This window comes from Micropterus dolomieu, unplaced genomic scaffold (assembly GCF_021292245.1).
Source record: "Micropterus dolomieu isolate WLL.071019.BEF.003 ecotype Adirondacks unplaced genomic scaffold, ASM2129224v1 scaffold_152, whole genome shotgun sequence".
Taxonomy (NCBI): domain Eukaryota; kingdom Metazoa; phylum Chordata; class Actinopteri; order Centrarchiformes; family Centrarchidae; genus Micropterus; species Micropterus dolomieu.
In genome coordinates, this window is record NW_025744145.1 from 1 (window position 1) to 70660 (window position 70660).

Consider the following 70660-nt stretch of genomic DNA (forward strand, 5'->3'; position numbering starts at 1 on the left):
ATGGTGATGGGTCAACAAGGGACACCAATAATGGGCCAGCACCCTGGCATGATGCCCCAAGGTGGAATGCCTGTCAGGATGCCTCAAGGGCAGCCCTTTATTGGTGGAGCTCAACCCCAGCTTCCTGGCGCTCTCGGAGCCAGTGGCGCCAGGGCCCCAGGTCCTCCTGTGGCTCCAACAGGATTCTTCCCACAAGGGCCTGGAATGCAAGGTGCAGACCCCAGGGTTCTACAAGAAAGACAGCTTCAACATAGGATGCAGATGGCAAAGCTCCAACAGCAACAGGTGATGATGGGCCAGCAACCTATACCACACCCAAATCAACAGTCTGGCTTAATTGCTCAGCCGCAGCCGGGTATGATGGGGAACCCACTTATGGCCCAACAAGCAAACACTCAACAGGGAATGCTAGCCAACCAGGCCAATCAGCAAAGCATGGTACAAGCTCCGCAAGGAATGGTTGGAGGCCAGACTCTGGTGCCACAGAACCTCGCAGGAGGCCAGCCTATTAACCATGCTCAAGCCATGATGGCAGCACAACCAGGCATTATGAGGAACCAGCCAGTTGCACCATGTCAGCAACAGCGGCCCCAGCTGGTGATGGGTCAGCAAGGCATGGTTGGATCTCCAGGTCATCCTGGCCTCAGGGGTACTCAGGCCCAATTGACTCCGCAACAACAGAACATTCTGGCCCAACGCATGCTTGCATCTCAGCAACAGCAGCAGAATGTTGCAAAGAATTTGGCCCACCTGCAGCAGCAGCAGATAGCACAGCAAAGACAACAAAACCAGTTGATCAGTCATTCGAGCCAAGAGCAAGGAGGGCTCTCCCAACCCTCTACCCCACAGATGGGCTCCTCGCCTTCAGCAGGAAGTATCACGCCCCAGCCACAGGGAGCTACAGACTCTGGTCCCAAAGAGGGTGGGATACTGAGCCCTGATTCAAGAACACCACCACAGCAGAGTGGGCCCTCCACTCCCAATCAGATGTCCCAACTAGGCTCTGCAAATGATCATCAACCTGACTTGGTAAGACAGCAATTACAACAGCAGCAGCAGCAGCAGCATCAAAACCAGGTTTATATGGCCCACCAGCAAAAATCAAATCCTCAGTCTGGACCTGAGCATCAAACGGTTTTGGTTGGAAACCAACAAACTGGTGTGCTTCAACAACAGCAGCGACAACTTCCCCTCACTCTCCAGAGGCAAGGTTCCCACAGTATTGACAATCCCAGTTTGATAACTGTTAAAGAGGAAGGGAAACAAAGTGATTTCTTAGCTCAGCATCAACAACAGCAGCAAATGGTTCAAAATGCCATGCAGCAGTCACAAGATCCTAGTATCCAGCAGCAGATCATTGGCCAGAACCATCCTGGCCAGCCGCAGCCTGTTGTGACAGGCCATAGTCAGCAACAGCAAGCTCTGATGGCCCAGCAGCAAAAACAACAGGCAATGATGGGCATGTTGAGAGCCCAGCAGCAAGGGATGATGGCACAGAGGCCTGTGCTTCCACCAGGACAGATCCGCACCCCTATCAACATCCAGGCTATTATTGCTCAGAATCCTCATCTCCGCAATCTTCCCCCAAACCAGCAGATACAGCAGATCCAGGCCATGATTGCCCAAAGGCAGCTCCAACATGGACCAATGCTGCGGATGTCAATGGGTCAAGGCCAGCAAAATCCATTAAGGTCTCACATGCCACCAGGGCAGGTGCCACAGGTTGGGCAGATGCCAGGGATGGAAGGCCAACAGATGCCATATGGAGCCATGGGGAAGCCAGGAACAGTGGGTGCTCAGCAGCAGCCAGGTATGTTGGGCCAACAACCTGGTGTTGCTCCTCAGATGCAGCAGGGGATGATGGTCCCTGGGCAACAACAGCCACAAGCTGGGGATATGATCCAACATATGATTAGAGGTCAGGTACCGGTGCCACCTTCCCCCATGGACCAGGGCCGTATGGTAAGGCCAACATCTCCACGTCAGCCGTTGGCCAACTCTCCGGGGGATCCACAACGGCACACATTTAATCAGGCAATGGGGATGCGTCCTCCCACTCCCAACCAGAACCAACAAGCACTAATGGCAGCTGCAGCAGGCCGGATGCAGGGCTCTCCATCCCATGCATATTCTCCAAGAGGTCCCTTTGGCATGAGCCCAGCCCACTCGGCATCACCCCATTCATCCCATGTCTCCTCACCTTCTATGGTTGACAGTAGGGCTGGAAGGGGAAGTCCATACAGCCAAGTCAAGGCATCTCCACTCAGGTCACCTGGAGCCAAGAGTCCACTTGATTGTCCAGGAATGAAAGTAGAAACTCAGACAGCAGGCAATGAAACATCTCAGACAGCATCATATATCCCTAATGGTCCACAGAAAGGCATGAATGTTCAGCAACAGGTCACAGAGAGCCATGTTCCTCACACACACCATGGCTCTAGAGTTGGGGAGCTATGCAAAATGACCCTACAGAACATTAAACAGGAACCGGGAGAGGTTCAGTGTGATGGCGCGGCAGAGCCTCATAATGGGGCTATAAAGCGAGAAGCGACGGGTGAGGCCATTACGTCCGGGAACAACACTTGCTTTATTAATGCTGGAAACATGGCTGGAGATCCTGGGTCTCAAGGCCCAAGATCTGAGACTGGACAGCAACTATTACAGAAACTCTTGAGAACCAAGAATCTTCAGCTTGGTGCTCAGAGGCCTTCTGACGGCATCCACAATGAGATCAATGGCCACATCAACAGCAAACTAGCGATGCTTGAGCAAAAACTTCAAGGGACTCCACGAAATATGGAGGTATGTGTTTTGTTTTTTTTTCTTTCCTCATTGCATCCATTATTTTTGCCCTCATCATGCTGTTGTTTGTGGGAAAAGCACCTCTTATTCATTTTCTCGACCCCTACAGGATTTACAGTCTATAACAAAAAGGGCTCCAGTACAAAAGCCAAAGCGCACTAATAAGGCAGCTGGAGACCGAGGGCCTAACGCACGGAAGAAGAATAAGAAGGAAGAAGTTGGAAAAAGTGCAGAAGCCCTGATAAAGCAACTCAAGCAGGTAAAAGGACAGCAGAAATTAATTTCCTAAATGATTTTTCCCATTGATGTTTTGAAGAATGGGTTTTTATATGTACATTAATGGACATTTTCCTCCCAGGGTCTCTCTCTGTTACCCCTGATGGAGCCTTCAATCACTGCCAGCCTGGATCTGTTTGCCCCTTTTGGAAGCAGCCCAGCCAATGGCAAAGCCCAGCTAAAAGGGTCCTTTGGAAATGCAGTACTGGACAATATCCCAGACTACTATTCTCAATTACTCACTAAGGTATAACTAAGCTGTAATGTGTATCAATTGTTAGCTGTTGGAGGCTTTGACAACATTTGGTTGTTGATTAATATTACTTAAAGAACAAAGTCTTCAAAAAAACCCAAGTTGTTTTATGAGGATATTGTTTTGTGCCTTTTACAGAGTAACCTCAGCAACCCACCAACACCCCCATCCTCCCTGCCACCTACTCCTCCACCTTCAGTACAGCACAAGCTGCTGAATGGAGTGACTCCTGGGGGGGTGCTGTCTGAGGGTCAGAAAGACACCGAGCCCCCAGAAGAACCAATGGGTAAACAAGGAATTTTTGCATGAAATTAATATTTTTCATTAATATTTATTTATCTGCGGTTGTACAGTAGTTCTAAATACTCTTGTCTTTCCCTGCAGATTCTGTAAGAGAGGAGGTGAAGAGTGTAGATATTCTAGCAGCTCTCCCCACCCCACCACATAACCAGAATGAGGACATCAGGTACAATAGGATGATTCTGTTTAGTTCCCTTGTCAACCAGAATACATGGGTTTCTTGTTGCTGAGTGGCTATAAATGAGGGAAATGTATTGTAACAGGATGGAGAGTGATGACGAGGATGCCCCAGAAAGCATCATCCCGGCTTCATCCCCTGAGAGTAACGTAGGAGATGAAACCCCACGTTTCCCTCACCTACGGGAGCCTAAAGAGGAAGAGACGGAGAGAGCAATATCCCCCATCATCCCCCTGATACCTCGCACTGCCATCCCAGGTATTCTGCAAAATTCTAAATGTAATCTCTGTGTGTGTATGCAAATATTTTAAACAAAATGTGTGTTGCGTTATGTTTTATTGTTCAAGTCTCATTTAATTTTACCATAAAATCAATTTATATTGTTATATATTAATTTACACAATTTCTTTTGTAGCATTCCCCGAAAACAAACCATTTGAAGCAGCCAATAGTAAGGCAGTTTCCACATCCAACCATTGGGACAAGGCCAAAAGCAATGAAGTGTCTGTTACCTTCACATTGTCCTCTGCTGCAGCCAAGGTACTAAGCCATGGTATCATTGCACCCCGTTTAAGCCTTTCTGTATCTTCATGCATAGTTAACAAAAACTTGATCTGACTCTTTTTTCCAGAAACTGAACCATGTGATGATGGCCATGGCCCAGCTGCTTAACATTAGGATGCCAGGTTCTTATGAGGTGACTTTCCCTCCCCAAAACCCTGACATGCCTGGAGTGGATGGGCCAGGGAAAGCACCCAACCAGTCAGGTATGCATTTAGAGACTTTTCTTTTGGACTAACCTGTAGTCTCATTGGGTTAGGATGAACAAGATAATAGGGTGTGAATCTGTCTCAAGACATTTTTCATGTCACACTGCCACACATCCATGAAAAGGAACCAAATGTTGTAGTTTTGGCCTTTTTGAGCCTCCTGTGATGTCAATGGTTTGTGTGTAGCTCGAGCTTGCCAGCTATTTGTTTTGTCACTGCAGTAGAGTGATTACACTGCTAGGGACACAATCATATATTTACATTGCTCAAACATGAATGCAAGACTTTTAGGTCCATTAAGACTAATGTTAAGTTGATCCTGTTTTCCAGGTGATCTGAGTACAAAAGACAGTGCTTCACCCAGTCAGGATGAGTGGCTAAGGCAATTTGATGTGTCTCTACCAGGCTGTACATTGAAGAAACAAGTGGACATTCTGGCACTTATTAAACAGGTCAGTCATTACAGGTCTCTTGAGAACTGTGTGAATTATTGGATTTTTCTTATCTCATGCCATGTTTTTATAGATTTCTTGAAAGCTGTAGATCTCATATGTGCATTTTTCTTTCAGGAATTCCCAGAAAAAGAAGACAACCCAGTCCAACACTGTTACACAACCAATGTAAGTGACTTGGACGTGCGCCACCTTCCTACTATACCAGTGGAGGAATCTCCACCCCCATCACCGTCCCCTCCGCTTCCTCCCCCATCTGTCGTAGTACCAACAACAGAAGCTGAACTTTCGAAAAAAAAATTAGCTTCTCCATCCCGGTCTCCCTCCAGTCCCACCATTGCCCAGATAAAGACTGAGCCTGAACAGGATGTTGTTCCTCTTATTGAAGCTGCTCAACCAACTGATGTCACAGAGTCTGAAGTTGCTGCTCCAGAGACCGTAACGGATTCAGTGAATGCCTCCGCTGTTCCAGATCCTACTGCTCCTACTGAAGATAATCTGAGACCTGCTGTAAAGGAGGAGGACTTGGCCACTGAACCAGCTCCACCTCCTGAAGGTTCTCCCAGCAACATGGAGTCTTCCCCTAAAGCTGTTAAGCAGCGCAGGCCTCTCTCTCCTGATGAGGAGGTAGTACATCCTAAAGTGAAAAAATGGAAGGGGATTCGCTGGAAGCGTCTTCAGATTGTCATCTCAATACGTAAGGGTGGCTCAAAGAAAGAGAGTAGCCGTGAGGTGTCTGAGCTAATGGAACGCCTGCGTATTACTCTTCGACCAGACAAGCTGCCTCGGGATAAACGTAAATGCTGCTTCTGCCATGAGGAAGGTGATGGCGCCACAGATGGGCCTGCCCGGTTGCTTAACATTGATGTGGACCTGTGGGTGCACCTCAACTGTGCCCTGTGGTCCACAGAGGTGTATGAGACACAGGGGGGTGCCCTTATTAATGTGGAGGTAGCCCTGCGTCGCGGATTGCGGACTCTTTGCGCATACTGCCAGAAAACAGGTGCCACCAACAGCTGCAACAGAATGCGCTGCCCGAATGTCTACCACTTTGCCTGTGCCATCCGGGCACGCTGCATGTTCTTCAAGGACAAAACCATGTTGTGCACCCAGCATAAGCTGAAGGGCCCCAGTGAAGATGAACTCAGTGCGTTTGCCGTTTTACGGCGCGTCTACATTGAGCGTGATGAGGTGAAACAGATTGCCAGCATCTTACAGCGAGGCGACCGTATTCACCTGTTCCGTGTTGGTGGTCTCATCTTTCATGCTGTTGGCCAGTTGCTACCCTCTCAGATGGCCAACTTCCACTCGCCCACTGCGATCTTCCCTGTTGGCTATGAGGCTACACGCATCTACTGGAGCACGCGTCTGCCCAACAAACGCTGTCGCTATCGCTGCCGCATCAGTGAGGATGACGGTCGCCCGTTGTTTGAGGTGCGTGTTCTGGAGCATGGCATGGAGGATTTGCAGTACCGTGACACTACTCCAGAGGGTAAGAACTTGTACACTGCTCCCACTTTACGTTATCTCTCAGTGTTCCCTCTTGAAATATTTCTTTTGACCAGTGACTGTATTTAATTCACCATCTTTGTCTTTAGGGATCTGGGAGCGCGTGGTTCAGCAGGTGGCTAAACTGCGAGATGAATCATCCATGTTGAAGCTGTTCACGGAACATGTCAAGGGAGAGGAGATGTATGGCCTCACGGTTCATGCTGTCATGCGTATCACTGAGTCGGTAAGAACATGCAGCTGGAAAAAATGTCACTTTGTCTTTCTTTTCCAGTTATAATTGAAGCGCTTAACAAGACAATATTCACAAATACCTGGGGTTTACATCTCCTTCTTAATGGAAACCAGGGCTAAATGTTAAACTTTTTTGCAACTGGCCCCACCGGGCCATTCGGTTTGAAACTTAACGGGCTGAAGACAGTTTTTACTGGCCCTCCTTCCAAAAGTGATTTATCAGTGTTACAACAAAACCAAAGACTTATAAGTTATGTTATGCTGTTAACATGTTTAATCGGTTATTAAATACACCCTGGATATAAAAAAACTAAACTAAAATGTAATCAAAGTTAAAATTAGGTTAAGGTTAACAAAACAATTGACTTTTAAAACAAAACATACTAACAGACTGTAACATGACTTGCTCTCTCTCCTGCTGACAGCCAGTTAATAAAAAACTTTACACAGAGCAGCGAATTTAAGTGGCCTCTTTCGTGATTCACAGGTTGCCATGGTAGCAACCTGTCAATCACAAGGTAGTCCCGCCTAAAAGCATATGCTGCATTATCATCTATGCGGACTCCCCCCTTGCTGGCCGTTAGAGAGTATGAAACCTATGAATAAGTGAACAGATAGTTCCATTAATGACAAAAAAAGGTTTCAATTTATTTGTTATATTGAAGTAGATCTGGTACATTTTTGGAAACCAACAAAAGAGCCACACAAGCCTGCTGTGATATAATGGTTATACTGTAGATCAGTGTGCATGATTAACGCGGTTTGTGTTTATTCGTTGCGTTTTAGTTGCCTGGAGTGGAGAATTGCCAGAACTACCAGTTCCGATATGGCCGGCACCCTCTGATGGAGCTCCCGCTTATGATCAATCCCACTGGCTGTGCTCGCTCTGAGCCCAAGGTCCCCACACAATGCAAGAGGTAAAGCAGCATTATTTTAGAAACAAAGCACCAAGGGGCTATACTTTACAGTAACACCACATATGTTCTGGTGGGCACATTATCAAGCGGAGTTAAACCTACATGATGATGATCTAAAATCATTTGACGAAAGGCGTCTTGTTGAAGAGACTTGATTTTAATTTTAAAGTTTTTGAACAATAACTCAGCATAATTATCAGCCAAGTATTATAATAATACAGTTTTTATTCTTATCTTATTGTGTCAGTAATTAAAAGTTGTCCTCTCCCAGGCAACATATTGCTTTGCTCTAATTTTCAGTTAGTTTCTTGATATGAAACTAAAAATTAACAATGCAGTCCAATGTTAAGGACCATGTATAGTTTACCAAACAGCCTTGCATTATTCTAAAATGGATCTTACAAATTGACTGAATGCCCACTCAAATTTTCTTTTCTGTTTTGTCTCAAGGCCTCACACTCTAAATAGTACCAGCGTCTCAAAGGCCTACCAGAGCACCTTCACTGGAGAGCTCAACACACCATACAGCAAGCAGTTTGTCCACTCAAAGTCGTCCCAGTATCGGCGCCTGAAGACTGAGTGGAAGAATAACGTGTATCTGGCACGGTCCCGCATTCAGGGTCTGGGTCTGTACGCTGCAAAGGATCTGGAGAAGCACACCATGGTTATTGAGTACATTGGTACCGTCATACGCAACGAGGTGGCCAATCGCCGTGAGAAGATCTATGAGTTGCAGGTACGCCAATTAAACAATGACACTTGAAAATGCCTTTGGGTTAAAGTCTAAGGAATGCACAAAAGAGTGGGGGAATATTTATTCTGCTGTGCCACACAGTTATTCTACCACTGGACCACATTTCAGGACCAACAAGAAATATAGATCTGCAAAATAATTTTTATTTTGAATTTAAAGATTTGGATCAACTTTTTTCTGTGTTCTTCTTCTGACTTAGAATCGCGGGATCTACATGTTCCGCATCAACAATGAGCAGGTGATTGATGCCACTCTAACAGGTGGCCCAGCTCGGTAAGTGTTGATTTGTTATTGGTTGCCTCATTGTATGCTCTTGAGTCTAGTACCTGTTGTTGTTTTTTTTTAAACTGACTTTTTTTCTCCTTCCCAGCTACGTCAACCATTCCTGTGCCCCGAACTGTGTTGCAGAGGTTGTAACGTTTGACAAAGAAGACAAGATTATCATCATTTCCAGCCGCAGGATCCCCAAGGGAGAAGAGGTGCAGTACATTAGAAAACCGACTCACTAACTTTTTTTTTTTCTTTTTTCTTTTTTTTTTTTAAAGTTCATTTTGAGTAACTGTCTTAACGTGTTCTTAATTCCAGCTGACCTACGATTACCAGTTCGATTTCGAGGACGATCAGCACAAGATCCCTTGCCATTGTGGAGCCTGGAATTGCAGAAAGTGGATGAACTAACGAGAAGGAGGATGGAGAATTCCCCTCTCTCTGGTGCCAGAACACTCCTGCGCCAAAGCCTTTGAATCCTACATAGCCAGTGCATAAGCTGTTCTGAAAGATGTGGAGGAAGGCAGGCCTCCATCATTAAAAGACTTAAAGCGTTAACACCTGTAGCCAAAGGTTTGAAGAGCATTAATCAATAAAAGCAACCGACCACCTCCGTCAACCACAGCTTGATGGTGGGACTAACTTTCATGTTTGGACTAGTGATTCACCCTTTCCTCAGCCAAAACCCTTTTCCCCCCCACCCCTTTGACTGTTCTCAATAAGCTTGCAGTGGCTGGAAAACAATCCTCAACATCTACCAAATGATTCTGACCCTCTGATATCAATACTCGTAGTGCAGAGCTCACCTGGAGCTTCGACAAAAAGCCATTTTAGAATACTAAGAATGAACTAATGATGCATTTTTATGTTTTAAGTCGGACCTATTTCCTCTCCCACCCGGCCACACCTCCCCCTCACCTCCCAGGAAAAAAAAGGCACTTTCCCATCAAGTCATCAATGAAGACAACACGGATATTGGCTAGCTAGACAATCTTGATGTGGCTCTGTGTAAGAACTACATATGATCGATGGAGAAAAAAGATGTAAATTAATATAAAATTTGAGATGCTATTGATATGTGGCTCCAGAGGCACCAGATGTTTTGACTGTGTGGAGTCCCAAGGTGGGTTAGTTGGACCCAGTCTACCTCATTGATTTAGCGGGAAGTGACTGCTTTGTATAAAAACTGTTAACTGCTACTGTGGAACGGGGGAGGGAGGGGTGAGGGGGAATGTTTTTATGGGCTTAGCCTTCTCGGACAAGCAGGGAATCTTAAGCAGCAGGTTTGCTCTATCTACTCTATGCTGATGATGATTTACAATAATGAGCCAACATAATTATTATTCATGAATTGTTTATACAAAGGAAATATATGACAGTTTTGATAAGATATTGCATTAAAATCACAATCACAAACTTGGCGTGTCCTGTACGCCACCAAATCATCCTGGATATTGATGTAGCTTTTTCTTTTTTTCTCTCTTTTTATTTATGCTTCTCAAAAACATTAGCTGTGTGAAAGCACAAAAACATCCATGTTTTATGATGCTTAAAGACAGTAACGGTGTGAGCAAATGGCTCTAGGATCACTGGACACTTAGTCTTTGAAGAAGACTATGAAGTCCAGAATTAACCAAGTACACACATTTGCTTGTTGCTTCATACATTGAAGTTCCACTTGACAACCAGCCGGTGGATGCATGACTACTGTCCCATTAAATGTTTTTTATCCCTTGCCCTCCCCCCCAACAACTCAATCTTTTCACAACTCAACCTTAAACTTTGAATCATGCCTCTTCCTCTCTGTATTATTTAGTGGACTGTTGTTAAACTTTACTGTAGTAAGTCTTCCTCTGCCGGAGTACAGCCTGCAGTGTTTCTACTTCCCCTGTAGTGTGCTTTTCTAGTGCTGGTACTATCCTCTCGAGGCTGAACAGATGGCAGGGAAAGACTTATTGGAAAAAAGGGCATTTGTTTTCATTTCTATGTAAGATGAATGAAAAAAGTCTTTAAAGGGAGCTTTACTAAAACTCCCCCTTCCCATACTACTTTCCTCCTTCCCCTAACCTAAGACCTCACATGATTTTAAAAATGCAAAGTTGTACAAACTGTATATATAGTATATGCATTAGGGGACAGCAACTCTTTATCCAGCCCCTTTGTAATCAAAGTCAAAAAGTGTAGAGAAATAAAATTGAAGAAAAAAAATCAACCACTGGATATCATTTTAACAAAGATAAAGCTGTATATAAATATAAATATATGTAAAATGGCAAACTAATATCTTTATGTATATGAACCAGAGTGTTTTGCATTTACCTGTTTTTCTATTAGTGTTTTTGCTATAAGCTCTCAGAGACAAGTTTGTTAAAATAGGTATGAGAAAATGTCTGGTCTTTTCTCCAATCAGTTGCGACGGGAAGCCGGTGTGATTACAGAACTGTTTGGATTCATGTGGAGGGGCGTCAGTTAGACATGAAAATCACTTCTTGCGTAAAGCAGTACAATGGTGCATAGCATTTGTATTTATGTAATAATGTTCGTGTTTATTTTTCTTTTTATTTATGCTACTGCTTGATGATTACCAAAACCTGTCCCTTAATCGGTCACAATTGGATTAATATACTCTTGAATGGAAAATCTTGAAATCCCTAGAATCTTGTTAGTGTTTTGCTTTTTATATCTTCCCTATAGAAGTGAATGTGTTGGTAAACCTTGTGAAATGGTTACTTGGCCTAATGTATGTTATGATGTAATACTCAAAAGTTAATCCCATACTTAACCTGGTAATGAATTGCACTCTCATAATATAAACAGAGAACTTCTCTAAAGTGGTAGATATTGATCAAGTATCTGAAGCAGTGATATATATATTTTTTGGTATGTTTCTATTTCAAGGGAAGACCATGACGAGACATTATGCCGCTCACTGGATTTTAACCTGAATAATTTTTAACTTCTCTGAATCGTAATTTAAGTTCTCTGCATATCGTATAATTTAATAAAAGTTTGCTCAAATTGAAGGTTTTTTTTAACCTCACCTACTTTTTAAAAAGATGTTGCATCTGTACAGCAGAGATACTTTTAGGGAATATGAATAAATATAATCATTTTTATTGTATGTGGCATGTTTTGTATGGATATTATTTTGAATTGTACATATTTTTTTCAGGACGCCAGAGGTTGCATCTCTTTATATACAGCTTTCCCCACTCCCTTTCCCCTTTCATCTTATTTCTTTGTCTGCTTTTGTTTCTTGTAAAGGAAAATAAAATGCATTTTAAATATGTGCTCATTTTTCATTTTTATAGGAAGTTTAAAAATACATCTTAACTCAAGATCCACTAACTTCCTTGTCTTTTCAGCGTATGGCATTTTCTAGGTTCTCATGGAAACTGTCTTGTGCACATTTTCGAGTGGCCTTTCATTGTGGCCAGCCTAAGGCACACCTGTGCAATACCCATGCTGTCTGATCAGCATCTTGATATGCCACACCTGTGAGGTGGATGGATTATCTCAGAAGGGAGAAGTGCTCACTAACACAGATTTTGACAGATAATGTGAACAATATGAGAGAAATAGTCCTTTTGTGTACATAGAGAAAGTGTTAGATCTTTGAGTTCAGCTCATGATGAATAGGGGCAAAAACAAGTGTTGCATTTATAAATTTGTTCAGTGTAGGCTGGATTTTCCCACTTCAATGACACTTTTAGGAAGGGATCTCTTAAAGGGGAACTCACCGATTTTACACATAAAAGCCTGTAAACAGTTGTTTAAAGCCTTTTGTGGCGCCAGAGCTGTACAAAATTTGATAAATTGCCTCAGGTGACTTCACTTGCAGCTGAAGACTACAAGTTTGAAAATGGAAAACATCTGGGGGTGGGGAGTTACAAAGAAGTGAGTTTACCAGACCTCTGTGGCCTGCTCCTCATCTCTGAGACTAGAGGCTACCTTCGCTGCTACTGGCATAATACACCAGCATCCCAGAATTAACTGTTGCTAGTTAAGTTACAAGAAGAATGCATGGCTTAAGAAGCACGATGTCTACGATGGTGAAGTAGGGCCATTGAGAGAGATTAAAGTCACAAATTTACAAGAAAAAAAAACATTCCAGATGTGCTTGTATTATTTAAAGGCCCTGCACTCCATTGAGAGCAGGTGATAATAACATCAACCATCACATATAAGCTACTTTCAACAACTAGCATCATGAGGAAATTCCTTCTGATCAAAGACCAAAAGAATAAAATATTAGGGAAGAACTGCAGACCATTGTAGTACCATCTGCCTGTCTGAAAACTCCACCTCCTCTCATCTAAAAAAACTCAAATTTACCACTCAGAATATTCAAGTTTTTTTCTTGTAAATTTACGATTTTCTTTCATAAGTTTTGATGTTTTTTTACTCAGATTTCCTCCATCGACTAATTTATTTTGTCTTCAATGGCCCTAATACCCCGTAATAGATGTCCCTGGTTCTGCTGCTTTGATTTTGTTTTTAGAATTTGTCCTTAGAGTATGGTTATGTTGTAGTGCGATATTAAATCAATGGAGTACTATATAATTATAGAAAGCAAAACCCATTGTTTGAAAAGCAACTTAATATGTAAACCTATCCACTGGTTATTCTTAGATTAAAAAATAAATAAATCCCTGTATGCATGTTAATCTTGTTCTTATAACAAGCAGCACTTGACAATGAAAAGACTGCATGGTGTTTTGAATGAGCACCACAGTTGAAGGCACAGATAAGAAAAAGAGGAATTTATTGTATATCTATATACATACATACATACATACATACATACATACATACATACATACATACACACACACACTTCTCAACTAATTCTGAAAAGATTTGCACAACTTGATTTTTGAAATCTTGAAGAATTACTTGTGAATAGGATGTCTGATGGTCATAACCATGGCAACAAACCAAACATGGACAGGAGTGTTTTGACAATTTTGGTTCAACTGACAGCAGTCATCCATTTCCCCCCCCGTCCCAGCTCTACTCCTCCGATCTGCCTGCTGAACTTCTACCCATGTTAACAGTAGCAGCAACATGTCTGGGGTACACAGAAAGAAAAACAGGGAAAGACAAGTCTACCTCAGTGCAGAGGACCCAGTGTTTAAGACAGCATGCAAAACGGATAATGACATATGGATTCTGGTTCATGATGACATAACTAACATTAGAGTCCATGTGGACATAACAGTGCAGAGCCCAATAGTGATGAATGTCAGTGTAATACTTTCATAGTTTTGTCTGCAGACAAACTCAAAGCTGCAGACGACAAAGTAGAATGAAAACGTGCAGTTTCACTTAAAAGCATGTCAGTCTTTGACGGTAAAACGTCTCAACTACTTTTCACATCTAACTGTATGTTCTCTTGTGTGTGAATTGTCAGCAGCTGTCTTGTTTCTGAACATATATAGCCACTGGCAGTATCAGAATTCAAGGTTAGATGTTCCATTCCATATTCCAGTGTCAATGAGAAAGAGATGCACCCCGGAGGACATACGTAGAAACACACCCGCATTGCTGAGCTCTGAAAAGAACTCAACTAGCAATTCCAACAATTATACATTATAAAAAAAACGAAAAAAAATAAAACAAACAGACAGAAGTTATCTGGGATCAGTAGTACCACCAAATTGCCATGAGAGGTGCCAGTTTTAAAAAAAAAAAAAAAAACACACAAACACAACCCCAAATTCCAGCAGATGACGCAGTCCATTTCCTGGCACAGTTAGAAACCATGCAGACAGATAAATCAAACAGACTTCTGAAAGTACCATTCAAGCAAAATCACTGTTCAAATGTCACACCGGTGCTTGTGGCAAAAACAAAAAGGAAGAATATATGCATGTTTTATATACAAATCATATGTACCCATCATCAGTAGTGTCTAATGTCAAAGTCAAAAGAAAACACCCATCATGATGTCTTTACACGAAAGCACAAAAAGATATTTAAAAAAAAAAAAAAAAAAAAAATAGTATTTTTCATTGCCATTTTATACGCCTCTTATTTGCTCAGGTTGAACGACGCCATCGTCTGTCGCAAACGGGGTTCTGGCTACATCCAGATTTGCACTCAGTATCTTATTAAACAAATGCTAAAAACCCCCTTAATCCAAGATCTGTAAGACGGTGAAGACTTGACACTACAAGGTTTTAATTTTCATATCAAGACTTGTCACATCTCATCTCACAGTGTTCATCAATATATGAAGTAAAGTCTATCAACAAATAAATAAAAAGCAAAACCATCCCAGACATTATCCCTGCCATATTACAAACTAACACCAGGGCCGGACCACTTCTGTCATGCGATACCTGCAGGTCTCACGCACGATGAGGAAGCTACAGTTGAGTGCGACGCATTTATATTCAAGTGAGGGATTAAAAAGAAATCTGGCTGCTCATGCTTAATTACCAAATGTCCCATAATTGGTTTTGTCTAATGAACTACAGCCTACACCACAGGACATCTTAGTGTCTTAGAAACATGCTAGTAGTCCAGATACCTTTAACACACATGACTAGAAACAGTGCTTCAGCCTAGTTCCCCCTCACAGACAAACACACACACACACACACACACAGCAACAGACTGTTATGTTGCATGGCCAACAGAATATGAAGTGTTATTATTCTTGAACTTGAAAACCCACAACATTCTTGACTCTTCTGTTTCAGAGAGGTAAAAAACAAAACACAAAAACAAAAAGAAATCCCGTCACTGTACAATAGTAATAATTCCTGCCATGGGACATGAAAACAAAAAATAAACGGTTGAGTGTGATGATATTAACAGTGGTAGTGCTGTAGTGTTTGTGGCCCATGGAAAGGGGAGGTTGAAGGGAGCAGGGAGGAGACCCGAGGAACAAAAAGGGAGGAAGGGGAAGGAGAAAAGTCAGTAGACTCTCAGTAGTTTTGGCTAAAAAGGTGAGGTAGGCCTCGTCACAACTTGGAGTGTGGCTTTAAAACTGGCAGGGTTTTCATTTGCAGTCTGTCTTTTAGTGTTCGTTTTCCGATGGGAGTGTGGTCTGGTTGTGCGTCTCCAGCACGCCTCCCCCCCCCCCCCCGCCGCCTGGCCGCTCACATCTTGATGTCCTCCTCCACGCTGAGCTGAGACAGAGTCTTCTTGATGCGCAGGGCTGTCAGTCTGGCTGCTCCATTGGCGTACCAGCACTCCCTCATGATCTTCCCCATTACACGCAGTGACTGCACAGCAAAGGGAACATTGGTTAGATTTTCAAATCAAAAAATTAAATTTAAACTTCTGAAGCATTTGATACCCGCTATAAAAGCTGGCTGGCAATGACGACTCAATAGCGACGACAACTGTTATAATTTGGCACCATTCAATCAAGTGGAAGTATTCTAAATGTTTCATTCATCGGCTCATAATTATTTGCTGTAAAATGCTGATCTGTTCGTTATCTCTGGAAACATTAGTATCTCCACAAAGTTTTTTAAATAAGCTTTTGTCTATGAAAAAATGGATCCATCAGAGTTTCAGCAGAGAAAGCTTTACCAATCAGGAAAATTAGGCCTATGTGAAAGATTGTATCAAGACATATTCAACCTTTTTAATTATCCCTAAAGCCTCCACTAAAACTCATGGTGAGGCGTCCTTTCAATATTATGGCACCCTTCCTGATGAGCCGAGGGCAGCTGGAAATCTGGACATGTTTAAAGGTAAACTAAAGACATAACTATTTAACCAGGCTTTTAACTGAGCTGTTTTTATTTGATTTTATTTAGTTTAAACTTTATTTATTATATTTTTACTATTGATTTAATATTTCTCTAGTGGCAGGGATGGAACTCTGGATGTTTGGGCCTAATCGGTTTTCCCAGGTGCTTATTTATGGTTGGAGGGTTGGACTGATGGGCGTTATATGGGGTGGTACTAATACATTATTATTGTTTTTAAATGGCTCTGTAGTGTGAAGCACGTTGTGTTACATGAGTCTGTATGAAAAGTGCTATATAAATAAAGATTGATTGGATAACTTAAGTCAAAAATCATATCAACTAAATTAGACAATATAATTCCTTCAATAATCCCCCACAACAGTGATTTGGAAATCAGCTGTCCATATTCAAGTATTCACGTTAGGACGTCCTGTACAATGTGATAATGCCCTACTGCCTTTCTATACAGCCACTTAAAGTATTTTTAGAAACCCGCTAGTGCAGCTGTTGCTGTATAGTATATATAGAGTGAGAAATACCTCATAGCTCTGCCACCAGTTGGGCACATTGGGCCTCAGTTTCTGGTCACACACCACCTTCCTCATCTCCTCTATGGAGGGGTCAGAGGGCACGAGGTCATAGTAGGGCAGCTGGTACTCCTCGTGGATACCTGCAGCACACAACAGAGGGGCCTTCTCAGTCTCTGGTTTCGCACCTCTTTTTCATTAGACCCGTTCCCTCACATCAGATGCTGCTGTTTGCGGTCTTACCTCCTGCGTTGCAGCGACGCGCAATCTCCCAGTACACCAGGCCCAGTGCGTAAATGTCAGCACATTTGAAGGAATCAAAGTGTTTCATGTTGATGCTTTCATCCAGGACTTCTGGAGCCATGTACCTGGGGTGGACACAGGGCAGCAATGAGCAGTAGCACCAAATGAGAAGTTTCATATGGGTGAGTAAACCTAAAGACTCAAGATTCAAGGAATCACAATTGTAATGTGTGCAATAACGAATGTTGCTGGGCTTTAACGGTCACTGTAAACAAATAAACATCCATCACTGGTTTTATCTGAAAGGTCCAGAGAGCTTAAGCTTCAATAAGGCTATTGTTTATATATATTAAAAAAAAAAAAAAAATATTATATTTATATTTATGTTTATATATATTAAAAAAAAAAAAAATATTATATTTATATTTATGTTTATATATATTAAAAAAAAAAAAATATTATATTTATATATATATAAAAGTCACTCACTTTTCAAATATATTTACTTTGACATTAATAAAATTGTTGCTAGACTTCAAGACCTGCAGGATCCCTGTTCCATATCCCCATTTGTGTGCTTATGAGTGAATCAGTATGGAAACATTTACCTCTTTGTGCCCACTCGCTGGTTAGGTGCTATATCGATTGTGTCTGTGATGGACTCGTGGCGGACTGCCAGTCCGAGGTCAGCTATGGCGCACATGCCGTTTTTCTTAACCAGGATATTTTTAGACTTGAGGTCACGGTGAGCAATGCCGGGCTTACCTGCAGAAGAAACCAATAACATATGACCACATTTGCGTCAAGAGCTCAGCAAAATACAACACAAACATGCACACGCTTGCTGGACAACTACTGTGTGCACAGTCACATTGCCCGTGTGACTTTCACTGCGGTCTGACATGACAGTTCATCTCACCCTGAGTGCCGAGGATTTCCATGTGAAGGTGTGCGAGGCCGCTGGCAGCCGACAGTGCCAGTTTGATCATGCCCTCGATGGTGACAGAGTAGCGGTTCAGGTAGTCGAAAAGAGAGCCGTACTCGTGATAGTCCGACACCAGCCACAGCTGAGTCCATGTGCCATTGTCTGAAAGACCCAAAAACCAAAGAGTAGTAAGCATTAAATTAACACGTGAGTATCTACATGGAATTACATTTCACTAATTTAATGGATAATTAGCTTAAACTAAAACTGAGCTGTGCAAAAGAGAATATCTAAACATCAAGTTAAATAGGGATACCCTTTACCTAACTGCACCTTATTCTTACTTTGACTTTCTTGTTATGTAGGTGGTCTAGAATTCATTTAAACAATGTGACTATGTTTTGGATAAATGCCTGAAATGTTCATGGGAACGCTCCAAGTCTCCACGCAGCCTATAAACTTCCTCACCTTTATTGTCTGCTGCAATGAACCCTAGGATATTTTCGTGGCGCAGCATGATTGTCTGGTAGATCTCAGCCTCTCTGAACCAGGAGCGCTCCTCTCTGGAAGAGAAGATCTTCACCGCCACATCTCCTCCCCTCCACTTCCCTCTCCACACCTCACCGAAGCGACCCTTTCCTATTATCTCCTGCAGCACGATGGTCCTCGCCACCGTCCTCTGCACAAACAAGGGCAGACCTGCAGGGGGCAGTAAAGAGACAAACAAAACATTAGCCAGCCATCCCTGTAGACTTGTTTTGTAGACATGAAGTGGTGCAAGTACTCTCAGTAGATTCTAGGTCAGGATGATTTTCACTAGATTTTGCAGCTGAATAATCATTAATTTGGATATTTATAGAATGAGATATAGAAGATTGTTCTGCTACTGCTCTTGCTGACAAGAAAGGACACATGATCACACAATCCCCCCCTCTCTCATTAGTATGTCACACTGGGGTAGACAGCATATACTAACCAGAGCCTGATCCGGAGGTGGACATGTCATAGATGAGGTCCTGCAGGGTCTTGTCCTTGGCCAAGTATAGATGGTCACAGGATGGGTCCTCTACCTCCAGCCTCTGCCTGTGGCTGTAGGCCCTCTGATGATACTGGAACAGGAACACGCCAACCATCAGCAGCACACATAGAAGGAACACGGGCCCTGCGATGACCGCCACCAGCTCCACCGGCCCCCAGGAGCTCCCTGAGCCTGGCCAGTCCCCTTTTGTTGGGACTAGGAGGGCAACATGAAGGAGACGGAGAAGCGATTACTTTAAATCTAGCAGACTGACAGTGCCTCTGTTGAACTTAAAGAGCGCTGATGTTTGATGGAGTCTCACCAGGGACTTTCAGGTCAATACTATTGCAGTAATCTTCATAGCAGCAATGTGTGTTGAGCAGGCCTTCAGCGCTCAGGCAGTAGAAAGGTTGCCCAGGGGGGACCAGGTTATCCCGGTTGATACAGATGCGTACATGCTGCTCATTCCCCTGGATGGAGTATGTGGAGGCCATGCAGGCGCCATCTGTCTCGCATTCGTAGCCCGTCTTCTCACAGTTTGTGCAGTTGCAACGTAGAGCTGCGGGAAAGGACAGAAAGAATTGAGTAAATAATAATCCATCAGATGCAGCCAGCAGGTTTAAAAAAATGAATCCATTTCACTTCTCAGTTTTGTCCAGCAGGGGGTGTGCTAATTCCGCAGTTTACACTGTAAAGAGTGTAGCGTCCTATTGAGTTGTAGGCATTTTGTGACCCGCAGACACAGAGCACAGAGTTGAGAAGCAGCAGCCAGACGGCCCCGGCGGCCCTGAAATCAGATCCTTCACTGCAGATGAACCCAAACACGCAGGGTGGAGACGGACTTGCCCAGTGGGACAGACAAAGTGAAACCCAACCAGGGGGAAAGAGCTCCTGCCAAATCCCCAATGCAGCATTCTGCTCCATTCCTCTCCACTGTCTTTCTCACACTGACACAAAGAGCTGCCACTGTTTAAGCTAATGAGACTTATTTTTATTAAACACAGCACACTCCTGCGTGGGGACCTATTAAAGCTGACACAATGGAACTCCTGCCACCTACATACTCAAGTGAGGTCAGTGCCAGAAGGTCCGCACAAATCTGAGACAGAACCAGAGTTGGTAGGGAAACCAAGAGATCAAGAAACTTCAGACTGATTAGATTTGGAGTGAAATGTGATTTTGAGTCACAGCACACATGCTTCACATTTAGATTAAGGTCAGCACAAAAGGCTTCTTCCAAGGTTTTCCACGAGCAAACCGAGTGCAAAGCAGGAGCAGGCAAGGCTAGATGGCCGTGGAACTAGTTTTCACATTGGGGGGGGGACGACGACAAAAACAACAAAACAAGTGGTGATGCTCAACTGAACCCCTGTCAATTGTAAATGGTCTCACTGACAACAGGGCTGCGAGTGAGGCGTGACAGGCCAAAAGCTGATCCTTGTTCAGAAAAACAAAAGGCTGGACCACTCAAGACTAACCGCTGTGGACTTAACGAGGACCTGCCGTACCAGCATCAATACAGGAGGAGACACAAAGAAGAGAGGAATTTCAATCCTTATTCTCCTGCACAACAACAAACGAGGCTCAGCATCAGTTGGACCTCTGACAATGTCTGGCACAGAGGAAAGAAAAGATTTTAAGAGTGGCGAGTTTCCACTAATCCTCTGTGTCTTTCTTTGACCAGATGAGCTCACCGATCTTCACTGTTTGTACCAACAAGGGTCTCTGTCAAAAGGTGTCAGTAGATTTTAGCACATTCTTGAACCAACTGAGTTGTCACATGATTAGGCTTTTGTTCAGTTCAACAAAAAAAAAAAAAAACCAAACAAACAAAAAAAACCCCTCAAAATGACTAATTCAATGATTGCGCCACCTTCATGTTAACATCCAAGTGGCCAAAACCACAAACCAGGAGTGGTTTCCACTAAACTGCATTCTGTGTGGGAAGTGTTTTTTTTGCATTTAGCATGAATGATGATGTGTCTATGCTTATGTACCGAGTATTAACTGGAAATGTGGAAGCAGGTTTTCAGTAATATTTTTCATCTGTTTAGTGTTTGCGTGCGTGTCTCACTCTCCAGGAGGTGAGCGGGAAAGTGGCAGGAACTCTTGGTGGAGTGCGTCCAAATTCACTACAGTTCGCATGCAGAAGGAATTTCCTGCAGATTACAGAGAGGTGAAGCAGGCTGGGCCCGATAAAGAGAGAAAAACAAGCCCTGTGCCACATCACGCCAATACGCAGCATTAATGGAGCAAATGGTTCAGCTAAATAAAGACAGATGCCAAGAGTAACAGCTGAAGGTCAGAAAGCTGGACGACGCTGAAAATATATATATCATCAACTTTAGATAACTTGAATTTGTCTTTTCATTAGGCTCCTCTTTTGTAGGCCTGATGTTTACTGGTTCTCAGTGAAATAAATCAATGTTCAGCTAGTGTGTCCAGACAGGAGCCATTTTGATCAACCCATCCTCAAAGTAGGAGTGACGTTTAAATGTTTGAGAAACACACCATGCTCACGATAGATAGATTTAATGTCCTTCAGTTTTCTCATACATGTTGCACAAAATAAACAGCAGCGATCTGATAAGAGCCCCATGATCCAAAATAAACAGGCGCATCCATCATAGAGACTCCGTGTGTGGTAAGACAGATGGTGCACAGACATACAGACAGAAGCTCAGGAAGGAAACCAAACATGGCTGAAAACACAGTCCCTTCTCGAAACAGCCATGGATGGTTTGTGGTCTACCAAGAGTTTGGTTTGTGGCAAGGCTTCTCCTTTCGTTAAAGGCCACTTTGTGACTATCCCATGTGTAGCCTGCTTCCACACAAACATGCAATAATACCACGGGTGGCAAATATGGAAAAAACCTATGAAAGAATATTACCATATTATATCCAGTTACCCAAACACCCAGGAAATTAAGGTAATTTGTCACATTGAAGCAAATTTCTGTAAACACAACAGTTCTGGTCATTGATCTGCAACATTCCCCATAACAACCAGAAATATCAAAGGGATGCCTCTATAGAAAAAATCTCTACTGTCTGACAAATCACTGTGTATATTATCCTATCACCCAGCCCCAAACACTTTGTCACACAAGATGGCACAATGTGAAGACAAAAATGAAAGTAAATTCAAAATGAATATGATGCAAGACAGGGCACTGGTATATAACAATGCCTAATAAAGAACTGCTGGCCCACTAGCATTTACCCAAATGCCATGTTGTTTGCACACTGCTCCGCATATCTCACTAGATTCGGAGCAATAGCTAGACTTGAAGGAATGAAATCAAGCCTTAAAAAAAAACAAAAGAAAAACAACGCATGGATCTGAGTACAGGCCGGGTGTGTGGTTTGAGTGAACTCTGCTCTTGTAGCCACATAATTGGTGGTCTTTACACTGGTCCTTTGTGTGGAGATTAAGACGACATGAGGAGGGATTGGACTGGCCCAGCACGAACAAAGAGCAGAGTGGAGTGGGGGAGCGCACTTCTGCGTGGAGCAGCATGAGGGGGGGGGATGGGTGGCGGAGCAGGGACAGGCCAGGGGTAACAGTAACAGCCCCTGATGTTTGGGGGCTGCTCTGGGCCAGACAGAATGGGGGCTGGTCCCAAATAGGGCAGGACAATACGGAGGGGAGGGAGCAGAGTGGGGCAACGAGCAGGACAACGAGCGGGACTTACAGGGCCCCCAAGCTGCGAGTGAGGTCTGCCCGAGTGACCAGCTGCGACCGTCATTAAAAACCCAGTCTAGACTTTGACTTACGGGAGGGAGCAAATAACAGGAAGAGGGAACAGTAGAGGAAAAGGGGGAGAACAGCGTGCAAAGAGTGATTCCTTAGAGCTGCGAGTGTGTGAAGTTCCTATCATTCCGTTCATGTTGAGACAGGAAATGGCAGACACAGTGAGGAAGGGATTAATAAAACATTGTTGCCATAACCAGAGTAGCCTTAACTTGGGCCCAACTAAAAACCACAGCATAGTCCCACTCCAAACAACTTCACACATTAACAGAGTGTGTGTGTGTTTTGTTCAGAGCTACTCGTGCGGCGCAACCCTGTCAAAACAGGGGTGAACTTTCTAGTATGGCAAGTTTGTGGAAAACACTCCGAGCATGCTTGGCGCAGGGCGGCGAGGTTACACAAACACAGTGGGTTTCTGGGGGCTAAGCGACGCAGACAGAGACAATCGGTATGTGTGTGTGTGCGCGCGCGCGCGGGGGAGCAGAGCACCATTACCAAAATGCACTGGCTGAAATTAGATCCATACAGATACCAGACTGAGAGCTGATCAAGACAAGGAGACGCCACCAGACAGTGTGAGTGCAAATACACACTGACGGACACACGCGTATGCACACACACACACCACAACTGTGTCCTAATCAATGCTAGGGGAAGGAGGAAAGTCATTACCTTTGTCTGCATCTCAGGGTCAGATTACTGATCTGATTCTAAAGTGAAGTCTCTGGGGCTAAAGGCTGCTGCCGCTACTATCTCTACAAACCACCACCCTCTAGGCTGCATCCCATCCTGTCTGTCTGCTGCCCTGGATGAGCCACAAAGTGTGAGCGCAGCATCACTTTGGACTTCATGCTGCTGCTCAAATTCCCCATTCTGGTCAACACTCCCCTCCATAATGCACAAGAATATTGCAATACTGTGAGCCAATGCATCTGTCATGTGATTTAAGCTTAAAAAACCCTTTAAGTATTAGCAGAACAGAGACTTAGAGTTTTTCTGTCTTTCTACCGCTGTTGAAAATATTTTGCAGTTCCGGCTGGGTATCAAGCATTAAAAAAGGCTTTATGGAAAAACATTTTGTTATTTTTTTAGCTTTTAACAAAAAGGTAGAAACTCTGGTGTTTAATTTGCATTAATAAAGAAACATTCTACAACAATATGTAAAATTTACATCCATCTCTAGCTACAGTTTGATAATTCCATATTGTAAGCCTTTTTGTCTACATCACCAGCAGAAACCAAATAAACAGAATATTTCACAAAAGACAGCTGACAAGAAATCAGGAATAGCATATATACAAAAACAATATTGTAGATAACGATGCCATGGAAAAACAAGAGATGATGATCATCATGCTATTTTGCAAACATGCACTATCAGATAATGTTTTCACACCAAAACAACTTCATCTGGTTATCATCATTCTCTGATAGTCCTGCCCTAAAATGCAGTGTTGATACAGGAAATACACATGGGCTGCAACAAAGTGCTCTGGCACAATATTGAAAGCATACGCTTGTAACAAAATAATTTATTATTAACTAAATAAAAAAGGTGCTTTTAAAAGCAATTTACATATTTGAGTTTATTGCATGGATGATTTCTTAACTGCCAAGTGAAACAAACTCAGGTTCTGTTTAAACTAACTTCCCTATGGAAGGCAGAAAAAGACAAGAGGTTTAAATCGTACTTAAGAACTAGTCTATACACACACACACACACACTATATTATCATAGCCAAACATTTCTTACTAACTGCCCTACTCAGGATCACACCAATCAAAGTGAATCATTGTCAGGTAAGCATTGGAGAAAACAGCACACAATGACGAGGCAGATCAAGTCTAATCTACATTCCAGCAGCAGCCAAAAAAACAAACCAATCAAACACCTCTACAAAGAGACATGTAATAGAGGACGGTGTGAGGTTTAGCCCTATAGACATAAAATCAAATAGCTACCGGGTCTGTCTGGGTATACGGTGACAATAGCTGCCTGCCTCCAAGTACATTTAAGGTATAGCACAAAAAGCTGGTCACATTTTACCACCAACACATACAACAACCCCCCTCTAAACAAAGACAAAGTGTTCCAAGTAAATTAAGAGCATGGAGGAGTGGGCAACCGAAGGTGAAACTGCTGGCTCTCCGGCGGTAGTAATCCCTTGTGGTCCAACATCAGTAATGGCAGAGCTGGGTCAGTCAGAGGCTACACTGTCTGCTGTACCAATTAGGGCTCTGTGCCTCCAGGCCAACGGAGGTCATTAACAACACTGGTCATTACGGGGGGGGGGGGAAAACTAGACCACCCCAGACCTGACCGACTCAGTGCCACATTTTAGAAACTGTTGGTCAACAAGGATTTCTAAAAAAGGAGGACGCCTGGGGGCTAGCGAGTAGCCTGAAATCTTTATACAGAGCACGTGCACCTTTATTTGATCATAATTTTGCTGCAGGGATCCCGCAGCAAAAACAATTATGCACAGTACATACACAATAGATAACTGCTACACATTTAAGAAGAAAAAAAAAAATAGCCAGCTGGAAATACTACCTCCCCCTCCCCTGTCCAAGCTCTTCTCTTTACAGATACACACCTTTGAACCCAATAACTTCCAACCTTTCTCCGTACATTCCCTTGGCTCTGATCTAATGGGCAGGTGTACACATGTTCCAATCTGACAAGCTCGTATTTCCTCCACCTGAACTCATTCACATCAGATTTGACATTAAACAGCACCTGTAGCAGAGTTTTGCTCTGCGCAGGCAGCTCCCTGAACAAGTTAAGAAGCTGGGACTTTTCTGTTTCCCCAATGGCCAGTCTTTGTTTTTTTTACACAGAGGGCACATCAGGGAACGACAAGACTCTGACATAGTCTTGATAGCACGTTGGAAGGGCTACTAAAAGCAGGGGCAGAGTTCAAGAGATAGCAGGAGCTCATTTTACCAAAGGCCTTCTTTTAACCGAGGGGGTGGAGGACAAAGCCCTTGCCTAAGGCCCCGTCCACATTATTGCGTTTTCGAATTAAAACGGAGACCTTTTGCTACGTTTGCACCTCCCATACAGACTACAACGATGAAAATGAAGACCTAAAACGGAGGAGTTTGGAAACGCTGCCGACCCGGTTTTGCGTTTCAAAACTCCGGAGGGCGTTTTAGTGAAGATGGGACAAAACGGAGGACTTTAGAAACGATGATGCAGCCGCTCACGCTCGGCTCTCTGATTGGGTCTTGCAAAGCAGAAACACGATGCTACTGATCGGGTTTTTGACATGCATTTTTATTAAAATATTCTGTAACACTCATCTGCCTACACTTGTACTGTGCATGTCGCCGTTTACTTTGCAAGAACTCCCAGTCTGTTTTCTGACCCCACACTCCCGTGTTACATTCAGTAACAGTCCCAGCTCGTTATTGATACATGCAACAAAAAAAACACAAACATAAAAACAACTTGGTCTGATGCTTAGTCTGTATTTATTTATTCTTTCTCCAAATCTTCCGTAACTACAGAATAGACCATCTGCTTCATGTTTAATCAGGCCCAGTGCACCTGAACGGGTCCTAACTGTGCGTTTTCAGTCGTTTTAATGTAGACGGAGATCAACTCCAAAACGTAGCGGAAACGCTGGTATGGACGGAGATCGTATTCGTTTTAATTCTCCGTTTGTAAACTAAAACAGAGTAGTGTGGATGGGGCCTAAGCTTTCTTCAGCACCCTACGATGGTAGTGGGCAAGTGAAATCAGGAGTGGGACCACAGATCACAAAGTACAGACAAGAGAGAGAATGGAGAGGGCGGGAGGAAAAGAGAAAGAGAGGGACGCGCCCTACCTCATGGCAGTGTGGTTGACAGTGCCCATATCACGTTGCCATTGTACTCAATACACCAAGGCAGACTGTGTCACACAGGCATGTAATGCCCATAACGCCAGTGACTCCTAATCCTTATGAAGTCAACAACACGTGATGGATTCATCAAACCTGTGAGTAAAGAGTATTCTCACAAAAACACATTACACTCACAGCAGGCCTGGAATCTGCTCAAGCATAACTACTTTCAGGTTTGTCTGGTTTCAGCCCTTGCATGGTGTAAACCATTATATGGTGTGAAACCATGGCTCCAGACAGACTTGTGGGCCCCCTTACACGACAGACCCCGCCAGCTGGACAAGCCCATCATCCCCCCCCCCCCAAATCTGGTCAGGTCACACACCCACCCCCATTTTCCCCCCTCACACATCACTGTTAATGTTGGAGTAACCCAGTCAAACAAACTGACCACTCAGGTGAGATAATTTTCCCCAGCATGCCTTACATGAACTGATCAACCTTGGTGTACTGCACCCTTAGCTGAACTAAGCGGGGGAGGAATATTCATGCGATTGTTGGAAAGATGACTCAACTGATCTAAGCACAACATACACTTTTAATAGATGAAACACCACAGTCAGGATATTTATTCTGGCACAAAGAGTGGAATTTTGGAATTTTATTACTTAGTTTGTCTGTTGGGTGGCAAGTCGCAACAAGGTAAGACAGCCTCAAAACGCAGAGATCACAGGGACCACAGTATGAGGAAAAACATTGGAGGGGGATTGTGTAATCCGTGCTTATGTCTCAAACGAAAATCTATTAAACCCTGATGGGGTGTTTGGAGCAAAGTCAAAGATGAGTAGACATGTTGCAGAAGCAAAAAACAGCCAAGTTCAGTGAAACATATGTCCATTTGAGGCTGTGGCGTGGAGCTGGGCATCAGCTGCTCCAGCAGACGGGGAGGATACAGAGTGAAGCAGCCCCATAACTGGCGCCTCAAAAGACCCCACATGCTACATTTCCATCACAATGAACCCAGACTTCAACTCTGACTTCTGTCTGGGATGGCTGAATGCACGGCTGTTGTCACCCTATGCCAGCATTCACTTTCTGCTGGAGGCCACTAAGCAGCCTTTTCACTCCTTACAAATGGACACCAATGGAAGAGCTGCCAGTGTTTACTCTCAAAAACACATTTCATGCACAAAGTAGGTTAGGCCTTCATTCAGGGACTCCTATCTGCACTGGAAACCAGTGCACTAACAATGTGGGGAAACTGTCACTGAGCACATCGCACATGTTTTTAACCAGTCTGCTACCTTTACACAGTGTTGCACCGAAGCAATACAGTGATAAGCAGACAAGCCAACAAGAGATTGTTCTGTAAATATGCTAGCATAACAGCGACAGATATCTCCGCAGACTGTAGATTATTCACCAGTTGGTGAGCCCGTACGCTATAATAAACCGATTTTAATTGAGTCTTGTAGCCAACAACCAAAAGCACAGTTATCAACAATATTCAACTTCAAACAGTGCATTCTCCAGTAAGCTAGCCAACGTTAGCTGCCGCCTCGAAACAAACAGCCCCACCATGTTGTTGTTGTGGTTTTAGCTAACTATTTGCTCCGTGTTCAATAACGACCATTCACACGTCGGGTTTTGTCAGTCGATAAAAGATCACAATCAGCCATAAACAAACAAAAAAGCATGACTTTTAATTCGGGCACACAGCAACCGTGGTTTTAGAGGTCGGCGCTAGCTAGATACGGTTAGCCAAATCCCTGATACGGAGCGCCATGACGATGAGCGACAACAGGCGATGCCCAGTCCAGGAAAACACATCGAGACAAAAGCCGGAGAGGTGCTCAGCTGAAACTTACCGCTACCGACCGCCACCAAGCCGAACAGGGCCAGCAACGTTAGGATTATTCGTCTTAGAGCCATTTCTTCTGAATTCCCATCTCTCCGCGATGAAATGCGACCGAAGTGTTATCAACGCGACCAGACCTGAAACACAACCACAGTCCGACCGCACACACCACACCGCCAAATACTAGCCAGCCAGCCTGGCGAGTGACGTGTTTAAAGGGGTGTGTGTGCGTGTGTGTGTGTGTGTGTGTGTGTGTGCGTGTGTGTGTGTGTGTGTGTGTGTGTGCATGTTTAAAGGGGAGGGCTGCCTGCTCCCCTTCTCTGCCACCGAGGCCAGGCTGTGTGTTGTTAGCATAGACTGTATATAAGAAAGGGTTGTAAGTAAAATAAAGTTGGCTGAATTACAATATTCCAGTCTCACATTATCAAAAGACGCAGTGGGCACAACGCATTTATATTTATTTATTTTTTTTAGAAAAACACTGAGTAATGGCAGAATAAAATGTAGTGCAGTTGGGGGTTACATCCAATCCAGTTTTATTGTTTTTATCTATAGTTATTTTATGAGCTTTTATCTTCTGTAATCAGCAGTGGTTGATTACAGTGGGTCAGTTGTGTTACTGTTTTCCTTTATTTTATGGTTGAATAGATCGAACCTATAACCTTGATTGAGGTCATTACTTAACATTTTCCATTTGGTGAATTATATATTTGAAACAAAAACTGACTGGCCATCTTCCACAATTATTATTAACCTACTAAAAGTGTAAAATCATAAAACTTCACATGACAAAAGAGAAAACATGTGTTGGAAAAGGTGAAATATCTGATGACATCTTTGTTGTTGGTATTTAGTCAGTATCAATAGATATTTCATATCACAGTTTTTGGGGACAATACATTTTTGAAAGAAAGTAGCTGAGGGTCTGAAAAAGCCAGGCAAAACAATGTGAGGGGGGAGGACATAATCTTTGAAAAGTTTAAAAAAAACCCGCATTGGACTGCATTAACATCCTCTTAGCAAAGCCAATTTGAATATCTTAAGACGACCGAAAACACCCTGTTGACACTCAATTGTGAACGTCTGAAGTCGACAGAAAATAGCATGTTAATAGGTCCATTTTGGGTGCAACCACTTCATCAGTTTCTGAGGGGAAACTTGACATACAATAATTGCAAGAAAGAAAATAACTCCCCACTCAACCTACTTTGTATGAAATTACATTAAGAAATAGTATTGATTAATTATTCAGTTATGGTTAGCCTACTTATTATAATTTATTTGTCCTTCCATGAAGAGACTGTTTCTGTTAACATCACATTTGGGTTTAGTAAGACTGGATAAAAACACACATGTGGTCTGTTGTTCACCTTCTGGATAAGAATGGGAACCATTAGAGGATGTAGAGTACAGTGGCTATCAGAGTATGTGAGGTTTAATTTGCCCCTTGAACTAATTTTAGGGGCATTTACTAAACTCTTCTACTGGAGAGAGAGATCAGCATTCGCCCAAACCCGCTTCTGCATGGCTATTTTGTATTAGGACTGCAGGATTATCACATAGGCCATGCCGAATTCTTGATATTGCAATTGTAATTTCAATTTAATTTAATTGCTTTTATGCTAATACATAATACATATTTTGTGTAGGCCTATTCTTTTACTGACACATAAAAAATCACCTAATCGCTGTTTATTGAAAGACTTTTATTAGAAAATCACTTTGTGACTATAGTACAATTGTTATGTCCTAAAGATTATGTCAGACTTAATATGCTGGGTAAATTAAGTTTAAATTAGTTTTGGCATTCTTGGTTTATTTTGTTATGACTAAGACCTTGCTATTAGTCACTGAGCCATTTGAAACAAAAAATATATTCCGGGAAAACTGGGTGTAACTGGCCACATTCCACTGTTATTACTGAAAATGTCACATTTAGAAAATATCTGTTTTATGGCATAAGAAATTTGTTTTCTCATAAAGATAACGTTTTAAAAATGAGAAAACTATGAAAATAATCACACATTTTTGTTGTTTTCCCTTCAGAATAGCAGTCATAATAATCTGAATTCAGCCAGCATTTTATCAGAAAAAAAACAAACAATGACTACTTCTCTGGATTATTTGTTGTTTTAGTTACTATGATTTTACAATATTTTTATTCCTAAAGATTATGTCAGACTAAACTTGTCGGGTACATTTAGTCATTTCCAATCTGTTTATTGCTGTCAAGGCATGAAACAAACAGCAACAATATACGGTGGTAGCATCAATTTCATCTGCTTGGGTTAATACAGTTTTGATTAAGTTAAATTATCACTTGGTGACTGATCTTTTAAGAAATAAAAATGTATTCAGGGATTAAATTGGGTCCTACTGTCCATCTTCGTCTGGCATTCTCAATGAAAACACAAAATCGTGAAATGTCTCTTTTTATGAGATAAAATATCTGTGTTAAAAAACAAATCTGATGACTGATAACATCCAAATGTGTTCACAGGGTCAGTCACCACACTCATGACTCTAATTTCAACTATGTCTACATTCAAAGCAGACATCTGAAGTCAGGCAAGATATAATCCTCTAATGCAAATGGTGGAGGAATCCAATGTGACTGTGAGTGACTACAACACCATTTCTCTTATTATGAGTATAAGTTAGAAGGCAGCGGTCAAATGATATGCCTTACATGCACAGCAGGTGACTATGGGACTCTCTGCATTTGTCCTGGCAGTACCATTATTAGGCTAGTCAGACTATGACAAATACATGTCTATCCATCCATACAGAAAGATCTGTTCTCAAACAAGTCCTTTATTGATACTACAGCTTTGGGGCACTGCAACTGTCTAATCTCTACTTCCATCAGCTCCCCTAGTCAAAATCTGTAAGACCAATTTGCCTTAATGCTGCACAAAAAAAAGATGTCTGTCACATTGTATCCCTTATTGTTCCAGTTTATCTCAGATTCAGTATCAGCTGCTGTATCGGATTGCAGTTTTTAGCTAGAGAGTGTAAAATAATCAGTCATCTAAAGATTGCTAAAGGTGTTTTGGTCCAGGACCCATTGGACCTATTCAGGGTTTTCGCTTAGGGGATCCGGCCAGTCTGTACCCTTCTAACACATCCAGCTGCCACCACATGTGGTCATCGCAGGAAGATGTGAGTCAGGCTGTAACCAGGTACATTTGGGACTTGATTTGTGCTTTCTTTTATCACCTGTCCTTTTGCCACCACTCTCACTGCTCTATCCTCAAGCCTAATTGTGTCTGCATAGTCTCCTCTGTGGTTTTATATCTGTCCATTATCAGCCCTGTCCAATTTATCTCCACATTTCCTCAGTGGACGTTGTCTGCTGAACAAATCCCTCTGTCTCTACCAAGCCATTTGGAATGATCCCACTGTGAAAAAGAATACCCAGAGGAGGGAAACAGGGGGAAGTGAGATGGGCTTCTGCACTCACAGAGAGGGAGTTTGGCCTCTCTGATACTTGAACAACCCCCCCACCCCCACCCCCGCAGCGTTAAAAATAACCAGCTCTTCATCTGACTGACCAGACAGACTGGGGCTTTGAGGGAGTATTATCTCTCTGGAGTTTGTTCAACAACCAGGCAGACAGAAAACACTTCCACACACACTCACATAGACACACACGAACAGATAAAGGAAGAGCGAGCAGGACAAGATACAAAAACAAAACATTGGCATGCAGATATTACACGAAGGGGACAGCGCGGATACAATTATTTTCACCAACCACTGGGCAATGTTCTTGGCAATTTTGACTCTTGCTGGACATTTTGTGTTCTTTGTGACAGTGTGACATTCTGCTCCTAAAACTTGTTGCTTTTATATTTCGGTTTGAACACATTTTCCCACCAGATGATTGGTAACGCAAAATACTTTTTTCTAGACAAAGTGTTAGATCACTACAGTACTGTAGTGTACTGATTGTACACTACAGTTGCTAGTTGCTGATTAAAGCTAAAACTAAATTGTTATGGTTAAATTTGTGACTCATCTGAATATCACATCAATTGCTACTATTTTTCTGTTTTCTCATGTCCCCATTCAGTCAGGCTTGTCTTACATTCGTCTATTTACATTTTCTGGATTAGCATCTCACTAGCATGACCGAGATAAAATGTGAATATGTTATCTTATCTTAATGCAAATGTTATGTGGGCATATAATGGTGGTTTAAATATGATGTTGTATATTACTCCTGTAAAATCATCCATCCCCCACCTTCTCCTGACTAATTTCAGTGTAATGATGAAATATTGGTCCTAACTTTCTTATTTAATCATTTTAAGGTGAGGCAATGCAAATGAAAACACAACTGCCAAACAGATTACACCACAAACCTCCCAAGGTAAGCTGCAGCACTGTATGTTTGTCTATTATGTGATGACCTCTACTGGTCAATGAGAGAAGTGAAAACAATCGTGGTACAAAATAGTATCTATGGCACAAATGGTTCAAAAATACAATCCTTTATTCAACATATACAATATTGCATTTGTGAATTCCTTTACTGACCATAGTAAGGGTGAGGGTACATTTGTAAAATGTAAAAAAATAATTTGAAAAAAGTTGTGTTGTAAAAAAAAAAAGTATATAAAATGTGTCTCATGGTTGAATAATAGAAAATAATACACCCTTTGAAATATATTTACAATAAACCCAATGGTGATACAAGACAACAGCGTCCATGTTGTTAGAATATGTACAACTAAATACCTCAACGTGTCTGTGTGCAGATAATAAATGTTCATTCTATATAAGTTAAATATGCTTACACAACAGGTAATGCGCTTGGTATGAGCATGTAATTACTTAAATACTTTCAGCATTCAAAGTAAATGAACACTAAGGCCTTCGTGTTCTCCATGACTTTCAGTAGCTTTAGTCATTATGGGAAAAACCACAAGTGCAATTTTGCTGTTTATCAGTCCAGGATGACATATTCCTCCACTCGCTAAGACGATGAGTACTTGTGCTATGCTAGATTTTCCTTTTCGTCATGGAGATGAGGGATTTAGACAATAATGACTAAAACCCTGTGTGTGTATAACAGCCTGTGAATTATTCGGTTAATCATCCTGCTGTAGAAATGTCTTATTTAAACTTTTATTAGCTGAACATTACAAAAAGAAAAATACCTTGATCTACCTTGATCTTAATAGTTTTCTTTTTGGGGCCTCTTGGTTTGAGGCACTAGAAATATGGCAGATGAAAATTAGGCTACACACACATAAAAAAAACATAGCCTTGGGTGCGACCCAGTCTAGACACTACCGCTCAAAGTCATATGGTTTTAATATAATGTGTGAGTCATTAGCTCAAAATATGCTAATGAGATGCACCTCGTCCTGTTGGAATGTGGTACAAAATCCTTTCAGGCGTTTTCAATCTTGTGTCCCTGTTTCATCCTGGTGCTCCGGGTTTAGACGTCCTGCTTGAGTTTCTCGATGCTGAAGTCACTGTCATGGTCCAGTTTGGAGAGTGTTTTCCTCACCCGCAGAGCTGTGAGGCGGGCTGGTGGGTTCTGGTACCAACACTCCTTCATGATTTTCACAATGGCCGACAGGATCTGGACACACAGAGACAAATGTAACATACATCACATTAGAAGGTAACATGTGCCCCATACTGTTTCTGTTTAAGTAATATAAGGCTGTTATTATGTCTTCTATAGAGTATGGGCTCTATGTTTACCCATTTATGAGTGTATATGTTTATGTGTTTGCTTACGTGCCTTTTTATCAGGCAAAACTGAGATTTTTATCAGACACAATACACAATATAATTGCACTTGTGTGTGTGTGCATGTATGCAGGGTCTGAAAATTAGCACCTGCCAGCCGCCAAATAGTTGAGTAAATTGTTGCCAGTGGCAACAGAATTTGTCAGGCCAGCTGCCACTTTGGAGGACAGGGCAAGCACAGAACAGATAGACACATGTGCTAAAGTTTTGGCACCCAGCAGTCAGCTCAGGGAATATCTATACCGCAATTCAAACAAAACTCACCAGTGGAATAGCCCCAGTCCGTCCTGTGTGACGTGCGGTTAGCTAGCTAGCAGCACCGGCTCGACTACGGGACGTAACTCCAGTGTTATCGGAGAAGCACTAAGCTTGCCTGTTAGACGTTTTATTTTGGTTGGCCTACTATTGTATTGAAACTGAGTTTTTTTGTTCTCTTGCTGTTTTGTTCAGATAAGGACTCATTCACTGGTGGTTGAACTGTGGGTTTTGTATTGACCAATGGCTGTGTAATAAACTGTGGTGAAATTTGTGTTCCTTGTCTTCTGTCGGTTCCTGATCATATTATATGATATTATTTCATGCCATGCCATGACTCTCAAATTATCTTTGTGTGAAATTATTACAATATGATACTTCTTCTCCTCCATTACTCATCCAGCAACCCATTGACTTCTGTCCCTTTCTAATCTGCTTTCTTCTTGTCATGGCTGACATATAAAGTAATCATAATAAATTGATCGTGCCTCTTTTACACCTGGTTAAGTAAGATGGACTGATTGTTATGTACTGAAAGACATGGGTCCTTGGGTGCATGCGAACATGCATGTAATGTTTTTGTGTAAATATATCGAACAATAATGACAACGTTATTTACATTAATGATGCCTAAATGAGCTGAAAGTTATTCCTTCATGTAATGCATTTCAAAAGTGACTTTGTGAGTGATAAAATTTCAGAACCTGCATTTACATTTATATTTAAATCAGACACAGACCCTGCATATATATATATATATATCTATATGCAGGGTCTGTGTCTGATTTATATATATGTGTGTGTGTATGTGTGTGTCATCAGATGGCCTACAGGATGGGAATGGAGCCTGTTGTGCAGGCTGGGCCTCTGCTGGTCCACACACACCACCTTCTTCATCTCCTCAAAGCTGGGATCTGAGGGCACCAGGTCAAAGAAGGGAGGACGGTACTCTTCCACGATCCCTAAAAAAACAAAAAAAGACTCAGTGTGCTGTTTCTTCTCCAGTTCAGCAGAATAACAACAACTAAACTTTCAACAATCAAATTCAAATTCAAATTCAAATTAGCTTTGACAATATTGCCAAAGCATCATACAAACTACATATGAATAATCAACCCTGTACATTTCATTAAACAAGTAATTAAAGCGTGGGTGTGTGTGTTAGAAAAATAAAAATATATTAAAAATTTAAATAAAATAAATAGATAATACTGTAAACGTGTGTGTGTATATTAATAGATAAAAAATACAATAAAAAAAATAAAAAAATAAAATAATAATAATAATAATAATTAAAAAAAAGAAGTCAGTATCAAATGTGAAATTTAAAAACAAAACAATTACTAAAATATCAAACAATCAAAATAATAATAATCTGAAAATTTGTACAATTATTTATCAGTTTCCACTGGCTGTAGCAATTATTTCACATTTGGGCATTTCTCCCAGTAAATAGGGGAGTTTCTGTGTGTGTGATAAGAATTCGAATTCAGGGAATATTTGGGAAATGTTTGCCAAGTTTTTTTGTCTTAGTGTTTTGTATTTAGGGCTTGAGGTTAGAAAGTGCAGCTCTGTCTCTACCTGTCCTGTGTCACACTGGGAGCAGAGTCTTGGTTGTAGGATTCAGAAATACAGACTGTAATGTTAAATACATACATTTTCAAAACATAAATTTGTCTTCGTACGAGGCCTGAAATAGCACACTTGGAAATTGAGACTGTAGTGGGAATGTTATGAAGTATGTTTGACTAAACAAGAGAGCAGGGAAAAATATAAATTCTCTGGCAACTACACTGGGATGGAGATCTGTAAGGCCAGCTTTGTGTGTGCATGTGTGTATGGCTGTTTGTGTGAGAACACAAATGCACACAAAGTTCTGAATGTCTATCTATCTGGACTAAGTGTGTTTGTGCATGTGTGTGCGCGAGTGGTCGTTGTGCACGGACGCGTGCTTGCATCTACAAATTGTGTGCACGGGCATCTGGACTATGTACAAGTGAGTGCTGACACCAGATAAGACTGTTTATAATTACTGCAGTGCTAATCATGAGAGAGGATAGTAGAGACAGACACAGACTAGGAAAACACTGGAGTGCTGAGAGACATGGGACTAACTGCCTCTTATGTATACTTTACCAGAGCCATGCAGACATGACAAAGACAACGCATTTGAGTGGACGGGTAATACATGAACTTAAAAAATATCCATTGATATGTACCGACACAGTGTACTATTCTTTTCCTGAAGTTTACATAGGTTAAAACTAGAATATCCAAATATCTCTACAAATGACTGTAAAGGCACAACATCCTAATAGGCTGTCTCCTTACCGTTGACAACGGTCCTGCGGGTAATTTCCCAGAAGACCAGGCCCAGGGCCCAGACGTCAGTTTGCTTGTAGGATTCAAAGACGTCCATGCGAATAGTCTCATCCAGCACCTCAGGGGCCATGTAGCGCTTGGTCCCCACACGAGGGTTGTTGCCCACATCGAGGTAGTCATGGGACTGAGAGTGTATCACAGCCAAACCTGAGGAGTGAGCAGGCAGAGAGCACAAATACAACTTTTTAATTGACAGTGAATCACCAATTTTAATAGAAATGATCAAAATGAACATGAAATAGCTGTTTTGTCGCAACACATTAATAGTAGCTTAGCAGAAGCTTTTAAAAGATACAACTGGAAGTCTCGCGGATTAATTGTGATTTTGCTGTCTACACAGCCCTCACCTAGGTCAGCGATGCAGCACTGTCCGTTACGCTTCACAAGGATGTTTCGGCTTTTCAGGTCTCTGTGGGCGATGGCTGGCTTTTCCTGGGAGCTGACAATCTCAGTGTGGAGGTGGACCAGGCCACAGGCCACAGACAAGCACATCCTCAGGCAGCTCTCGGGCTCCAAGATGGTGTTCTGCAGGAAGTCGTAGAGCGAGCCCAGCTCATGAAAGTGCGTGACGAGCCACAGCTGGGTGCTGGAATTCTTTGATGTCATGTCAGAGGCTATGAAACCTAAAGCCAGAATAGGAGATCACTATATCAATATATGTCTTTTAGCTGATGCTTTCTGAAATGACACTGACATTTCTCTGCAAAGGAAACGCAATAACTTGAATAACTTCCTTGGAACTTTAATCTGCTGCCATACCCAGTATGTTGTCATGTCGCAGCTGTACAGTATTGTAGATTTCTGTCTCTCTGAACCAGGACTGCTCGTCCCTAGAGGAGAAGATCTTGACAGCCACACTCTCCCCCATCCAAGTTCCCCTCCACACCTCCCCATACCTGCCTTTACCTGGAAACAGGGTGACACAATTACACAACTGCAAAGAAATCGATAAAACAGGACATAGACGAGAATCAGCAGTGAGGAAGGAGACTGACCGACACACTCGACAAGTGAGATCTGTCTGGCCATAGTCCTTTGAACCAGATACGGCAGGCCTGTCCCACTCCCTGATGTACAAAACTCATCGAAGATATCCTGAAAAAAAAAGAGACAGAGACACAGAAACAATCCATATGTGAGAACTCAAAAACTTGAACATCTTTTCACAGTATTGGGTCTTATGTCAAGCATTAGATGTCTCTTACGCCATATGTGGGGTCATCTCCATTAGGGACCTTGAGCAAGGTGACATTACGCTCATCAGTATTTTTCGGTTTGCAGTGTGCATGCCGGAAGCGCAGGAACAGCACCACGCCACACACAATGGCAGTCATGAATAACAGCAGCAAAGACACCGCAATCCACAGCTCCGGACGATTGACTTCTGGAGGCGTTGTTGTCGGCTCTCCATCTGGATACATGTAAGCATTCAGGTACACACACATAAACACATACAGAAACACTTTTGGGTTTGTGAAACCAGTTGAGAACATTTCAGTACATTCAGAAGGAGAGGTTTTAGTTTAGAATTGTTTTTGATTTAAGGTAAACACGCTAACAGCATGACATTCAGTGCAATCATCAATCCAACGCAGTTTCATTTTGCTCCAACTGACCACTAGGGGGAAGCAGTTACTATATAGAAGGAAGCTTTGAATCCCATGACTACAAAGTAATGCTGAGTGTGCACTGAACTGTGGCATGAGCCTGAGGTGACCAAAACTACACTAAACTATGCTCAGTACCACAGTGGCTCTACAAGATTCATGGATGTGATGTTAAAGTATTGTAAATCAGTGGCTTCAGGTACTGACTGATATTTGGAGGTGGTGTGGTGAAGGCGTTGCAATGGTTTTCTTTGCAGCAATGGACAAAGAAGCGATCAAAGGAGGTGAAGCACTGCTCCCTGTAGTTAGCTGCGGAGAAGCAGCCCCTCTCTTCAAAGCCTTGCACCCACGTGTAGAAGCAGATGTCTCCTCTGCAAGTTCCATTCACGCATGTGCCTTTGACATTCTCGCATGTGCACAGCAGCTTCCCATCGTCTTCTGAGTCTGTGGCACGAGGAAGTACACAAAGACAGTGTGAAACAGGCTGCATACATGCATGTGCAAATATGATTGCACCAGTCAATAACAAGCTATGAAACCTTTTCAAATGTGACTGATCTGGGACAAAATACTGTCTTCTCCAGACACTCATTTACTTTTCCATGTTTCATGCCAGGAAGGCAGCGTACACTCTGCCTGCCTGAGCTTGTTGGAAATAGCTCCCCATTGTTTTACACTGGGTTTACACAGTGTTGGTGAGGACTTTGAGACTGAACCATACAGTCTATGCGCAAGCTGCAGCACTAGTGATTAGTGCAGTGCCTAGTGAATGCTCTTTACAACACTGACCATTAACTCACCTGCATGGATTGCAGAAATCCACAGAAGTGCCCCAACTAGCACCACTTTGAGCAGAGCACAGCCGCCCATCTCTGTTAAACAGGAGCAGAATAATGAGTAATGATGAATATAATGAAGCAATGATGATACAATTAAAGTTCTCTTTCTTAGGAACTGTCATAATGACAGAGATTTAATTTAGAGCATAATGGCAAAATAAGGCGATTTCCCTGACATTTTAACTGTGACATTTTAATGTGATTGAAATTAACAGGCTGTAACTTAATATTGGTTTCTATCAGGAGTCGAACAGTGGTTAAAGCCCGAGCTCTTTGGCAGAGGAAGCTATGAGGTCAAACAACAACAGTCCAAGGGCCCAGCCTGTCTGCCTGTGTTGTAATTGCATTGGGTGGGAAAAGGGGTCTTAGGGGAAGGAGACTGTAACAGCAGTCCAGAGAGTTTGTGCATGTGTGCTGAGGCTGTGTGTGCCTAGGCTCCAGGCCTGTCGACTCCTCGACTACCCTGCTCACAGAGTAAATATTGATGGCTATGCTTCCTGCCATTGAGTGGCCCCACCCGGCTGGCCGGCGAGACTCGGGTCTGCTCATTGTTTAGAGCTGCAATCCTGAGGGTCACGCAAGCGGGAGTGTCGTCATACTCAACTCGGCCTTTCGCACTTCTGAAGCACATTGTAGTTTGTAACTTGACACCCAGGTGAGCTTAGACATGCTACATTTAATTTAGAATATTAGTAAAAAGTGACAAAATGTAGTTAAAGGTTTTTAAAAGCAAAACATTGTATACATATCTACAGTAACAGATCATATTTTGTTTATCGAATTGCCAGATATACTTTGCTAAATATGCTTAAAAATAAGCTATGACTAAAAGCACAATATAGATTCTATGCCTTGTGATTTACTTTCTCTTTTCGCGATCTCTTATCTCCCTTTGTTTGTTACCAAGGAATTATATATATTCCAAAAATGGTGATTTATTTACAAGACTTTTACTTTTTTTATCCAAAAAAAGCAAACAAGCACATAATAACACAAGCACCCACCCTGAGGTCTTTTCAGGTCTCAGCAATCTCAGTCCCGGCTGTTCTCATCTGTGACACCACGATGGTGGAATGAGCTACCTGCATCAGAGCAGGGGTGTCCTTCTCTAACCTCCTGAAGCTCTTGAAAACTCATTTCTTCCGAAAACACTTATAACATCTCTAACCCCTAACCTCTGACATGCACTTCCTGTGCTCTTTTCTTTTTTGTTAACTCTTACTTCTTTCCCTAGGTACCCCATTAATGTCATACGAGCTATTTGCTCTTACTAGTAGTTATTGCTGCCCTTACTAGTATGTATTGTCACTTGAAGATATCGTGCTGTATTGATGCTCTGTTGATGCTCATATGTTATTCTTCAAATGTAAGTCGCCTTGAATATAGGCGTCTGCCAAATGAGTAAATGTAATGTCTTTCTTCACCATCATTTCGACAATGGTGAAGGGGGAACTTTTGGAAATGCTGTTGTTTAAGAGGTGTTGAGAGGTAGGAGCAGTTAAACTGGTTAATGTGGTTAGGCCTCTTTAGTTTCTATGAGACTCTGGATTTATCTGGGCCTACTGGCAACTTCTTACATCATTAGAGTGCACTGTGTGTTCTGTATAACATGCAACGCCTGAGGTCTAGTCTGCAACCTCTGAGGTAGGTGGGGGTTATATTAAATCTTAAAATGTGTGCAATTGGATTGACAGAAATGTGGACAAGTGTGCATTCAGACACATGACACAGTTGCCATAGAGGCTAACTGAAGTCCAAAAAGCATACAAAATGGTTCCGAGAGCTGCCACCTACCACTGGCACTTTCCCCTGTGTGACTGCCCAAAGAACAATGAAGTATAACAGGCTACACAGGTTTACAGATCTAATTTTGCCTCAAAACTAGATAACCACAGATTACACTGTTTTTTTTTTAGCAATATTGTTATACTTTATATGCTACTTTGGCTATTTTGTAGCTTAAAGGATAAGGACAGGTCTGGCTCATACTACTGCACAATTGTATGTACAATCTTTGCTATTAGTTACTCGATCAGAACTGCACTTACACATATAATCAAAAAAGCATGCACTAAGTAGAGGACCGAACTGAATCACTGTTAGTCTACTATGCTTGAGAAAAAAACACCACACCAGTTAGACAGTCTCTTCCCACAACTTAGAAACGTAAAAATAATGTAGAACAATAAGTCTGATACAACTCAGGCTCAGTCCCATTCATATATAAATAAAAATGAAAGTATGATTTCTAAAATGGGCACATTTCTAGCAACAGATTAGCCATCGCTTGCTGTTAGTGAGCAGCACATCATGTTTTATCATCAAGTATTGTAATAGAAATAGCTAACTAATTTCTCTCACAGCATACACGGTAACCACTGACCTGCACACATCTGGCAGTGGAACTTGCACATGTCAGCAAAAACTCCTCCTCCACTCCTATAGTTTTGAAGCATCTACGTAGATATATTTAAGTGCAAACGACAGGAAGCCATCACATTACCATAGTCATTTCGTTTTATGTAAGTTGTGTCAGATGTCACTGAAGAGAAACCAGAGGAGTGAAGGTGTTTAGCATGAAAATCTGTATTTTTCTGATTTGACACTTTTGGTGTCTGCTTTTCTTTAATTTCCAATCATGTGTTACCTGTTTTCTTTAAAATGCATTTATCCTAAGAACACACATAGCTGGCTTTCCTGTAAATGAGAACATGTTCTGAATGGAGTTTCCCACGTTTATCAAAGTGTCAAATCAAATGTGTAATCTCTGCCGGATTAGGATATTTCCATTTCACATGAGAAATCTGATAAAAAAAACATCTGAAAAAAACTATCTTTAGACTTTCCTATCCGGGGGTTAGCTGTGAGTCTCCAGCTCAACAGGCGAGAACCCACAGCACTCAAGTCTAACTCAGTATAACCACAAGCCATATTTTACTAAACAGAAAAGGGTACTTCCTGTATCACGCAGCCTTCATGTCAGTGGTGGTTAATCTGTGGCTCCAGTGGAGAAATAGCCTAAACACAACTCCACCCACAGAATAAACTTATTCTCAGAGGAGGAGCATGACTTTGTCTTATTTCTCAAGCTATCATTTTAATCATCCACAGGGTCCCGACACAGAGGAGAGCAGTAATCATGTCCTCCATCGTAGGCAGCCTGACTTTACACTCCAGCACACTTCCTCTCTGAGCTCTCTCCTGTTTGTCTCCATTCTGTCCAACGCTACACCCGTGTGACCCAAGGGGAAAAGATCCATTGTCATCTCTTCCTCTCATCTACAGAGCTTTGACTCGGGAAGGCAGATCTCTCATTCCATCTGGATGACTGTGTGGTTATGGTGGGGGCATGGCACAGCACAACAGTCTCCCACAGCCCCTCCACTGGGCCTCATCACGCCAAAAAGCCCTAAAACACAGTCTCTGGAAAGTAACTTAAAGCAGTGTTACTGTAAAAGTGTCTATCATGTGGTTTAAATGGCAAGACAACATCTCATTGAGTTCTTTTATAATGACTTAGCCACACATTTAAAATGCTTGTGTTCTGTGTGCATGGTTTAAGTGGTAAAAACCTTAAATCTGTAATCCAATGATTGTGACCGTCTGCTGGTTACCGCGACAGACTGATTGTATCTTCATTTCACAGACTAAGCTTGGCTTGGCAGGCTTTATGGCTCAGTTGCTGTCTGCATGCTCTCACATGCATACCTACAATGAACGCATGTCAGGGGAAGAAACTGACAAATATACAAAAGACACACATGCAGTTTGCTTACAAAGAAGAGAAAGAAGAAATAAGTAAAAGAGAGTTATGAGAATGAGTCACACACACCTGCTGTCAAGGACAGCAGCCTCCAGGAAATATGGCAAGTGTGCACATTTCAAGAGCTATGAACTTTTCACCTTAACATGTTTTTGAAAGGCTCTTGCCACAAAGTACAAGTGCAAAAAGTATTCAGATCCTTAAGCAATAGTTCCACATTCAAAATAATACTTAAGTAAAAATACATATCATAGCCAAATGTGCTTGTGATATCAAAAGTACTCAAAGTAATATACAGCAGAATGACTCATGTCAGTGTTATATTATTGTTTTTTTATATCATTTTTTGAATGATTCATCAACATTAAAGCAACAGTTTATTGCTGTGGCTGGTCAAGAGGGAGCTATTTTAACTATAACTACTAAATCCTGTTGGGTTGTTAAATCTAAAACAGTTCATTTATAAAATGGTCACGTTTTATGTGCAAAATCTTAATCTGTAAAAGTAACTTGTAAATAGCCTGACCAATGCTGGATTCTTGGGGCTGATACCGATTTTAATATTTGAGAGTTTGAAAAATATGCTACAACTAGCCTATCACAATAGTCTATTTTAAACATAAACACATCACATACCTTTTTGATTAGAAGTATTTTTTTTTAAGAATTATGATTGAGATATGAATTGAGTGGGACTATTTATAGTTAATAAATAAAGATGTCAGTGCTCCAACTACTGTTTGTAATGATGTATCTGCTTCTAAATCACCTTCAATATATATTCTGCATTTCTGTAGGGCTGTTACATGATATATCTGCAACAAGCTAATATCAGCCAATTTATCAGCCTTAGCAGAATCAAATCGAAATACTCAAGTTAAGTACAAATAGGCTACCTCAGCTTTGCACAGTAGCCTACTTGAGTCTAGACTAAATGTAGGCTAAGTTACTGTACTTTCCACCATGGGTAACAGTTCCTTTGTGCAATATAGAGTTCCATAATGTATTATGGCTGCCATAATCGTTTGAATAAGAAAACAATCACGACATATGGGATGGCTGTAAGAACATCATCCAGTTCAAAACCCTGTTCACTGCTGTTAATGTGTCTTTGGGTCAGGTAGGCTACTTCTGGACACCTGTTGGTTCACATCTGGAAACACGTGGAGTGATGTGTGGCGCTGTCAAATGTGAGTTTATCTGCAATTTACATCTTGAGTTAGTAAGGGATCACAGTACCTACAGCACAAGACAGAAAACCATGTTTTACACTATTAACCTACCTGTTTTCTGTTCGCCTTTTAACTTGACAGATGCACACGCCGCACGACTCCCATATCACAGTTAGCTGGAAGCGTCTCCCTCCGTGGGGTAAGGTAGGCTATTTGAAGTCACGTTTAAAACACAGCTGGATCCATTTCAACAGTGGAGTAGCCTAAAAAGTTTTTACTTTTCGTCTAAACGGCGCAATTGCAGATGTTTAACCAGAGAGAGAGAGAGAGAGAGCTCACATCCTTTCCTGCTTCGGTGATGACCGACCGCCGTTTCTGAGAAAAGTTCGCCCGCAGTTTTTCTCCCTTTTGCTCCAAAAATTGAAAACTGTTCACTCGTTTAGCAACACGTTTATCTAAATGTGAAAAGAAGGAGAAAAAAAAGGAAACGGCAGTTATGTCCTGGCAGGACCACAACCAGGTAGGACTATCGGTCCTAATCAACACTGTGCTGATAAACCGACAACACGAGCCATCGTCGTCGGTTTAGAATCAGACCAGCCTCCTTCCGCTTCACAAGTGAAGGCTTTCTGAAAGTTCTTTCCCATTAAGCAAGAAAGTTTTTTGTTGTTGTCTATGGTCCTGATCTGAAGGCAAGATTACATATTTTTAAATAGTAGGCTATCTGGAGTTTTGTCCCACCCCTTATTGTCCCGTACAGTCTGCTCTGCCTGGAATGTGTTCTCATAGCGGTTTTCCTGTTGCTCGCTGAACCTCTCATTTTCCTTTTCCCCCTGTGGACTGGTGTATACACTGCACTGTCAAGAATGTGCTTCAAAGACCCCTATGATACAATAACATTTCTGTGAGTAATAACAAGATCTACTTAGCATCTCACAGACGCCAAGTTAAAATGTCAATGGGGGCTCTATCATGCAGGGACCCCCTCCAAACATAAAAATCACTTTGCTCTGATATTTTTTATTCCCCAAGTCTAATTACCTTGTTAAAATCATCAATAATAGTATGTGTACTACTCTTACTTAAAAATCCAGTAGCTATTATGCAATAACTGTTTGGTTCAAATGTTAAAGCTGCAATATCTGATTTTCTTGCCCACTTTTGGGAAGCAGAAACAGGTTCTAAACATTTCAGATACTTTTAAGTTGATAGTGACTATAACCGCTTTAACTGGTGGGCACAAGATTTCTCCGACTTCCTAGTCCATTTGTCCCAAAGTGATTTGTATCTGTAAATCTGGATCCGTATCTGTGAGTCTAATTTACAACCCTTAGGCCTATATCATGATTTCTACATTAACTTTTTTCAATGGAAATTTGTATTTGTGAATCTCCAAGTATTTGTGTGGATCCTTTTGAGACTGTTTTTACTGCTATCGTTTTCTTGGGTAGTGGGACCCTCCAGAGAGAGATTGGTGATAGGTCTGGCGTATCCGCAGTCCACTGTTAGTTGTGCGTTCCCCAGAGTTGTCCAGGGTATCATCCAGTTAACACCACAGGACATTCCACTCCATATAAAAAGGGATTTTTATTTCATTCCTGGACTAGCCTATAAGCAATCAACTGTACTCATATGTGTGCATCAAGGCACAAAAGAAAACAATTTAATTCAGTATTAACCGACAGCTTTATTAGGTACACCTGTTCAATTGCTTGTTAACACAAATAGCTAATCAGCCAATTAGATGTTAGCAGCTCAATGCTTTTATGCATGTAGACATGGCCAAGGCAACTTGCTGAAGTTCAAACCGAGCATCAGAATGGGGAAGAAAGGAGATTTAGGTGACTTTGAACGTGGCATGGTTGTTGGTGCCAGACGGGCTGGTGATGGCACAATAGATAAGACACATGCCTTTGGTGTGAGAAACCCGGGTTCAATTCCCCACTGTGACCCATCCACCACTGTGTCCCTGAGCAAGACACTTAACCCCTAGTTGCTCCAGAGGCGTGCAACCTCTGATATGTATAGCAATTGTAAGTTGCTTTGGAAAGCGTCGGATAAATGTAAATGGTCTGAGTATTTCAGTAAACTGCTGATCTACTGGGATTTTCACGCACAACCATCACTTTGGTTTACAGAGAATGGTCTAAAAAAGAGAAAATATCCAGTGAGCGGCAGTTGTGTGGACAAAAATGCCTTGTTGATGTCAGAGGAGAATGGGCAGACGAGATGACAGAAAGGCAACAGTAACTCAAATAACTAATTGTAAGGTATGCAGGATACCATCTCTGAACGCACAACACGTTGAACCTTGAAGCAGATGGGCTACAGACCACACCAGGAGCCACTTCTGTCAGCTGAGAACAGGAAACTGAGGCTACAATTTGCGCAGGCTCTCCAAAATTGGACAATAGAAGATTGGAAAAACGTTGCCGGGTCTGATTAATTTCAGCTGCAACATTCAGATGGTAGGGTCAGAATTAGGCTTAAACCACAAGAAAGCATAGATCCATCCTGCCTTGTATTAACGGTAGAGGCTGGTGGTAGTGTAATGGTGTGGGATAGTTTCTTGGCACACTTTGGGCCGCTTAGTACCAACTGAGCAACAGCCTACCTGAGTACTATTGCTGACCATGTCCATCCCTTTATGACCACAGTGTACCCATCTTCTGATGGCTACTTCCAGCAAGATAATGCAACATTTCACAAAGCTCAAATCATCTCAAACTGGTTTCTTGAACATGAGTTCATTATACTCCAGTGGCCTCCACCAGATGCAATTCCTTAATCCTTAATCCAATAGAGCACCTTTGGGATGGAATTGGAGATTTGCATCATGGATGTGCAGCTGACAAATCTGCAGCAACTGCGTGATGCTATTCTGTCAATATGGACCAAAGTCTCTGATGAAAGTATGCCACAAAGAATTAAGGCAGTTCTGAAGGCAAAAGGGAGTCCAACTCTGTACTAGCAAGGTGTACCTACTAAAGTGGCCAATGAGTGTAATAGGCTATGTAATGCACAGAATCACATCCTGAGCATGGTGAACTGCTGGCTGGGGGGACCACATGACCTGGCTCTGGTAGGTCATTGTCTAGACTGCAACTTTGACGGAGAGAAACCTCTGCAATCATGGCTCCAATGTGCTCATCAGTGTCTGTTGTTTAGACAATAACCTGACCCTCCCGGGGCTGTAATAGTATGGCAGGCAGCAGACAGTTGTTTTTTGGCATCCACTAACAGATCAAACAATTTCTTTTTATTTCAGTTCTTTCTTCTGCACATACAGCATAAATTGCACTGGTGCCATGTGTAACGGAAGCCAGCGAGGCTGTGCAGTGAGTAAACCTCACTTCCCGACACCTTAAGAGACGCACTGGCGTCCGACAGGGTCTGTGGGTTTTGGCATCCTCGTCAGCGTGTCCACGTCCCGTACCTGAGGTTGCTGGTTTGATTCCGGACCGTGCAGTAAGTACTCGGTGGCAGCCGGTTACGGTTGGACTGACATTCCCACTACTAACACCTTAACTAAACTCCATTAAGTAAAGTTTCTGTCTCCGCAGAAGAAACATTTTTTCCTTTTTTCTGCACTTAGGTGTCATCGTTATTTGTAGAATGATAGAAGGCACACAGTTGTTATGTCTGTGAATATTGTAGCATGGTAGCTGCTACTCAGCTAGCCATGCTGCCTCCACCCTCTCACTTCACAAACAGGCAACCCGTGACAGCACTTGGCATTCTTCTTCTTCTGTTTTATTTTATTTGTGCATTGTGTTTTACGAGTTACGTATATTGACATTTATAAATATTTGTGAGACTGTTCTAATCCCATACTCAAGTGCCTTTCTGTTACAGCAGTTGTGGCAGTCTGTGTGTGTCTTAAATGGCAAATACAGTTGTCTCTTGGATGCCAGACAGACTCTGCTGTGTGAAAGCACTTCATTCAGCAGAGCCTGAGAGAGATGTCTTCGTATCTGTAATATAAAATTCCCCTCCTTGTTCTCAGGCTCTGTAATCTCTCCGTTTTTGGCTTACGGCTGAAGAAACAGCTGGAAGCTCTCACATCAGCTGTCAAGTAGAAAAGAGAACATATTGTTGTTCTTTTTTCTCAATCAGCACTGATATTTACTAATCTCTGCGGTTCAAAGAGCCACACAGCCCTATTCCCTTAAGGGTTTACTAAAAAGTGTCTATTTGTTTTATAATCATCTTGAGTAAAGGACATGTTGATCCAACAGACATTTTTCATCCTGTCAGTTTGTCAGAAGCAAAAAACGCAATACAGATAAGACATGTTTTACTTGAATACTATTGAATAGTCAATATTTTAGCTCTGGACTACGTAACACACAGCACATAAATTTAGTTTGTAATATTAACTTTAGTCATATTTGTGCTTCACAGTCTGATACCTCATTTTCAGAGGTCAAAATCTGCACAATCTGCTCCAGGCTGTGTTGCAACTGTATGAGGATATGTGTTTACAGTCCACAGACAATGTTAAAGTCTAGTGTGTTTCTTCATTGAACTCTAGAGAGCTATTTATTGTAGAGCTGACCTCAAGTCACCAAGTTCCCCCCTGTGAAGAGGAAGTCACAACACTGAAATAAAATGTGACAATGTTTTACTCTTAGAATGACCAGCTACAGCATGAAACATTTATTTTCATAGAAATAATTGTATGCTCTATTGTTGAACAAACCCAAATATCCTTTTTGCTTCTATGTCAATAAGCTGTTATGTAATGATACTGCACATTGGATGAAAAGATTACAGAGCAGGGTTCAAAAGCCATCCCATGCCACGAGATCGCATTAAAGGCTTCCTTAAGAAGCTCAAAGTAACTTGTAACTTGAAAGAGTAACCAATGTTACGTGCCAGACAAGAGGCTCATCAGTCACATGCATGCCTATTAAGGAAATGTTGAATTTGCAGTGTTGAAGGGGTAACTTTAAAATGTTCTTTCAAAGTGTGTATTATGTCATGTAACAACACCAAACACAGTATGGTGGTACTTTCACTAGATCACCAAATCAGGTAAAGACGTTGAAGAAAAACAAACTCGCTCGTGAAGGTCAGTAAATTTATTCCAAACTTGCAACCAAACACGCATTTTATCGGTCTCACACTTTAACAAGATGTAGAACACCTGAGCTTTCAGAGTCTCTGGCCTCCACTTAATAATAAACAACCCCAGGATCGAGTCTTTAATTTTTGTAAGAACAGTATCTAAATAGGATTTTTTTTAGATAACACATTTAAATATATTTTGTTGTAATTAGAATATGTATTGCAATTACATCTGTATGAGTTATTAGTTATGATTTTAACACAAGTACCATGAACATTTTAAAATGGCCCAATGCCTTGCCCAGATAGATTGCTTAATGTGTAGTGCTCCACATATTATTAATAAAAGATTTCCTGAGTAACATTATGTGCAAAAGGTTTCTTTGCTGTGCATAGGTACCTCTGCAGATGTAAGGTCTGCTATTGGTGTATAAAAAATATTGCAAGCGGCAATTCTGGTGGTAAAGTAAAAGCCCATCAAACATGGTACATTAAGCACAGGCAGACTGAGGATACCAGTGAGCAGTTTTTCCCATGATCAGACAAAATGTCACAGATATGGCTCAGTTCCTTTTTTTCTGTATTATCACTGTAACATCATTCACATGCAACAGTCACACAGTATGGAGTATTAAAAGTCTGTCAGAAAGACAAAATAAAGGCATCTGGTAGATGCTACATGTTGCATACAGTGGAAAGTGCAGAGGATTAGAGAACCTTTACAGAATAAGAATGAAATTGAGTGTTTGATAAAATTCAAAATAGGGATTGATTTCATTCGTAAAAGGCTACAAAATGGACTTTGACCAAGGAATTATAATTTTGAGCCTCACTCACGAGTTATAAGCTCAAAAATCACTTTTTAACTTTGCCCTGGTAGTGGTGTTTGAGGGACTGTAGGATTTGTCTACTGACTGAGCAGTTTTGATCATAATTGGAAAATGTATTACATTGCTATGATTCACTCCCAGTGTCTGAATCTTTGCCAACAACCTTATTTGTGCTTCATGGCCAGACTGTCTGAAGTAGCAAAACCCTGTGGAATAAAAGCATCCTTCAGACGCTGCATCTGACATAGCAGCATTGGTTTGGTGTATAGGTAAAATGAGCTCTCAAAAGAGATCTCAACTCTGGACCGATGACAGCCTCATTAGTGACTTTTGTATAGATTTAGATGGCAGTCAGCAGAGCAAATCAGATGTATTGTTGATTTCCTGAACTGAGTTTACCTCTTGACTGATGGTGGTGCAAGAGGGCACAGTCTTCTTAAATAACTATTGCATAAATTCACTCACATATACTGTATATACAATATTTGCTATAGCTTTGGTTATCTTGCAGTTGAATACCACAGGCTACTTAGAAACTGATCACAATATACAGATTGGTAAAATCCTCACAAATGGACAGTGTTTTTAAAGATTAAATAACGTCATTGCAGGTGTCCGTGATCAGTAAAACTTTGCATCCCCAAGAGACGGACTCGACCAATCCACCAGATAGAAGTTGCAATAAGAAAAAGCCATTCTAAGACTTGTCACCAAAACCAAATAACATTTGGTTAAAGTTATTTTCAGCATTGCAAAGATGCTGAGCATTAAATCACACCTAGCAATTTCAAGTCACCCCAGTTTTCTCTTTTTCATACTAAGCCAAAAAATCCATCCAAAGTTCAAATCCATCAGTCAGTTTTAATTGTTGATTGCTCACTTCCAAACAATCCCTTTTTCTTCTGTTAAAACTGGCTTTAGAGTCATTGTAGTCACATGCTCATCCCTCATGCATGACATTATCACAGTGAAATTCCTTGAGGAAAAGAGAATATTGCCTCATTTTTTGCTTGATGAACGTTTGGACCCCTTAGATTTTTTCTCTTGCTCTTTTTCCTTTTCCTGAAGCTTCTTCTCTCTCTTTTTCTCCTCCTTTGCCTCCTTGTACTTCCACATCGGAGGCTCCAGGTAGCCCTTCTGCCTTTTCTTCTTTTTCTCTTTCTTTGGAGTGGGCTCCCCAGATTTTGTCACTTCAATCTTAGGAATACAGCCTGAGGGGAAGATGCTGTTTCTATGTGCCATGCTGCGGGGAATGAAGCTTCTCATGCCACCTGATGGCATGCTTTCCCTGCGCTCTGAGTTCTGGCAGCAGGAGGTCAGAGATACAGAGGTGGTTGACACAGCAGTGAGAGAAGATGAGGTGATGGATCCTTTAATGTGGGACACTGTGCTCTCCTCCAGCTCCTTGCTACTGTGCTTTTCAAGCAGTTCAGGAACGGCAAACCGTCGCTTGCCAATCTCTGGGGGGCTGGAAGGACAGAGTGGACGGCAACCAGTGACTACCAGGGGGCTGTGGATGCTTGTGGTCATCCGCACCATATGGTCCATGACCCCATTTTCTTGCGGGTCCTGAGGGAAGCTGAAAGAAAGGCTGTCTTTTAAGCGCTGCCTCAGCTTCTGACTGGCTGTTTTGGAGCCCGTGGCCTTTGCTACCAGTTGCTTCAGCTCAGGCCACTCAGGAACGTAGCTTTCACAGAACTGCTCAGCGACAGGATGAGCCTGCAGGTGCCGTAGTCTTTTAAAAGTCTCAAACCTTCCTGTCCTAAGGATCCAATCCTTTAGACCTCTCCCTTGGACTAGGTCCATTGCATTCATATCTGCACCTGCACACGAGAAAGGGAGAAAATCACAGAACACAGTGGAAACAAGGAAACAAGGTCATAATCTTTGGATGTTAAGTGATGTGAAGAAATCCAATGCTATCTGGTTGTAATAATTCAATTAAAGCCATTATTGGAGGATCTGTTTAAAAAACTATGACAATCACTTAATGAATAGTCAAGGCATTAGAACAAATCCAAGAACACCAGACATATATTTCTAATCTACAAATGGCTCAAGTTTGCCTTTCAATACAGACAGACGGACTAATGTTGTCAATCTCTCTCTGACATAATTGAACTTTAAATAGAATGTGGTTGGGATATTTATAGTGCTATCCTAAATGTGTCCCTGTACAGTTTATACTGGACTAATCTGGGCAGCCCAGAGAAAGACCAGATTAGTTCACAGATCATATGTCCTGGTTCGCCCTTTGTATCACATGTATATAACATTTATAGTTTTTGGTATATGGTTTTCAGGGAAGGTTTCCCTGTAAACCATTAGATATGCATTGGTGTCTGCACTAATCCAAGAATCTGGGCTGACTGTTTCTGAATGAATGTATTGTTCATGTGCACACACACACACCAGATATATAAGAAATACTGCAAATTTTATTGGAGGTCTTACCATGCATTAACAGAGCTGATACACACTCCTCTCTGCCCTGCAGGCCTGCCTTAATGAGGGCTGTGAAGCCACGGGGATCCCTGACCTCAGTGTCCACACCAGAGTAGTAGTTAAGGATATAGTTTAGAATGGTGACAAAGCCTGGATTGAAACAAAATCTTTATGTCAATATGGTAGGATTGACTTTGGGCTAGTGTTGAGGTAATCTGCTGTATGTGGCATCAGACATACCTGCCTGGGCAGCAATCATGAGGGCAGTATTGCCATCATTGTCTTGATGGTTGATGTCTATGAATGGACACGTGTGCAGCAAAGTGACTATGTCTATGTATCCATTGGCCACAGCCACCATTAGCCCATCCTGAGGGGTAACAAGGTAGAAATAAATTCACCTTCATTAAACAAGGTTTACTTTTACGTTAAACATTTTTTTGTTACAGATATATACATTTCTCAGGTTGTGTCAAAGTCACTTTTCTTGTGTGATAAAAAGGAAAATGAAATCCATCTCACCCTGCCATTGATGTCCAGTTCCATGGCCTCGTCTTTAGTAACTCCTCTTTCCATGATCCTGCGCAGGGATGCGGCGTTGTTCTTAGCGCAGGCCTCATACAACGTTTTAGCCGTCTCCGTATGCTGTTCGTCCCTTTCATAGTCAGGAAGGACTGAGTCTTCAGAAAGTAGACTCCCTGAATCAGAATCATCCAGGAGGATGTCCGAGTCCTCGGATGGGCCTTCGCCCAGGTGGGGGTCATAACTTGCAGTGGCCATTGGACCCCCTTCTGCCTGGGATCACACCAAGGTGTCAGGTCTGCTGCACACCACCCACATCTGAAATAGAAAGTATTAAATGTTATCACTGACACTGCATATGGGCCCAATCAGAGCTCATATTTAATTTAGATAACTGTAATACACTTGCACTGGTAGGAGAATAGCCCTAATGGCTACTGAACAAATGCTGTGCTCAGTGGTCACTTGCTGCGAATATAAGCATCTAAAATTCTTAAAACAGTAAGAGACATATTATGTTCCATTTCATGTGCCTTCAAAAGTGTGTGCTTATCCTAATGTGAAAGGTGCTGGTAAAAATATTTGTGTGCAAAAGGAATATTGTTACAATTACATTTTGTTTGGTGTCATGTAGGGCTTTGTGAAGATTTCTACTCAAAATAAGCATCATACACTAGTTCGAGTATGACTGCATTGCTGACAACAAAACACTGCCACCTTTCAAGTTAGAATGTTAAATAGATCTGGTGACCTGAGAGTATGAGGCATGATGCTTAAAGACGATAAGGAGCTTCACCTCACCTCAGCCCTCCTGTCAGAGTGGATGATCTGTAAGTCTGTGATTTACAGGGTAGGCAAGCTGACTGTATAATATGCTTTTTGCCAATGTTTGTTCGCCAGCTCAGCCTATTATAGAATAGAAGAGAGAGTAGTTATTATGACTCTGGTAAACAAATATTTTCACTATATTTAAGATGGTTAATGCTCAGAATGTGTACAAATGTGCAAGACATGTACACATATCTACAAATAAATACAGTAAATGGTCAAGAAACACTGTACATCTGCAGAAGCTCAGTCTGAAAGTAATGTGAATGAAGGCATAGAAGGAGGAGTATACTGGGTTGAGAAAGGCCATATGGTGCCGGAAGCAATGGGAGGCCAGACTAGAGACAGCATCTGTCATGGTGTCTTATTCGTGTCACACTGCACTGCGGAACAAGAACCCTGGGGTATCCAGGGGTTTTAAATCAATAAGCAATAACTTATGTTATAATTTGGTGCTATATAAATACAATTGAACTGAACTGATTATACAAAGGCAAGTCATACAAATGTTGTGTCTGTTAAAGTATATTTTGAAACCAACATGGCACTGTTTCTCGAGGCTCAGACTTAGGATGGGATGGACTTCTTAATGTTGTAAAGGAGAGTGAGAAAGAGCTTGATTGCTCTCCAGTGAGGAATGAGGGGTTCAGTCGTCAAGCTGCCTTGGCCCTCCATCACTACGCCATATCAACACTAGGCACAAATTCACACAGTTGATTGTTTGCACAGAAGTACCTTGTACCTTCTGAATTATAAATTAATGCTAAGTTTTAGAGCAGCAGCATCTTTTGGATAAGCTCTCGTTAAGTGCCTGCTAGCACTGTATCATGCAAAAAAACTGAAGCTCACTATCATGCAAACATTTTTCTCCCCCCTCTTCCTCCTTCTGCACAAACATAGAAAGCTCCTACTTTAACTCTGCCATTGTGACCTACACTTTCTGCTGAGCAACACCTTGCAATCTGGTCAAGCTTCTTCTGCAACCATGTGTGCCAAAGCAAAGCGACAATACTAGAACATAGTAATAGCTAAAGTCTCACCCTAAAACAATCCAGTCATGGTTTAGTCCTCTTGTCCTTTATTCCTCTCTTTTTGAACTTGCTCCTGGTAGATAAACCATCCTCATATATTGGACTTCCTCTCTTCCTGCTGGCTCTTGGTAGAAACTGCTAAGGTTAAGTTTCCCAAACTGACTCCAGCTGAATGCCTTCCCCCTCCCTCCATCTCTCCTACTGGCCAGTTAGGTTGCCTCATCAGCCGGCAATCCGTCCAGGTCCCAACATAGGCCCTGCTGTCCTAAGTCAGGCAACATGCTCTCTCCCTCTCATCCTGATTATAGAAGATTTAAGGATTATGAGAAAGAAACAGACAGCAGCCAGCCTTACTCCCCTTACAGTCTGTCAGAGTCTGCTCTCTCTTTCTCTCACTTGTCTCCACAGCTCTCTCAGTCCATTCTCTGTCCATTCACAGCTCTCTGGTGCCCGTCTGTTGTGTCAGAGCAAACCTCTCTAACGGTCCAAATAAGTGCCGCGACTGAATCATCATTCCACGGCTCCCAAATCTGCTGTATAATTTCGGTGTCTTTGTGATGGGAGTCAGCATCTTGGGTCTGTTTTCCCATGGAAATCCATTTGCTGGGACAACAAAGTAACCCTACTGTTACTCTAAGCCAGGAGGGCTTTGGTAGTAAATATTCCCATGACAGGGATGACACACACTGACATGCATGGAAACACATGGACACTCTGTACACGCAAACACAACTCCTTGTACACCCACACAGATACTGTAAAAGATGGGGCAAGCAGCTAATTTGCAAAATCTGCTTACACATTAAAGCATTTAAGAAAGCAAAGCAGACCTGCAAAGTTTTGCTCCACTGCTTAAAATAAATTGTGCTAAACATGTCCAGAAGGAGTTCAAAGGACAGCATACATATTTTCTGTTTTAGTACCACATTTTCATCTGTAGTTAATTTAATTGTATTTTTTAACGTAGTTTTGTCTTGACACAGATACCAAGCAAACAAATAACCAGGTTTCAAATAGCAGACTAAGATGTTTGAATGAGGTTCACATAGGTTTAAGCCCCCTGCTTGAACTGTGACCGCAACATTTTTGTTTTTGAGTGCTGAATCCCATATGTGGACAGGAATATCGTGTTAACAGGTTTATTCATGGCATCACAGACTCAGTCACGTGGCATCGAAGATGCAGGTAAACAGATTAACCCTGATATTGAGTTGGCGTGGGGCCAATCTGTGACTTTGTTCATGTGAATGTAGCCTTGTGTTATGCAGCAGCTCCTCTCTTTTAGAGAGATGCAGACTTCCCCCTTCTGATCAAACTGGGTAATGCAGTGCTTGGACACAAGCCTTGTTTATGTGGTGTAGTTCAACAAGCTATTCAGACAGCTCACGTTTAAAATAGCCATAACATAAACCTTCACTTTAGGTTAGAGCTGCGGTCTACATCGCTTCCAAATATACAAACATCTTGTTGACTCTGAACCTACATGTGGAACATGACGTTAACAAGTTATTATCAAATACACAGCACTATTAATGAGCAAAGGTAAAGCCACTGTGACAAAATGGACACTCATTCAAAAGTGTTTTGATCCTGAGAATTGTAGTTGCTGATCTGCTCTGAAGAGTTACCCAACAGAGGCATGTTGTTGATACCACCCATCTGAAGCCGACACACCTCCCAACAACATAATCCCACTAAATCCCATCAAATTCCCCAGCCAAATCCTTATCAGAATCTGACTTTTCGGGTGTGAACCATCAGATCAGACCCATAGCATCCCACTAGCCTGGCCCATTACTCAAAAGGCTTGAAAACAAGAACCTGAGGTAGGTTTTGAATCCTTATTGATATGAAACACAGGGAGAGGAAAACAGGGCATGCTTGGGGCCAAAGATTTATAGCTTGTTAAAGGCCAAAACAGAAATGAAGTTGATAGGACGAAATACGGAGGAAAGGGAAGTCTGTTGGGCACAGCAGGGTGGGGTAGGAGTGTGTGTGTTTTCAGTGTTTCCCTTCATCCTTTTAGATGCACAAGAATCTAACGACTTTACCAGACGAGGGCAGCACAGCACACACAGCGCACTTTAACAGAAGCAGTTTGTTTTAATCTAAAAAAAATCTAACTGGTTTTATACAAACGATTACTGCTGTGATGTATGAGTTAAAGAACATTTTGTTCTGATTCCCACCTCCTGATAGAGCTCACACTTTCCTTTTAGGGTCAGAGTTATTCCGCCCCCCATTCTGCAATCAGTCATTCACTCATTGCTGCAAAAGGCAGTCCAACTTTTCCCCAGACACCAGAGTACCCAGCAGAGGTCAGTGGTAGAGCAAAATAACTTGGAAAGAAGCTTGGGAAGCAATGAACTAAGTTTAGCCAGCTTAGTGACTGATTCTAAAGACAGCCTTGTGCTCAGCTAATATTAGATTGTTGGCAGTCTATGCAGGACCTGTCTTACCAGCACTTTCCTCAGACTCTGGGAGCATCTGCTATATTATATCCAGCCATGTGGCAAAAAAAGACCCCCCCCCCTCCACCCCCCCAACTAACACACATGCACACACCGCTATTTGTTCTAAAGCGTTTAAAAGCCTCCCAGGATCAGGTGATTGGAAGAAAGTAAATAGGAAACAGAGCTACGTTTGTGGTGTTTATGCTTTGACTCAAGAGTGGGCGAACTTGGCATGAGTAAAAAATATTGTGCACTAAGGAAATGATTTGTTCAGATCCGGAGTACTCAAACCATTTCCTTAGGAGGGCCAAAAGAAAATTTGCTATGGGTTGGGGTAGGGTTAGGTTAGGTCAAGGAAACATAAAGAAGTACAGAAGTATGAAGTATGAAGTATGAAAATGTGAGCACCACGGCCCCCACTCTGCATCCTAATTAGTAAGTGCATATATTATTCATATTTTTTTTTTTTTAACTAAAAAAGATTGTAGCGCACACAGATAGAGCCTGGATGTGGAGTGGAATGAAACTGCAAGGGGATATAGCAATAACTGTGTTCCCCCTGGCACAACAGAGAAATACAAAACCTATTCAGATATTGTGAGGTTTTTGCAACATTTCTTGTAGTTTTATTCACAGGAAAGGAGTTTACGTATTTCTATTACAAAGAAATGCAGAAAAACCACATGAATTTCCCATGTCTTCACATGTGATCGCATGTGAAGACATGCAGAAAAAACGTTTTAGTTGAAAAAACACAAGTTGAAACATGTGGCATCATGTAGCGTACATGTGAAAAACATGTGGAGCACACACGTTTCACATGTAATCCCATATATTTCACATGGGAATTTACATGGGCTGCAAATTACACCATGGAAATGTTTCTCATGTGCAAAGGTGGGGCATGTTAATTTGTCATTTAGTCATCCAAATCGACTTACAATTGTTCTATATTTAGCACACATCTGGAGCAACTAGGCATGTGTGTTATCCACTGCACCATTGTCATCCCATGTTATGCCTTTATTAGGTAGCAATCGCATTTCATGTTCAGCAACTCGAACCCTAAGGCACAGTTTAAAATTCATCACATTTTCAAAATTTTCTGTCAGTGAAATATGTGACAAAATGAAAAACGTGAATTGTGAAGGTTAACATCACTTCCTGTAGATGCAAGTCTGGTGTCTGCCTGCGGCAAAAGTGGTTGTATGTGTCACTTGTGCATCATCATCAAATCAAAGGTCACCACAGGCTGGTGGGCTTCTCTTCTGGCTGCCATGATTTAGATAAAGTGATTTCAATGTGTCCACAGTCAGTCTCGACCTTGAGCTAATGGCTGATGTGAGTGATGTGGAAACTTTGTATGAAGACAAAGTGGTTGTTGAAAGCAGCATAGAGTGTTAGTGTTCTTTACTCCACCTCTGCCAGTAATTTCTCTGAAGTCTTCACTGCTGCCGATTGTACTATGCCCTGATAAAGTGTTACTTTTTAATTATTTCAGTGCTTAAGCTTCAGTGCTTTAAAAAAAATAAAAATAAGTGAAATTTAGTAGTCTGTCTTGGCTAAATGAAAACACATATGCCAAAAAAAAGAGAAAAGTAACAGAGAGGAATGTAAATGAAGTCACATAAATGCAAGTAATTTGTGGCAGTTTTGAGAGAGGGAGAGTTACAATCCTAGGACCTAATTCATTTAGTTGTTGTGCATATAAGAAACATAATCAATTCTTTACAGTTTTTCATTCATGATTGTCATTTTGTTCGTTCAACAATTTGTGGGACGTGTTCTGAGAGCTGCCTCTTATATAAGCTGTCACTGTATTTTTATTTATGATCAAAATATTTCTAGGCCTTTGCTTATTACTTATATTACTAACATGCACTGGTCCAGCCAGTCCTTTATAAATAAGCATAGATAATTTAGATTAAATTAAAACTGGCTTTGTCATCAATATTCCATTTTCAATAAAGGCACCACATCAGCATAACTTTTCAAAGAAAATTTCAAAGGAATGTTGATGAAAAGAGAAAGCATCTACACACTGTCTATTGCATTGTCTCTGTCTATTGCATTCACTCAATTTACTAGTCAAACAGAGCTTCATCAGAGCATGCCAAACACACAGAGAACAAATACCCTCTCAAGTGTGGTCAACAATTTCATTCGTGATCTGGTAAAAAACTTCCATAAAGTTTTTATTACCTGTTAATATGTGATAAAGGCTTGTTATATAGGTGGTTTAGATGTTGTCTACATCTAAAAGCTGCAAGCTAAATGCAAGCTAAATGCTCTGCTTGTGAGACTATGTACAGTATAATTTGACTCTCGAAGCCTTACACAGCAACACATTAGTGGAGACAAAAGCACCATCAGACATAAAGATGAGGATAATCTTGTGCCAAGTCTCTTTTATTAATGTTCTCTTTGTATTTCTGCCTTATGGATTTGTGACATTTAACATTAACAATAAAATATGAATTAAACAACTCTGCCAAAGGGAATTTCTTTGGATTCGTACATTGGACTCTTTAAAACCTACTCCATTACTGTGTCTGTCTGATGTTTTGTAATAGCCTCCTTTGTTAACAATGGATGATCATGTTATTTATGGGTGCAAATGTTTTTCAGGTAATTCTGCTGTCTCATATCCATATTGTATTTGTTTTGCCTTATATTTGTTCATTGTATCTGGACTTTGAAATGATTGCACCAACAAGTTGTGACATTTTGTCTGTTTTGTGATGTTTTACATCATACTAAACAGGGGCTTCAGGTGTGTTAATTCTTTGTGTATTAGGCATGTTTCTGTATCACTGAAACCTCTGACTGAATAATAAAAACTGAAAAATAACGCAGTAAAATGGTGTAAAGGCACGGAATATTTAAAGTGAGGTACCAACGTGGCAACCCTTGTCCTGGGAAGGTCTTCAGAGCTCAGGCTCTCATGGAAGAAGCTCAATCACCCTTGGCCTAGACTGTGTGTGACCAAAACAGGACCACATGAGGATCCCAGGCTGCACTTGGGCTCAGTGGAGGTTAAAAACTCTGAGACTTGGCTATCCAAAATGTACCTGATATTCTTTTGAAAAAAACACAAACAAGACAAGGCTAAATTGTGCCTTGTCTTATGAAACATTTTGGATTGTCTGTAATCTGGAAATACTGAACTGTCTCAAACAGTTACAAATGTAAAATACAAATGTAAGTGATGGTGTTTTGAACTGAAAAGAAAATGATTAAGATAGTGAGTAAATAATGATTACAGCAAAGGAGAAAACAAACAAACAAAAAGGACAGTGCTGTATTTCTGGGCAAGCTGCCCAGAGATTGAAGATCCATCTGTAAAACACCAACACCAACACTGGAGCCAATCCCAGCTGACTTTGGGCAAAAGGCGGGGTACAGATGTATGTAACAGAATTGTGATGAATAAATATTAGTAATAATGATCAGTACTGATAATGTTGAGAGCTGTAGTGGATTTAAATTTTTAGAAATTGTAGTATTGGAATGGAATAAACCAGAATATTGCACAATAATCAATTGTTGCCAGAATTTAAAAGTACATTTGCCTGATGCCAGGGTGCTTTACTTTATCTATTAATTAAACTACCAATGAAGACCTGGTTTTACATGTGTAGTATGCAATTCTTTTTTGTATGTTTGCTGTAGTTCAAAGGTCTATTGTAAGTGCTGTGGTGTCTCCTCTTTCTTCGTCTTCTTTTTTCTATTGTTTATAACTGTGCAGTTAAAGTTTGCATATCAATAATGTAAACTGTCAAGTTACACATTCACAGTTGTCTCATAGTTGTGAATTTTATTCACACAACAGAAGTAATGTGCATGGTGCAAAAAAAGTCTAAACTTCATATTTTTTCTTGGAAGAATGCGACCCAGGATCAAAAAATATAATTAGACAGTGCAGAAAGTGTGATTTATGTGTTTCTCTTAAAAGCTGAAGTGAAACTTTCAAATAACTCTAAACATCCTAGAAATTGACATTTTAACAACATGATCATTAGGGGTTTGAACTCCAGCAGTTATCATTGTTTTTGAACTTGACCTGCTTATATTAATACAAATTGATTCTTAATAATAGGTGAAAACAACCGGCTTGTTGACTGAATGTTTACTTTGGCTACAACATGAATAAAGTTTGATCATGTATGGTGTTCTCCAGTGGAAATGAAATGTTTACAAGATGCATACGCATATACACTCACACACATTCACAATTACTGCATATCTGTGATACAGGCTCTCCACGTGGCCTGCAAGGTCAATCTGGTAGTAAACTGCTAGTGTTGCAAGCCTTCTAACATTTACTAGCAAATCATCTTTCAAGTAGCCACAAAAACTAATCTGGTTTGATTAATTGGTAGTTCAGCATAAGTTGTGTAAGATGTGTATGCAATTGGTGGCAATCTCAAAAAATCTCAAAAAATAGTTGAGCTTCATGGGCTGTGTGTTCATACCTTATTTGGGGCTGCCCTGCCGCTCAAGAGTTCACACAATCCATGTGTCACTGCCTGAGACTTGGGCAAAGATGAAGAGAGTGTAGGGTGCCAGGATAGTTCAAAGAAAGACCAGAAAGAGAGAGATATAGAAAAGATTGAGATGAGGAAAGAAATCCAGGTATTGAAGACGAAGGGGAAAAAGTGAAAGAAGAGAAAGAATGATGGAAGGAGGAGAGGTTTTGGGAAAGGGGGTGGTCTTCTATAGCCAATGAAGAACAAGAAAGGAGGATTTCAGTGAGGGTGATGTGCCCATTCCTGAAGTCACGGCTCAGGCTTCAGACAGAAGGACAGGAGAAGTCCAGCCTCACAGAGAAATACTTCCAAACTGTCTAGTGTTCTGATTTAGAGGGATGATGAAGAAGAGGACAGTTGACTCTCCTCAAGAAGGCCCAAGAAAATCTTCTATCTGAGTTTCCTGGGGAAGCCTATATTGAGAGTACAAGGTGGATATTTTCAATGGACTAAGCCAGTATTTGAGACACCTCAAGTCAGCTCATCTGTATCTGAACTGGGGGACGTGAGAGAGAGACAAGGGCACAGACAGAAACCCCCCCCCTCGCCTTCCAGGATCAATTATTCATATACATGAGGTTTCCTGTGTGTCAGGGTGGAACCAGGCGAGCTGCGGTGGCTCAGCTCCAAACTGTGGCACAGTGCGACAAAAGCTGAAGAAGCAGAAAACAGGCGGACAAGAGAGATAGAGGACACAGGGAGAGCAAAAAAGATTGTGTAAGAGTTGCAGATCAAAGGTCACAAAAGCAGAGGGGGAATCATTTGAGGAGGGTTTTTGTTTGGCGAGAATGAAGGCTCTACAGAAGAATCAGGGACGCACTGACCAGATGTTGGGAGCCATGGCTGAAGTGCTTACTTCCGTGGTCATGCCCAATCAACAGTGGGTGAGTTGTAGATCTGTGTTTGTGTATTTACTGGCTGCTTATATGAATGCACAAAGGCACAAATTCCAAAAGAAAGTATTTTTCAGCACTTGCAATGTCCAGCTCATCTCTCATGATTATATGCCTAAGTTTATTTTATACGTGTCATAACTGTAAACCTAAAATGGACAAGCTGGGCAAGCAAGAGAGAAGAGAGAGAGAGGAATGGAAGGATTGCCAGTCTCTGTTCAGTGCTTGGGAGGAATCTTGGATGTTTTACAGGAACAGGAAGCAGAATAGCAGTGATTAAACCATCTGACCATAAAGCAGGCAAATTTGTTTTCCTTCCGTTCCTTTATCTTCCTCAACCTCCCTTTCTCTCTCTTTTTCACGTACACACGTAGACACGTCTCCATTTAAACAGAAAAGGGTCTGGATTAACAGGTGATCAGGTTGCCTGAAGTATTGTGTTTTCTGCTTGGTTGGAAGGATCTATGGCAGCCACATACATTTTTATTCTTAAATAAAAATGCAAATACTATTTTATCATCCACCTCAAATGCATATCTACAAAACCATAATGGCGTCACATACACAAGTTGCATTTAATGAACTGTGAATGGAGGTTTACGCACAACATCTGGAAAATCACACATGCAGATGAGTGTACCAAAAGGTCCAAATATGTTTCTCTTTGTAACTCTGCGTTTTTTTTGAAAAATATTTATCACGACAAATAATTTCCTCCCTGGCAGATGGTTTGGATTGATAACTCCACTTGCCCCTATTAACCTCTACTCTGGTGCTGCTTGGCCTCAAATAAAGATTGAAAGTGCTCTCTGAGAGGCAGCTCTTATCCAAGCTCCGTGGCAAAAAGTTGGATCTCAACCATTTCTACTGCATTCTTGTTCAGTGTGTAATGGAGAAAAGGATGAAAACGATGCAGGGAATAGTGGAAAAAAACAGCCACTGGTATAATGTTTTGTGGTTATGTGACCATAAGTACAATCTTACCATCACTTCCTCCTGAGAGCAGAGCTCCACTGCTGACAAAGGCATCTCTGTGTGTAGCTCTCAGAGGGAGGTGAGGCGGACCTCCCATTAAGCGAGGAAGAAAAGGGGCCTGTGCAGGGCCAGTGGGAGCCAGAGAGGTTGGAGTGGGAGCAGCAGGCCACTACTACAGAAAACCCAGAGCGGCAAGAAAGAACAGGTAAGACCTAAAAGGGCTGCACTGAGCGTAACAGACCATTTTGTGACCCCAGAAGCACAATACTATAGTCCAAACATTGGCCCTCACCAAACCAGGAGCTTAGAGACTCACAGGCACACAAATATCCAGACTCAGCTTGGATTCTTTGTGTGAAACATCTTAGATTGCTACGCAGTGACATCTAAAATAGCCTGCTCAGCCCTTCCTGGCAACAATCTGTGTTGCTGTTGACATATATACGGTAATGATTTCTTGTTTCAAGATGACATAAATTAACTATGTTGAATCTCTAAGTGAGTACGTGTGACGTGAGCTACCGCCCAGGCCTTTAGTTTCAGCTTAGCCTAACCTTGCATGCTAGCCATATGCAAAGTTAGGATAAAAACAGGCCTGAGTCCCATCTGCCATATCTGATGGTGGTCATTAGGCAGTAATAACTTCAGGGAAAGAAACAGATTGGAGTCACCTGAGTGTTCGTAGTTTACTCTTATTAAACTCCACACATTGTATCCCCTAATAGCACTGATAGCAGAAAATTGCTTAGCTGTAATGTACCATACATAAATATGTGTGAGAGAAAAAGAGTTCTTGTGTGTATGGGTATGCAACACTTTCCAGATGGGGCAAGAAAACATGTTCAGCTGCCTGCCTTTCCTTTCCGCCCCAACCCTGTTGATTGCATTTATTCGGATTTTGCTGTGAAAGGGTTGCGTGCATTGCCATTTTCCTTGAGTGAAATGGAACAAAAGGAGCTTTGTAGCTGGGTCTGGGTTTGGGTTAGAGGGAGTGTGTGTGTATATATGAGGGGTTTGGTGGTGTGTACCATGTGGCTGGACCACTAACTGTTGTGCAGAACAGTACATTGCGTACATAAGGGGTGTGAGCGAGGCCAGAGGAAGTTGTCAGCGATGCTTATCTGTAATGGTCTTACTCGGATGGAGTGCGCTGTCTTAAATTATTTTAGCGTTCAAAAAAGTAAAGAAATGCATTATTCAGGGCCATGTGGAGGGACGATGACCAAAAGGGAGATTGTTTATTCCAGTTCCAGACAAGATGCTTTGCATATCCCAATTTCCTCCGGATGGGAAATTGGATGGAAAATCAATGAAACACAAAGCAGAAGAACATCTGAGCCACAAAAACAAGATGTCGGCGTTGTGGCCCAGAGTTGGGCTGGGTGAGAAGAATTGTAGGCTTGTATTGGCTCTCCATAATTTAAATTAATCACAAAATTCCCATTATGAAATATCAAAGTTCATGGTTTCATTGTCCAAATGAACACTTTTAATTTGATCAAAATCTGACACAGCATATGATCTTGCTGCATACAGTAATCCTCACAACGCCTTTACTTTTTATGGTTGAGGTGATAAAATTTTACATTTCTTCACTATATATTTATATATTAGATACACTATTTACAACCATTATCTTAATGCGTCATTTAACAGGCTTGGCAACCTAGAAGACAAACACCAAACATTGAAAGGTTAATGAGGTGGACATTTTTATGCAATCACCGAAAGCACAAATTGTATCATTATATTTTCTACAGTTTTAAATGAGCTTTTAGCTTGCACTGAATTTCCTTTTAACGTAACACAATTGCCATATAAAACTATTTTTTTATGATTATTACCCTAATTAACATAATAAGAGTTATTTAAGGCACTCTTCAAACATGTACACGTGATTACATTTAGCCATGGTTTGACTGGCAGAGGTCATAGTTTTGTTTCCATCTCTTGCTGTGTGAGTGGAAGGGAAAAGAGGAGAGGCCCTTGCATTCTTTGAAGAAGTGGTTCATAGGGCCATAAGGGGCCATCTGTTATATGTTAGAAAAATGATGCTTGCTAGTGGCTTTGCAGGAATCACAGGACATTGCCACCTCCACAAAATCAGATCCTTTTTTCAATTCATTCTTTCATTTTTATTTCTCTATTCCAGCTTACTTTGCTCTTCTGCCCCCCTCCTTGGTAATGAATCTTACAACAGTTTGTCTTTCTCTTTTCATCTGATCATTCTTCTTTGTTTTCCCTCTTGTCTCCCTTCTTTTCTTCTCCAGTCCCCTATGTATCACCTTTTTTCTCAAAGCAATGTCTTCAGCAGTGGTATTTTAAACTTGACTTCCCCTCTAAGTACACAAAGCTGCTGATCATATTTCTCTCAAATCTCATTAATTTTTTTCTCTTGGCTGCTTCGACTCCCAGCCATATAGTTCATGTCCCCAGACAATATTAGTCTACAGTGTCTGTTTCATAACACTGATCAGTGATGGATGTCCATGTGTGTTTTACGATGTTGACTCTTTCAAGGTAAAATACATAAAGCCACATCAACAGGAAACTGCCCTGAACCAGTAAAAATAACAGGCACACCATGCATGTCTCTATTTAACTTTAAATGTGATCCTTTGCAACTTAAAACACATGCTTATTATTAGTGTAGAAAATGTTACGCCAACGAATTGCGTTATTTATAGGAAACATGATATTCTGTGAGACATGCAGATGTAATGATGGAAATTCATGGGAACATAATATGAAGAACGTTTGCATAATACTCTATGTACCATAAATTCTTCACAGTCAACGCATAAGAAAAGTTACCGTATTAAAAAAAAAATCTTTTCCCTTCGCTTTTGACAGTTTCTTACAAAGAATATCCTGAAATAATGAATGGATTTGGAAGGAAAACCATATTCATGAGTAGGTGTGAGGAAAACTATGTAGAAAATGCATGCCCTTGTCCATATTGGGTTTTGTGTCTAGCTGGGAGTGTGTGCCATCTGAGGACAAGTGCTGATCCCAGAGGACCCTGGGACTGAACTGCGTGTGAGTGACCTTAAATGGGCAGAGATCAACCTGATGTTGCATCATATTGTACTGTAAGGGCCAGAAATCACGCAGGTGGATGTATGTTTATTTACACAATTATCGTATCTCACATATCTTCTGTTGTAGTGGAGAACATGTATACTGTGTCAGATGACTTCATACATTATGAATTATAAATACATGAAAAGCTCCTCCAAGTACTGTCTGTGTTTGTGTGTGATGGCAAGAAGGTTTGATATTTCATGTATGTTTTGCAATGTACCCCTGATGTTCTTGTAAACAATAGACAAAGAACAGTCCTGATTGGGTTATCTACACCTTTCACCTATATCTGAGCCTTTTCATTTGACATGGCAAACTTGTTTGCTAATAGTTGCTTATTTATATGTCCAACAGTTAGGTAGCAACATTTTTATTCATTTGGAGTCTTGTTTCTGACCACCTGGTAAATGTAAGTTCATACTCACTCTCCTTTTAGCTCTGTTTTTGGTCTCTGACAATTGAAATATATGGCTCTTTAGCTGCTAAATGCTCCACTATGTTCAGCAGCTGGTCACTAACTGTGTCTGTCTGCTGTTTGGTGCTGAGCAGGTACTCTACAGTATAGTGGGTTTGTAGAGCGTTTTTGTAAAAAAGCTTCCTGCTGAGACCGAAAACGATGCTGAGAGTGTTGAAAGTGAACCAAAACGGTGAAGTTGTGGGCCTGACAGCTAAACATTGAACTAAAACTTGCTATAAAGCTCCATAAAGCAGAGGGGAGCTGCAGTTTCAGGTCATAATTCTATGTGGGCTCATCACTAAACCGATCCTTATATATTGACGTGCTGTTTTCACAGTGATTTGTTACATTGTTAAAAATATTGATAAATAAAATATTATTTTATTAGATTATAGCTGCTTTAATGAATTGAGGATCAAAGGTCTATCATCTAAGCAAAAACGTATGTGGGCTGTCCTGGCAGGATGACTGTGTGGTGAAAGATTGCCACCGTGTTGCCCCCCACACATGTGAATCATGTCTTCTTACATGAATAATTAGGTTCAAAAAAAGTATTTCACGTGTGTATTTTTGTAGAGGTAAGTTGTAGAAGTTCTTGGTGTGTTTCAGCAAAGTGGGTCAGGCAGGGCTAGCTAGAAGGCGTAGGTCAGGCAGGTCAATCTCACAGGCCATTGCTCCACAGCACAGCTGGCATTTAGACCATAGACTGACCTGGAAGCAAGGAGGCAGATGGAGACACAAACAGTGTTACAGGCTCTCATATGTGCAAACACATACATGTATCCACACACATTAGTTTACTTATGTGCTCCCAAACATGCCATGCACACTCACAAAAATCAGCACTACTCATTTGCAATTTTATTAGCTTATTTAAGGTTGATTCAGACTGTATTTAAATGTAGCAGAAGCGCCATCTCTAAATCTATTTTTCCGACAGAAATTGCTTTCCCTTGACTGTAAAACTGCTGGCCTCAGTACTTATTAATCAAAGATAAAGCAGCAGTGTCCCTCCATGTGTGGTCCCTGGGTTTGCTTTTGTTTAATTAACATTTTCTCCTTTGGGTGGCGTTTCAGCTCAGGCTTAAGCCTTGAACACAGTCAGCAGTAGTCCCAGAGTCTCAGTGCTAGCAGGCCGCTTGTAGAGCAAGGTTCACAGACCATTTCCCGAGAGATAAAGAGAGGGAGGGAGGCTGCTGGTCAGGTAGGGGAGGACATTTTCTAGCTTACTATCCCCATGTTTGTTGGAAAAAGAGGGGATGGATGAGGAATAGTCGGTAAGGAGCATGTGTTTGTGTGAATCTGTGTGAGTACAAAGTTTGTCTTGTGTGTATGCTCGTAATTGTGGGTGGTAAGTGAGTATTGTGGATGTTTTGAGAAACAAATTCCCACAGGTGGTGTACCTCCCCTCTGTGTAGAGCAGAGCTCCTGCCGCCTGAGAGCTGCACTGCATGGGGAGGTATAACAGTGGGAGGTACTGGGTAGTAACTAGTAGTAAAGTGCACACACACATGCAGGCATACACATGCACAGCGTAACTCACCTGTCTGTCTCCCTGGCGTATGCCAGCCAGCAGCGTAGTAGTCTAATTGGACAAAAACACCAGCTCGCTGCAGACCAGCAGGACAGAAGAGAAGAGAACAAGACAGTTACTCTGTGGCTTCTGCTCCATGATGGGACCTCAGCCAGAAACCAAAACCTCCCCCTTGTCCAGATTGCCAGTTTGCCTTAATTGGCGCTCAGCTGAGAGATGAAGGGAGGAGGAAAGAGAGAGAGGAGTTAAGGGAGAAAAGGCGAGGGAGAGGGAGGAAGGAAAATGAAATAGAGCATATTTTGGCAGGATTTCAGCTGGCTGATGGGGTGAAAAGAGGCTAATGTCAGTAGGGGGTTGGGGAACGCGCTGCAAATAAGCAACTGCATATCTGCTGAAATGAGACTTGCTGTAGCTATTAGCATGCACGCTTATGTCATATGAATCCTGTGTATTTGCCTGTGCCTTCTGTTGTTCAAGTGCTTTTACACTATATTGTACATTATGAATGCTTTTACTCCAGCAGTGTGTATTGTGTTTACAATATCTCTATTCCAAGAATGTCACTACAAAAGAAATAATTTGCATTTCCATGTGCGGATTCACATTCATAAATCATACTCGACATTCCTCTCTGAACAAGCCTCCTAAATGTGACTGACTGTCTCGGATACAGATCTCACTGATACATAGAAAGATGATACACTCTCCCTGTTGATCTGGCTTGGCTCAGATGAAAACACACACATCCATCTAATAGCGTGCTTATCTTCTGACAAGCCTTTACATCCAGTCTGGTGTGAACGTACACTTACTAGATTTTATCATCACTCACACATCACTGTACACATGTGCACCAGCAGTACGTGTGCGGATGAATCATATTTTCTGTGTGTGTGTGTGTGTGTGTGTGTGTCGTGTGGGAGACGGAGAGAGAGGGAAGGAGTAAGGGAGCGAAGGAGATAAAAGGAGGGAGATGAATGGGTGTTAATGCACTCCTCACCTCACATACCTGCTCCACCCTTCAAGCCAGGGGAGGAACATTTTCTTTCCATTTTTCTGTAAGCATTCAGGGCTTTGTACATGTCTCCTGGGCCAATTTCAGTGTTTATTTATTCAAAGGTTTCATGCCATATTGAGAAAGTGATACTGTAGGTGCTGATACACAGAAATAAGATTCTCAGTCACAAAAATGAAGCTTTAATATACACGTCAGATTTGGCCATTCTGTGTTATTATAACAATGTCATTTTGTTCCTTGGGAAAATATTCTATATTCCAAACATTTGTCATACTATTCTTGCAGAAAATATTGATCAATGAGAGCATAGCCTAATAAAACAAAATGTTCATGTTTACAAATGCCCCCTACTGGTTGCCTTGAAGAAACACAGTCAGGCATCTTGTAAGTTAAGATCAGATGAAAAGATTCACTTCATACATTTTGAATGCATCTCAACAGCAATGCATTCTTCATTATCTCTCCACTGTGTAGCCTGTGTTTGTGTAGAGTGATAGTGCAGGCAGCGTTAGCTCAATTTGTAATACTTTGCCCTCGGATTCTTGTCTTGGTGACTTTTTATCTTGTTTCTTTTAAACCCTCTGTTCTGTTGTCAAACCCATTGTTTCTCAATGCGCTTTGAATT

At 41.6% G+C, this 70660-nt stretch overlaps 5 protein-coding genes and 1 long non-coding RNA gene across 11 annotated transcripts in view; 2 read left to right on the forward strand and 4 right to left on the reverse strand.

Moving 5' to 3' along the window:
• Window positions 1-12001, forward strand: LOC123967220 (histone-lysine N-methyltransferase 2D-like). The gene is made up of 16 exons (XM_046043266.1): window positions 1-2802; window positions 2912-3061; window positions 3161-3325; window positions 3470-3617; window positions 3716-3797; window positions 3895-4067; window positions 4225-4349; window positions 4441-4576; window positions 4910-5031; window positions 5149-6523; window positions 6630-6766; window positions 7561-7691; window positions 8142-8427; window positions 8645-8718; window positions 8816-8924; window positions 9031-12001. The coding sequence occupies exons 1-16, from the start codon at window positions 1-3 to the stop codon at window positions 9121-9123; spliced, it is 6108 nt and encodes a 2035-aa protein (XP_045899222.1). The 3' UTR covers window positions 9124-12001.
• Window positions 12002-13460: 1459 nt separating this feature from the next.
• LOC123967227 (activin receptor type-1B-like) lies at window positions 13461-28762 on the reverse strand. The gene is made up of 9 exons (XM_046043279.1): window positions 28590-28762; window positions 19460-19696; window positions 19096-19353; window positions 18588-18818; window positions 18114-18281; window positions 17803-17959; window positions 17195-17319; window positions 16964-17094; window positions 13461-15947 (listed from the first exon to the last, which is right to left on the reverse strand). The coding sequence occupies exons 1-9, from the start codon at window positions 28651-28653 to the stop codon at window positions 15822-15824; spliced, it is 1497 nt and encodes a 498-aa protein (XP_045899235.1). The 5' UTR covers window positions 28654-28762; the 3' UTR covers window positions 13461-15821.
• A 4297-nt stretch (window positions 28763-33059) lies between these two features.
• acvrl1 (activin A receptor like type 1) lies at window positions 33060-45137 on the reverse strand. Of its 4 annotated transcripts, XM_046043275.1 has the most exons (11): window positions 44478-45137; window positions 44334-44394; window positions 39393-39464; window positions 38800-39036; window positions 38191-38396; window positions 37981-38080; window positions 37745-37891; window positions 37333-37608; window positions 36935-37132; window positions 35435-35565; window positions 33060-34175 (listed from the first exon to the last, which is right to left on the reverse strand). In XM_046043275.1, exons 3-11 carry the CDS (start codon window positions 39460-39462, stop codon window positions 34029-34031), a joined length of 1512 nt encoding a protein of 503 aa, XP_045899231.1. In that variant the 5' UTR covers window positions 39463-39464; window positions 44334-44394; window positions 44478-45137; the 3' UTR covers window positions 33060-34028. The 4 variants fall into 4 exon arrangements, with proteins under 4 accessions (XP_045899231.1, XP_045899230.1, XP_045899229.1 ...); XM_046043274.1 differs by lacking the exon at window positions 44334-44394 and having other exon boundaries at window positions 44478-45136; XM_046043273.1 differs by lacking the exons at window positions 44334-44394; window positions 44478-45137 and adding an exon at window positions 41815-41860.
• A 4318-nt stretch (window positions 45138-49455) lies between these two features.
• On the reverse strand, window positions 49456-55228 carry ankrd33aa (ankyrin repeat domain 33Aa). Of its 2 annotated transcripts, none has more exons than XM_046043278.1 (5): window positions 55102-55228; window positions 53234-53551; window positions 52952-53081; window positions 52721-52861; window positions 49456-52089 (listed from the first exon to the last, which is right to left on the reverse strand). In XM_046043278.1, exons 2-5 carry the CDS (start codon window positions 53489-53491, stop codon window positions 51266-51268), a joined length of 1353 nt encoding a protein of 450 aa, XP_045899234.1. In that variant the 5' UTR covers window positions 53492-53551; window positions 55102-55228; the 3' UTR covers window positions 49456-51265. The 2 variants fall into 2 exon arrangements, with proteins under 2 accessions (XP_045899234.1, XP_045899233.1); XM_046043277.1 differs by lacking the exon at window positions 55102-55228 and adding an exon at window positions 54035-54107.
• A 7166-nt stretch (window positions 55229-62394) lies between these two features.
• The window catches only part of arhgef25a (Rho guanine nucleotide exchange factor (GEF) 25a), a 45207-nt gene continuing 36941 nt past the window's right edge, over window positions 62395-70660 (forward strand). Inside the window, exons 1-2 of one of the 2 annotated variants that reach the window (XM_046043267.1) lie at window positions 62395-62958; window positions 64009-64147. In XM_046043267.1, the coding sequence (XP_045899223.1) occupies window positions 62863-62958; window positions 64009-64147 (235 nt within the window). In that variant the 5' untranslated portion in view covers window positions 62395-62862. The remainder of the gene's footprint in view (window positions 62959-64008; window positions 64148-70660) is intronic. The other variant, XM_046043268.1, reaches the window with a different exon arrangement.
• LOC123967223 lies at window positions 67843-69093 on the reverse strand. Its single transcript, XR_006824211.1, has 2 exons — window positions 69027-69093; window positions 67843-68194 (listed from the first exon to the last, which is right to left on the reverse strand). It is a non-coding gene; the product is annotated as an uncharacterized LOC123967223 (long non-coding RNA).

Excerpts from the sequence above, each read along its gene's own strand:
- LOC123967220 (XM_046043266.1), top strand. The coding sequence starts at position 1 with ATGGTGATGGGTCAACAAGGGACACCAATAATGGGCCAGCACCCTGGC. Across the intron at positions 3,326-3,469 it reads ATTCTCAATTACTCACTAAG|AGTAACCTCAGCAACCCACC; the intron begins GTATAACTAAGC and ends TGCCTTTTACAG. Across the intron at positions 4,068-4,224 it reads ACCTCGCACTGCCATCCCAG|CATTCCCCGAAAACAAACCA; the intron begins GTATTCTGCAAA and ends TTTCTTTTGTAG.
- LOC123967227 (XM_046043279.1), bottom strand. The coding sequence starts at position 28,653 with ATGGCTCTAAGACGAATAATCCTAACGTTGCTGGCCCTGTTCGGCTTG. Across the intron at positions 17,320-17,802 it reads CAGCGAGTGGGCACAAAGAG|GTACATGGCTCCAGAAGTCC; the intron begins GTAAATGTTTCC and ends TGTCCACCCCAG. Across the intron at positions 17,095-17,194 it reads GCGTCGCTGCAACGCAGGAG|GTATCCACGAGGAGTACCAG; the intron begins GTAAGACCGCAA and ends TGTGTGCTGCAG.
- acvrl1 (XM_046043273.1), bottom strand. The coding sequence starts at position 41,845 with ATGTGCAAGTTCCACTGCCAGATGTGTGCAG. Across the intron at positions 39,037-39,392 it reads GATTTCTGCAATCCATGCAG|ACTCAGAAGACGATGGGAAG; the intron begins GTGAGTTAATGG and ends CTCGTGCCACAG. Across the intron at positions 35,566-36,934 it reads CCGCAGGACCGTTGTCAACG|GGATCGTGGAAGAGTACCGT; the intron begins GTAAGGAGACAG and ends TTGTTTTTTTAG.
- ankrd33aa (XM_046043278.1), bottom strand. The coding sequence starts at position 53,491 with ATGGCCACTGCAAGTTATGACCCCCACCTGGGCGAAGGCCCATCCGAG. Across the intron at positions 52,862-52,951 it reads CATGATTGCTGCCCAGGCAG|GCTTTGTCACCATTCTAAAC; the intron begins GTATGTCTGATG and ends GTTTCAATCCAG. Across the intron at positions 52,090-52,720 it reads ATCAGCTCTGTTAATGCATG|GTGCAGATATGAATGCAATG; the intron begins GTAAGACCTCCA and ends TCTCGTGTGCAG.